This window comes from Mixophyes fleayi, chromosome 6 (genome assembly GCF_038048845.1).
Source record: "Mixophyes fleayi isolate aMixFle1 chromosome 6, aMixFle1.hap1, whole genome shotgun sequence".
NCBI classification, from domain to species: Eukaryota; Metazoa; Chordata; class Amphibia; order Anura; family Limnodynastidae; genus Mixophyes; species Mixophyes fleayi.
The window spans coordinates 10,280,607-10,352,695 of record NC_134407.1 but is presented as its reverse complement, the minus strand read 5'-3'; the positions used below and the strand labels follow the sequence as shown (position 1 = coordinate 10,352,695).

General features: G+C 44.5%; 1 protein-coding gene and 2 long non-coding RNA genes across 5 annotated transcripts; 2 read left to right on the top strand and 1 right to left on the bottom strand.

The window, feature by feature from the left end:
- Nucleotides 1–11,884: 11,884 nt before the first annotated feature.
- LOC142160790 (uncharacterized) lies at nt 11,885–22,076 on the top strand. Its single transcript, XR_012693306.1, has 4 exons — nt 11,885–12,008; nt 14,853–14,956; nt 16,874–16,994; nt 20,060–22,076. It is a non-coding gene; the product is annotated as an uncharacterized LOC142160790 (long non-coding RNA).
- Nucleotides 22,077–31,008: 8,932 nt separating this feature from the next.
- On the bottom strand, nt 31,009–54,900 carry LOC142160766 (zyxin-like). Of its 3 annotated transcripts, none has more exons than XM_075215750.1 (9): nt 54,804–54,900; nt 47,609–47,860; nt 44,448–44,683; nt 41,486–42,307; nt 39,467–39,584; nt 36,981–37,150; nt 34,355–34,533; nt 34,029–34,149; nt 31,009–33,322 (listed from the first exon to the last, which is right to left on the bottom strand). In XM_075215750.1, exons 2-9 carry the CDS (start codon nt 47,850–47,852, stop codon nt 33,212–33,214), a joined length of 2,001 nt encoding a protein of 666 aa, XP_075071851.1. In that variant the 5' UTR covers nt 47,853–47,860; nt 54,804–54,900; the 3' UTR covers nt 31,009–33,211. The 3 variants fall into 3 exon arrangements, with proteins under 3 accessions (XP_075071851.1, XP_075071850.1, XP_075071852.1); XM_075215749.1 differs by lacking the exon at nt 54,804–54,900 and adding an exon at nt 48,233–48,344; XM_075215751.1 differs by lacking the exons at nt 31,009–33,322; nt 34,029–34,149; nt 34,355–34,533; nt 54,804–54,900 and adding exons at nt 35,822–35,860; nt 48,233–48,344.
- On the top strand, nt 54,865–60,245 carry LOC142160767 (uncharacterized). The gene is made up of 3 exons (XR_012693302.1): nt 54,865–54,915; nt 56,010–56,595; nt 59,287–60,245. It is a non-coding gene; the product is annotated as an uncharacterized LOC142160767 (long non-coding RNA).
- Nucleotides 60,246–72,089: the final 11,844 nt, after the last annotated feature.

Below are 72,089 nucleotides of genomic sequence, written 5' to 3'. Positions count from 1 at the left end.
AGTGCACATCTGGGCGAGCTTGCGTCACTTGCGGATCTTTTCAATATCTATCTGTAAAATGTCTGTTTGTCATTCATTCATCATATCCAAGCAATCAGCGGTGGAGCCGGACGTATGATAATCGTACTTCATTATTCGCTATTTAATGCACCTGGATTTGATATCATAAAAACACACCTGCATTGTGTATTTAAATACTGCTCTGTCCTTCATTCAGTGCTGCTATTTTCTGACTGGGGCATCATTTGCATTGGAGAATCAAAACAGCAGTTTTGCATTCTATAATTGGGGTGAGTACAATGTCCTATTTTTCACTTGTGTGTTCCAGAGCTGATTGTAAATATGAAAAGGTATTAGTTTAACATGCTAATGTCATTTTGACATCATATATAACTTCTAGGGGTATAGTTTTTCTGCCTCTACAGAAGTGTGCAGTGCAACATTACTTGAAACTAGAGATGCTCACTGACCCCCGTGAACTGGTTTTGGTTTTGGATCTGGATTAGCTTCGTGTTTTGGTTTTGGTTTTGGTTTTGTATTTTTTCGAAAAATTGCTAAAATCACTTAATTTTGCTCTTTTTTGGTTCCTACATTATTATTAACCTCAATAACACTAATTTTAAGTCATTTGCAGTCAATTTTGACCACCTCACAGATCACAATATTATTATCATACACTTTCAAACAAATACTGCAGTGACCTGGCTGTATGGTAAGTGACAGAGCAATGACACAAACACACGGCAGTTCCTAGCACATCTAGGACATATTGTCACACAGCAGTGGCAGAAAAGAAAAATGGTGCAAGATGGACCTGTCCCTGGGACCGTCCTCCCTCCCCCCCACTGTTATTTTGGATCTTAAAATGGAATCCAAAACTTGTGGGATCCGGGATCCAAGATTCGACGACGTCACATTGACGTTTTGCCTCTTTTTCGATTCCGAGGGAGAGGAACAGTACGGCTCGGTACTTGGATCCCCTAAGTTCGGGTGTGTTCGGTTTCCGAGGAACTGAGCCTGAGCATCTCTACTTGAAACTCTATTCCAAGGTACATGTAATGCTAAACACAGTAGTAGCCAGAGGAGTGAACTGTTTACATGAATCATGTAAATATATTTATGAGGTGGTCTTTGGTGGGGGGACGGGGACTTTAATGTAGTTACTTATCACAGTTTAACTCCTTATTCCTGCCTTTTTTCTTCACTTTAGAATCATCAAGAGAAGACCTCTCCCCATTATGATTTGTTTTATTGGCCCAGAGATTTTTGATATAATTTTGGTGAGTACTTAGGCCTTGGACTTTCCCTTTAAGGCCAAGTAATGTCATGATGCTGCCTTTTTGCCTTTCTTTCAAGTCTTTTTAAAATGTCTGATGAGGATGCAGGACCCAGTCAGGCCTCCAGCACCTCAAGCAGCAAACAAAAAGGCAGAGGAACTTTACCCAGCAGAAGGTGCAAATAGTCCTGGAGCCTGCAATGGAGAAACTCCACTCTACAACCTGACAGCTCTCCGCCTCATCGAAACTGAGCAAATGGGATGAAATAACAGTACAGGTCAATGCCATGGCTCAATGTCATTGTAGTGAGGTTAAAATAACGGTAATATTTATATCCTTGGCACACTATTTAATATATTTGTGTACTGCAAACTTATTACAGGTCAGGATACTGTTAACATTACACATTATATGAAATTATAAGCTCACAATGTTTTTTGCTATGATGGAAGCCAAATTGTTTAAAGTGTTATTTTATTTTCTTGTGTGGAAGTTGATTGTTAAAAATGTGCATGTTCGTTTCTTACAATTATTCAACAAGTGCAAGACACACATATCTTGGATTGGTTGTGCGTGTGTGTGTGTATACATATAAAAGTTGTACATTTGTAAGCCAAAATTATACATTTCAAGATGGTCAAACATTAATATATATCCTCAATCTGCACAGCTGGTATGACTTTAAGCGAATGCTTAAAGATAAAGTGAGGGACCATGGTCAACTCACTGGAGGCGGACCCCCCGCTCAACTTGACCTCACTCCTCTGGAGACCTCGGCATTGGTCTGTATTGATGTTGAGAGCATACAAGGGGTGGGTCGTATTGATACAGGCTGCAGCCCACCCTTTTTAGAACCTCTAACTCCAGTAGGTAGCTATATATTACTTGTTTCAAATATTTGTCTGTTTTGTCTTGAAAAAATTAGCCCCAATAACAGTATGTGGCTTATTGATACATTACAACTACACATAACAAATAATTGCATCCTCACCTGTAACATCCTACAGTACATTCAGACCACAGTGTATAGCATTTATGTTTTATTTAAATATAAACATCATTTCAGAATCCAAATGATGAATATTTGATTATCCACCACTCTTATATGCTGGTTGATGCAGTGTGACTTTATGTTTGCCCCTATCGTTACAAAAGTATTACACATCTACATTTCTGACAAACTATTGGCATTGTTTCTCTTAGGGTACATGTTGCTCAGATTGTGAATAACTATACATTTGTCTTTTTACAGCTCGGGAGCAGGAGGAGGATCAGGAGGAGAAAGAGGAGGCGGAAGAAGTCAACCAGGGGACAGTGGTGGGGGCTGCCCATGGTGTGAGAGGAGACTTGGAGGGAGGAAGCACTGGTCTTTCAACAGCTTACGTAGATAACAACTTGCACAAAACCAATGATGACATTCGAGAAAATACCTGTGAGATCTCCTCTACCCTCACCCATCTCAAGCACAATTTAGACTCCAACCTTCAATTAGTTCCACCATCACAGATATGCGCAACCTCTTCTCATGCTTCTCAGACCTGCAGTTCCAGCACCACACTTCATACCTTCCTCCACAAATGTTCACTCATTCACCATTACCTCAAATATTCATCATCATCACCATTTATTTATATAGCGCCACTATTTCCGCAGTGCTGTACAGAGAACTCAATCACATCAGTCCCTGCCCATTCAGTCTAAACTCCCTAACACACAGACACGGGCACACAGACAGAGAAAGATAGACAGATAGACAGATAGACACACAGACTAGGGTCAATTTGTTAGCAGCCAATTAACCTACCAGTATGTTTTTGGAATGTGGGAGGAAACCGGAGCACCCGGAGGAAACCCACGCAAGCACAGTGAGAACATACAAACTCCTCACAGATAAGGCCATGGTCGGGAATTGAACTCATGACCCCAGTGCTGTAAGGCAGAAGTGCTAACCACTACGCCACCGTGCTGCCCCAAATATTCACCCCAATCCATCAACCACATTTAGCCAGCCCAGACCCTCAGTCCCATCATGTTCACTTTTCCCCCATTTATAGTCCCCACTTTTCCCCTGCTACTACTCAAACACCAACAAACAAACCATATGACCCCCATACAACTCTGCCTCCATCCCCTCATTCTACATTTCTGTCTCCATCCCCTCATTCAACAATTCTGCCTCCATCCTACCCTCCTGCCCAAACTCCATTTTACCCTATGGCCTAACCTCCCTACCAACCTCCATCCTACCCTCTTCAACAGCCCCCATCCAACCCTACTGCCCAACCTTCATCCTACCCTTCTGCCCAACCTCCATCCTACCCTCCTGCCCAACCTCCATCCTATTCTCCTGCCCAACCTCAATCCTACCCCATGCCCAACTTCCATCCTACCCTCCTGGGCAACCTCCAGCCTACCCTCCTGCCCAACCTTCAACCTACCCTCCTGCCCAATCTATTTCCTACCATCCTGCCCAATTTGCGGGCCACCCTCCTGCCCAACCTCCATCCTGCCCTCCTGTCCAACCTCTGGCCTATCCTCCAGCCCAACTTCCTTCCTACCCTCCTGGGCAACTTCCAGCCTACCCTCCTGCCCAACCTCCTGCCCAACCTTCGGCCTACCCTCCTGCCCAATCTCTTTCCTACCCTCCTGCCAAATCTGCAGCCCACCCTCCTGCCCAACCTCCATCCTACTCTTCTGTCCAACCTCTGGCCTATCCTCCTGCCCAACCTCCATCCTAGCCTCCTGCCCAACCTTCATCCTACCCTCCTGCCCAACCTTTGGCACACCCTCCAGCACAACATTCGCGCACCCTCCAGATCCTCCAGTCCACCCTCCAGCCCCTTTGGCATGCCATCGTTCACACCCTGCTGACCCAATGACCTCTGCTTCTTCTCCCCAGCCTTCCACATCACGGGTGACCAGAAGCCAGGACAAAAAATCTAATCAACCACCATCCAAAAAAAAAAAAAAAATTATGGTGTAACTTGTATTGATTGTATTATTTTTTATTGTCTTTTGTATGTTAGGTTTGTTTTCTGACAAATTATAAAAACAAAATTATTATTCACTAAGGCAAGTGTCTGTTTTTTATGTAATTGACTTAAAATAGTGGCATTTTCAACTGATTGATTCAAACAATAATGTCAAAATAGGTACACAGAGCAAACATACTTTGCATAGAAAAGAGAAATCCACAAAAATCTGGTTAATTGAAATAAGTAACATCAATTTTCAGATCTGTTTGAAGTGGGGGGTGTAAAAAATGTGGGGGTTATTTTGGGGGGTTTTAGAATAGACACATACACAAACATCTGACCAAGGCGGAAAAAAATGAGGCTTGTGAGAAACTAATCAACAGAAACATTACAAAATAAAGAAGCAGTGTTAGTGTGGCACATAAGACATAGGAAATATACCTCTCAAGACAGAAAAATATACAATATATATATATGGCACAAATAAACTCCATCAAACTACATGAACTCCACTAGACTCCCAACAATTAACCAAAGCTAATGTGCATCAACCAGTCCTTTTATAATGGTTTGTAAAGAGAGAAGTGTATGCAGGAGTATAGTCCGCTGTGACACCAGCAGGCCCGGCGCTCCCATTAGGCAAGGTTAGGCACTTGCCTAGGGCGCCGGGCTCTGGAGGGTGCCTGGAGGGCGCCACAGAATGGTAAATGACTTTAAAACTGTGCGGCGACCGCTGACCATACCTGTCACGGCCGCCGCACAGCATTCAGATGCACGGGGAGGGGGGGAAGAGGCTATTGCTCACCACCGCCGCCTCTCTGCTCCGTCTCCTCCCCTCCACTCACTAGTGTCAGTGAGTGGAGGGGAGGAGACGAAGCAGAGAGGCGGTGGTGGTGAGACAAGGTAAGGAAAGACGGGGGTGAGGGGGGGAGGGGGGAGGGGAGAGGAGGGCACCGATTTTGTAAAAATGCCCTGGGCTCCATGGACCCTAGCACCGGCCCTGGACACCAGATGACAGCAGCTGTGTCTATGCCAATCTGCCAATGTTGCCGTGAACTTAGACATAACTCTGAGGTGGTGCAAGTATTACGTCGTGTATTACTTAAATTGTTGTGTTCAGCTGAGTATGAATAATGTGTATCTTGAGATAAACGCCTACTTTGAGTACGTCCCAGTGGTGTCCGCTTATAGCACGCCCCTTTTTACTCACAAAGACGTATGGTGTCGATAGTGGTTGGAATACGCTGCATTGAACAGAGATTTAAACCAATATATAGACGCAGTTGAGGAGACCGTACTTAAATTAAACTTCGGATGAGATCCCAGATGTAAGAGAGCTTGTACACGAGAGATACACTGCACTTCAGAGGAATAATACAGAGGAGGCCCTGAGGCAGGATGATAAATATGTCCAGTTTAAAGAACAGCTAAGAGACCTGAGAAAACAAATGGGTGTGTCACCGGCCCCTGCAGACTAAGATTTGGAAAACGAAGACGACGAGATCTCCATCACCCAGAGCTCATTAAATCAGTTATGGTTCCTTTGATTGCTTGGATAACTGTGGTAATTCTACAGCTAATACATGGTGACGAGCACTGACCCCCCAGGATGGGTGCATTTATCAGACCAAGACCAATCCGGGGTGTGCCAGTGGGTTGGAGATGGTGAACCCAGTGAAAAACAGTATGTGGTCACACATACGAGAGAGAAGCAATTGAAAGGATGATTGAAAACAAATTTCATCCTAAAACAATATTAATTCAACCCAGCCGGAAACCACCATTACAGAAGTCTCTGTAACATAAATGTCAAAAACAAAAATGTGAAAAAAAAAAAAGCTTTTACCTTTTTGATGAAATAGACACATCTTTAATAAAGGTGAAACTTTAATGTAGAAAAACATAAAATTGCCAACATATCATTTTATCCAAAAATTAATAAGTAAATGCCAGTAAAGGCCTTCCTCGTGGAATTTGTAGTTCATTTTACGACAGAGCTGTCACGATTTATGGGCAATTGTTTTAGACCAGACCAAATGTCAAAATGTTCTGCTGAATCATCTGCATTCTCTTCGGGTCTCTTAGAAAAGCTAAGCTTTTTCCTAGCCACGTCAGGTACCACTTCAGCTGTCAACTTGCTCACCAGGAGCTCATTGCACCTCTTGTGATCTTCGACAGTGGGAAATAATGAGAAGACATAGCTCTTAAACCTAGGATCAAGCATAGTCGCAAAATGTAGTGATATGATTTCCAGAAGTTGATAACTCTTCGATCCTGACGAAGCGATTAAAGTACTTCATCTATAAGTCCGACATACTTAGCGTAATTTCTTTGTTTCATCTTCTCCTTCATTTTTCAAAGTGCTTTTCCAAAACTCTAATTAAGGGAATCACTTTGCTCAAGCTATCAGTGTCTGAACTTAGTTCACAGGTGACTACTTCGAATCGTTTCAGCACCTTGCACAACACGGAAAGTATTCTCCGCTGCGCTGGATTAAAATACTTTCCCCCTTCTTTTCCAATGTCATGGTTTGTGGAGTAAGCGTGGATGGCTTTTTTGCTGTTCCTCCATCCTCACAAGCATATAAAGTGTGGAACTTCACCTTGTTACCACCTCTTGCTTCAGTTGGTGGCAGAGCAAAAATTGTTCTTGCAGCTGCTGCAATTTCCTACATGCTGATACAAAATGCCAAAATTGTCCCAAAATTTTTCGGGCCACAGACAGCATCCGCTGCACGTCCCTGTCAGCTTTCAAAAAGCTTGGTACCACCAAGTAGATTGTGTGAAAAAAACAGGGAACGTGATGGATTTCACCCAGCTGTAATGTTCTCACAATATTGGTGGCGTTATCATAAATGACATATCCTCAGGAGAGTCCAAGCGGGATAAGCCATGTTGCAATGATATTCCTTAGTTTTTCAAATAGGTCGTCAGCGGTAATACCTCTTAGTGTAGCCGGTGATACACATGTAGGATACCACTTTGTATTTGCAACAGGATGAGAGGGATATTTGTGTAGCTGACGAAGGTGCTAATGAGGATGTTGATGAGGATGATGATGAGGATGATGATGTTGTTTGTGTAAGTCCTGCAGCAGTGGAAGCAGTTCTTCCCAGAGATAAGAGGAAGGCCATTGTCATGTCTAGACATAAGACCAAAAAATACCACCTTTTACGTGTGCAATTATTTTTATCCAAGCCTGACAACAGTTGTCTAGCCATTTGTAGCATTTGTAAAGCCACAGGAGAGCCCAAACGGGATAAGCCATGTTGCAATGACATCCCTTAGATTTTCAAACAGGTTGTCCCTGGTATGCCTCTTAGTGTAGCTGGTGATACACAGAGTAGCCTGACTTGGAATATTCTGGCATTGTTGGGTACATGCTGCTGCTGAAGGTAATTCACCAACCCAGTGGGCTGTCACAGTCATATAATCTTTAGTTTGCCCACATATCTGTGGTTAAGTGTACAGTGGGTAGAATGGCATTTTGTAGCCCAATAATTACATTTCATGGAACCTTCTGGTAGAGGTGAGGAATTGCTTTTCTAGTTAAATGGTGTCGTGATGGAATTTGGCATAGGGGGCAGCATGAGAGAGGGCAGAGGAGGCAGCATGAGAGAGGGCAGAGGGGGGCAGCGGGAGAGAGGACAGAGGGGGCAGCGTGAGAGAGGGGGAGAGGGGGCATCGGGAGAAGGGGCAGAGAAGACAGCGTGAGAGAGGGCAGAGGAGACAGTGTGAGAGAGGGCAGAGGGGGGCAGCGGGAGAAGGGGCAGAGGAGACAGTGTGAGAGAGGGCAGAGGAGACAGCGTGAGAGAGGGCAGAGGGGGCAGCGTGAGAGGGTGCAGCATGACTGGATGCAGAGGGGGCAGCGTGAGAGAGAGCAGAGGAGGCAGCGTGAGAGAGGGCAGAGGGGGCAGCGGGAGAGAGGACAGAGGTGGCAGCATGAGCGAGGGCAGAGGAGGCAGCGTGAGAGAGGGAAGAGGGGGCAGCGGGAGAGAGGACAGAGGGGGCAGCGTGAGTGAGGGCAGAGGAGGCAGCGTGAGAGAGGGCAGAGGGGGGCAGCGGGAGAAGGGGCAGAGGAGACAGTGTGAGAGAGGGCAGAGGAGACAGCGTGAGAGAGGGCAAAGGGGGGCAGCGTGAGAAGGTGCAGCATGACTGGATGCAGAGGGGGGCAGCGTGAGAGAGAGCAGAGGAGGCAGCATGAGAGAGGGCAGAGGAGACAGCGTGAGAGAGGGCAGAGGGGGGCAGCGTGAGAAGGGGCAGCATGACTGGATGCAGAGGGGGCAGCGTGAGAGAGGGCAGAGAAGGCAACATGAGAGAGGGCAGAGGGGGCAGCGTGAGAGAGGGCAGAGGGGGGCAGTGTGAGAGAAGGCACAGGAGACAGCGTGAGAGAGGGCAGAGGGGGCAGCGTGAGAAGGGGCAACGTGACTCGATGCAGAGGGGGGCAGCGTGAGAAAGGGCAGAGGGGACAGCGTGAGAGAGGGCAGAGGGGGCAGTGTGAGAGAGGGGAGAGGGGGACAGCGTGAGAGAGGGCAGAGGGGCCAGCATGAGAAGGGGCAGCGGGACTGGATGCAGAGGGGGCAGCGTGAGAGAGGGCAGAGGAGGCAGCGTGAGAGAGGGCAGAGGGGGCAGCGTAAGAGAGGGCAGAGGAGGCAGCATGAGGGAGGGCAGAGTGGGCAGCTTGAGAAGGGGCAGCGTGACTGGATGCAGAGGGGGCAGTGTGAGAGAGGGCAGAGGCGGCAGCATGACTGGATGCAGAGAAGGCAACGTGACTGGATGCAGCGGGGGCAGTGTGACTGGATGCAGAGGGGGCAGAGTGAGAGGATGCAGGGGGGGCAGCGTGAGTGGAGATGAAGGAGGGCACAGAGTGTGTAGAAATGAAGGAGGGCACAGTGTGAGTTAGCTGTCAGTTATTCTTTGACAGAAATATAATTGAAAAAAATATATAAAAATATTATTTTCCCTTGGATTTATGTGTATTATTTTTGCATACAACTAAATAAGTGTTTCTGTCCTGACCTAAATACTTATTACGTTTTTTTGACCCAACTACTTCTAAAACAGGACTGCTCGGTAATTATTTTGGAGAGGTGCCTTGAAAATATTATGGAGACTCTAAGGGTGGCGTGAACTGCAAAAGTTTGGGAACCACTGGTTTACCCTCTCACATATTTGCATACCCAGCTGAGCTACGGGGATTAAATCTTCCTCTTGTCAATATTTGAAATCGCCACCAGATGCAGTGTCAGTATGTTATATTTTTGTGTTGCACAAACAACCACTAGATGGCAGAATCATCATCCTAATATTCTCTGCTTCACTTGTATTAAATTACTATAAATTATTTAGCAAGTGCTTCTCCCTGAATAAAACATTTTCTCCATTCGTTATATTGGCAGAGTCAGGACAGAGAGCAACGAATACTGAGGAAGAGAAAAAAAAACAATGATTCATAACTAGATTTCAAAAGCCAGCTGTAGATATTATTGAATTATCCATAGTGTATTGATTAGTGAGTCACAGAGTAACTGAGCAGAGAATGTTGCAGCTCAATAAAGCACATTTGGGTCCCGGCTGACCTGGATGTTTGAACTTTAATAGAGTATTTCATAGCAACTAAATACCTCACTATTATTTCAGGCACATTTAAAATAGAGATGCTCACTGATCCCCGTGAACTGGTATTGGTTTTGGTTTTGCATCTGGATTAGCTTCGTGTTTTGGTTTTCGCAAAACCGCCCTCCTGTGTTTTGGTTTTGGATTTTTTAGGAAAAATCCTAAAATATGCTAAAATCACATAATTTTGCTCTTTTTTTGTTCCTACATTATTATTAACCTCAATAACACTAATTTCAAGTCATTTGCAGTCAACTTAGACCACCTCACAGGTCACATTATTATTTTCATACACTTTGGGACAAATACTGCAGCGACTTGGCTGGATGGTAAGCGACAGAGCAATGACACAAACACACGGCAGTTCCTAGCACATCTAGGACACATTGGCACACAGCAGTGGCAGAAAAGAAAAATGGGGGTACGACCTGCCTCCCTCCCACCGTTATGTTGGATCGTGCCTCGTTTTCAATCCCAAAAAAGTGCGAAAGTACAGAGCCGGCTCGGCTTGGCCCTCAGATCTTCTAAGTTCGGGTATGTTCGGTTCTCGGCGACCAAGCCTGAGCATCTCTAATTTAAAATGGAACTATATGTTCAGGACTTATTACCTATTAGGTTCAAAATTTCTTGCTTCCGATGTGCCACTGTGACATATGAGATGTATAACAGATGAAAAATCCTCTTAAAAATGTAGCAATGCACGATGATGATCCTACTGAAATTCATAGGATCATTATGTAACATGCTAATAACTGTGGTTAGATAGAACTTGACCACACAGACGGATCAATGTCCACAACTTGCTCCAGTGATGCCAGAAGCTCGATCCGAGTGGCAATAGCAGAACTCTTCCAGTTTGACCGCCCACATGAGCCATAACATGAGTTAGCTTCTAATTTAGAGTCTTTACGGTAAACAGAAAATAATTTTTCTTATTTTTCTGTTATGAATAATTTTTACATAATTCTTGTCTAGGATGACATTACCAACATTGTCCACAATTTTCAGCTTTCTACCTCTTTCTCAACAGGAGAAAATGCGAAAAAACAGTCATTTTTCAATTCCCATTGAAAACAATGCATTTTTTCACTCCTGCACCTAAACGTCTTACTCTCTTGGAAGCAATGACTTACATCAGTAGTTCCCAAACTGTGTGCCGTGGCTCCCTGGGGTGTCGTGTGATCTCACAGGGGTTCCTCGATCAGAGCCATTTGTAAGCAAGGCGGGGGACTTCTTGGTAATTATTTTGGCCTAGGGGTGTATTGAAAAAATTATGGAGACCTTAAGGGTGCCTCGAACTGAGAAAGTTTAGAGTCCACTGTGTTAGTCCCTAACCAGGATTTGGGCCCACCAGGAGACCACCTGGTAAGTTGGTGCACTCTGTGTAGCCCACGCGGAGTGACCTGAGGACAGGACCTTGGGCTCAGAAACGTCAGTCACCATCTCCTCCATGTTATAATGTAATGTATATCTTTTTCCAACACAATACAATTCTTTAATTTGCAATTTGATTGTGTGCTGCCTCTTTGTCTTACATACATATCTTGCTGGGCGTGTGGAACGCCCCCAGACCCATATGGTTCACCACCAATTAACTTTTTATTTAATTTATAAGTAGTGGGCATTAGATCCACAACATTTTTTGGGTATTTTGGCCAATCTGATTGGTTGATACAATGACAGAGAGTGTAGCGGTGACAATATTGGGGGCACGTTCATCTGCAGACCGGGGGCACTGAGCCTGTGAGCTGATGATCTCCCAGTGACTCTGTTTTCTTTCCTCTCAGAACCAACAGTTCCGGGAATTCCTCCTCACCAAGCTGATTAATGCCGAGGTCAGCTGCTACCGAGCTGAGAGGTTCTCCAAGCTGCAGGTGAGGACACTTCTGTGTGACAGTCACTGAATGTGTTATTAGACAGCTCGCGGAGAGGTCACAGAGCTGAACGACATATTATTATATATATATATATTATTATAGGAACTGTCTCTTCTCTCACACCAGGAGCGGACACGTAGCTGTCTTATAGACACTTTGTATGATGAGCTCTTTCTGCACAGTCAGAGTGTCCTGGGAACACTGGATGAGACTGCCGGAGACAAACTGGAGAACCCGTCCAGCGGCTTCTTGGAGAACTTCAAGGTGAGTGACCCTCGAAGATTACAGACCCTGCACCAGGGCTGCCATCAGAAACTGTGGGCCCAGTCCTAATTAATCTGGCAGGGCCCCCATACATACGCCCCCTATCCCTCATCACAGTAAATGTTCCCCTCCCCCCAAAGTAAATGTTTCCCTCCCTCCAAAGTAAATGTTCCCCTTTCCCCTCCAATCACAGTTAATGTCCCCCTCTCTCCCCCAATCAGAGTTAATGTCCCCCTCTCTCCCCCAAACACAGTTAATGTCCCCCTCTCCCCCAAACACAGTTAATGTCCCCCTCTCCCCCCCAATCACAGTTAATGTCCCCCTCTCCCCCCAATCACAGTTAATGTTCCCCTCTCCCCCCCAATCACAGTTAATGTCCCCCTCTCCCCCCCAATCACAGTTAATGTCCCCCTCTCCCCCAATCAGAGTTAATGTCCCCCTCTCTCCCCCAATCACAGTTAATGTCCCCCTCTCCCCCCAATCACAGTTAATGTTCCCCTCTCCCCCCCAATCACAGTTAATGTCCCCCTCTCCCCCCCAATCACAGTTAATGTCCCCCTCTCCCCCAATCAGAGTTAATGTCCCCCTCTCTCCCCCAATCACAGTTAATGTCCCCCTCTCCCCCCAATCACAGTTAATGTTCCCCTCTCCCCCCCAATCACAGTTAATGTCCCCCTCTCCCCCCCAATCACAGTTAATGTCCCCCTCTCCCCCAATCAGAGTTAATGTCCCCCTCTCTCCCCCAATCACAGTTAATGTCCCCCTCCCCCCCAAAACACAGTTAATGTCCCCCTCTCCCCCCCAATCACAGTTAATGTCCCCCTCTCCCCCCAATCACAGTTAATGTCCCCCTCTCCCCCCCAATCACAGTTAATGTCCCCCTCTCCCCCCAATCACAGTTAATGTCCCCCTCTCTCCCCAATCACAGTTAATGTCCCCCTCTCCTATTCTCACCCCTTCCACAGTTAAGGTACCCCCTCTCCACCCCACAGTGAAGGTCCCCCCTTTATACCCGTCAGTTAAAGTCCCCCTCCCCCCACAGTTAGTGTTCCCCTCTCCTCATCCCCCCACAGTTAGTGTTCCCCTCTCCTCCTCCCCCCACAGTTAGTGTCCCCCTCTCCCCCCCCCACAGTTAATGTCCCCCTCTTCCCCCCCCCCAGTTAATGTCCCATCTTCTATCTGCTCCTCTCCTATAAAATGAATACTTAATTAACTTACCTTCTCCTTTGCGATGCTGCAGCTCCCGGTCACTAATAAACTGGGAGCACTGCACGCAGTGACGATGTCACTAGGCCGCGCCCCCAGCCTATCAGAGCCTGGGAGGCGGAGCTGCAGCATTGCGGAGAAGAAGGGGTAGCACGGTCAGTCAGACTGAGAGGCCCGGACAGTCCAGGGAGCCCGGGCAGAAGGAGAGGTCTGTCCGGGCCCCCTACTCTGTCCGGGCCCCCTACTGTGTCCGGGCCCCTCACAGCAGTACTGGCCGCACCCCCCTGATGGCGGCCTTGCCCTGCACCCGTCACTGTGCACTGACATTACAGGTTATCCAGTATGTTACCTATATATCATATGGGCAATTTTGTTACAGTAGTACAATAATATGTACTGCATCCTATGTGCTGACAACTCTCCTCTCATGCAAATTAATAATCATTTGTTTTTACTGACAAGCTGACTGTGAAAAGACTTCTAAGTGTCCACCACGTGCTTCATGCATGAATAATGCAAAATGCAACAACAAAAATGTTCTTCCTTTCCACAGATCCATATTATGATTTACGGTCTGTTCTAAACTTTCCAAATAAGAGGTTGGTGCATTTCAGGTCATGAGGGTGCAGCCCAGTTACTGCTCCAGCACCTTATGTCAGAGAAGGTTTATGTCAGATTACTGGGTAAGGGTTACTTACAGCAGCTTTTTTGTTGCACCAGTTTTCCTGAATATCCCCCCAGTGTTTATTACAGCACAAGACCGAGGAAGCGATGACTCTGACCGACTTGTAGTTGATCCTCATCTGCACTGAGCTACATACAGATGAGTCCTTTGATTAGCACCTTGTATTTGTAGACACATCTGGGGCCTGATTCATTAAGGAACTTAACTTGAGAAACTTCTTATTTCAGTCTCCTGGACAAAACCATGGTACAATGCAAGGGGTGCAAATGAGTGTTCTGTTTTGCACATAAGTTAAATACTGTCTGTTTTTTCATGTAGCACACACATATCAACTTTAAATTTCAGTGTACATATAAGCTATCAAGTATTTGTGTGCTACATGAAAAAACAGTCAGTATTTAACTTATGTGCAAAACAGAACACTAATTTGCACCCCTTGCATTGCAACATGGTTTTGTCCAGGAGACTGAAATAAGAAGTTTCTCAAGTTAAGTTCCTTAATGAATCAGGCCCCCGTTCTCTATCTCTGAGTGTGTCTGTATTTCTACAAATCTCCTGTGTAGAGGTGTATTACCAGCCACAAAAGGGCTGATCCCACCATGACTGCCAAGTTGGTGGCCAAATCTGGCAAGGTCTCACGGCAAAGGGTCAGATTGCGCCTGACTTCAATGGAGCCTGCGGCACAGTTACCTACATTCTGGGAAATTCTAGAATTTGGAGGATACTTTCCAGACCCTGGAAGGGAGAGAACAGGCGATTCCCCCACAAGGGCGTTTACCTGTCTACAAGGTGGGAGGGAAAATTCTGTGATGAATTCCCAATAATTATCCTAAGTCTGTAGCATTGGGCTTGTTTTGAGACCGTCTGTTTTATTGGCTGTACTATTGTAATATCACTTGTTCTGTCCACCTCTCATGAATGACCTGTCTCATAGCACATTATCTGTCTCGTAGACTTTCTCTCTCTCACTGCGGAGTCCCCAGAGGTCACGTGATGCTCTGTCCCGAGGATGCAGAAGTAGTAGTATTGCAATAGAGAGTGCCACTGAGGAGAAGAGGTGAGTGTATCGGGGGGACGATCAGTCTGTCTTACGAGTAACATTTAATTTAGGAACGACACAACACATCACATCCCCCAATTTATTATATGATTTGCAAATTATTATTAATTTTTCTGCTGCCTTCTATTGGCAGAATAAGCATATATTAAAATTTTATTTTAGCATATCTACTTGTGAGCTTGAGACTACAGTCAACATGTAATAAAACAATCTGAAAAGATAGTAGTATAGGATCCGACATCTCACTTCATTCCTACACACTACAATACAACTTGGCAGGCGGCCAGGAATATTGCTGTTTGTTTTTACGTTGTTGCAACAATGTTGCAGCTCTTTGTAAAACTATAACAAGTTAGGGGGAAATTCAGTTAGCCGCAATGTTCGTCAGGACATCACGGCTGCACATTTTTACCGTCAGTACATAAAAATCTTGGCTCGTTTTTCAGGGGTGCGAGGAAAAATCAGAGATTTCTCTGGAAAAATATGTGCAAAGTGTCTCTGGGATGGTCACGGAGACGTTTTGCACTCAATTGAATTCCCCCCTTAGCGCTGCAGAGAATTTTATAAGTGCTTTTCATTGATCAAAATGTAACAGCGAAATAAATAACTATGATTTCAAATCACTTTATTATGAACTGTTAGTAAAATGAGTAGACAACCTTAAGGACTCAGAAAAAATAAGAAATTTGTCTGTGGTATATCTTGGAAGTGTAGTTTTAAAGACTGTTAAAATGACCCCGCTAACGGTAGAAGCAGCCATATTGCAGATCACATAGCGCTGTATCAGTACCTACTGGATTGTAGGCTGCCTTTTCCTAAATATAGATACAGCCCACATTATAGTCGCCACCACTGTAGGTGACGGGTCCAGTTAGAGAGCTTAGAAGACATTGTACTTATCAAATACTTGCCAACCTTTGCATAGTTAATTCCGGGAGATCCCTGGCAGGGGGCGTGGTTGGAGGGCAGAGGGGGCGGGGCATGGTCAATCGCGTCATTTTGGCCCCTTCCTGCGACAAAAAACATTTTGGCATGGGGGCGGGGCCAAAATACGCGATTCACCATGGATCGCGTCATTACAGCAAATAAATTCCAGTATGAGGGATACTTGCCTGCTCTCCCGGGAGTCTCCCCAGAGTTCGGAAGTCTCCCGGACATTCCGGAAGAGTTGGCAAGTATGACTTATCACCAGTTGGTGATTACCTGATGATAGCTGATCTCTCGCAATGATCAGTCTGTGCCAACATGGTACCAAACCCTCGCGCTCACAGCTTTTCGCTGTGTGATACTGATCACGTAATTACCACCCACTGCAAGGACAGCCTGATGTTTTAAATTTGTCCCTGGAAATGTCGCTAGTTGTTAATATTGTTCAGTTGCACCATAAAATGTCTTATGTGCTTGTTAAATGCTATTTTTACCACCTATTTTTTTCTGGTCTTTACAAGGGTAAATATATTAAAGAGAAACATTTAAAATGAGTTTGTTTTAACTAAAGTGAATAATGAAGACATGATGGGAATTGTAGTGCCCCAAGCTCTGCCGAGCTCAGCAGCAAAGTGTCAGTGGGAATTATTTTCCAATGTGGACGGCTGTGAGATTAGCTGACGCCCTCTAAGGCTGCGGCATTGGGTTATCTTTCCATTAAAAGTGTCCTGATTATTGGAGTATGTGAGCAAAGAGTAACTGTGAGTGTGAGTACTCGGTGCAGAAGCCCCCTCGCAGGCTACCAGGGCACTTGTGTAGAGGTAAGAGCAGACACATGGTCTGAGTGGGGTAAATGTAAGATTAAAGATCGCAGCCAATATCTTTTAGTTCTTACCAGGTTTATTGTAGTATAATATTGTTGGTCTGTATTATAATCCTTGGTAATGATTTATTTATACTGAACAATTTCTCCTTTCACATTTAAAGGCATCTGGCCAATCAGACATCAGAATTCTGTAGGAGGGCGTTACCATCGTACTCCTCGTCCAATAGCAGCAGCTTCTGCAGTGCACAAGGCAGCGAGAGCTCCCCTGAAGACAAGACAACGGTGACACCATTCTCTCATTGTAACACGCTGTGGGGTGATGTAGGGGCGTATATATATATATATATATATATATATCTCAAAGGGTGAGAAGCCCTAATCCATTAGCTCAGTATACCAAAGGGTTAATATGCTTACCTATTTATCAAGTATTACCGCGGTGCCTGTTCTGTTATCACCATCTCAGGGTGACGATAACAGTGAACAAGTCTGAGAAAATGATTAATTGTTTGATTAAAGCATTTTTTTTAATGATTAATGGTTTCTATATCTTTATATTTTTAATCATTTTTTTTACAATTTATTTTTTGTATTAGTGGAACTGAAATCCCAAAATCTGGGCTTTCAGTTCCACAGCCCAGAAGAGAGCCTGGCGAGCCCACAGACGCATGGGCACGTGCACAGAGACCTGCCTGGCTGCTCTGGGCCAGTAAGGCCTGGGGGGGGGGGGCAGGTGAGTAACGCTGATAAAATAATCACCAGTATCACCGCATGTTGATAAATACGGGTCTTAGTAAATGTGCAGTAACTTGTGGTATCTAAGAAGTGCTTTCATTGGTTTAACTTACACATGATTATTGTTATATCAAACCACACTAATTACTCAGCGCTGTGCAGAAAATATTTGTCACTCACATCAGTTCTGGCCCCATCGGAGCTTACAGTCTAAATTCCCCGTCACACACAAACTCCAGGGTTAATTTTGTTAGCAGCCAATTTACCTACCAGTATGTTTTTGGAGTGTGGGAGGAAACCGGAGCACCTGGAGGAAACCCCCGCAAACACGGGGAGAACATACAAACTACACACAGATAAGGCCATGGTCAGGAATCAAACTCATGACCCCAGCGCTGTGAGACTGAAACACTAATCACTGTGCCACTGTGCTGCCCTATGAGCCTTCAAAGTGAAGCACAGTAACCCATAGCAACCAATTAGTCATTTTCTTAGACTAATTAAAGGTAATATCTGACTGGATTCTATAGGTTGCTGCACATTCTCACCTTGGTGCCTACATTAATTAATCACCACTTCACGCCTGTCTTTTTCTGTGAGTAATTTACATAATTGTAACCGTGTGAGCAAGGCCCTCTTACCTCTCTGTCTGTCTGTATGTATTACCCAGTATTGTATTATTACTGTTTGTTCCCAATTGTAAAGCGCTACGGAATCTGATGGCGCTATATAAATAACTGTCGATGATGATGAGGATGATGATTGTATTGAATTGATTTTTTCCCTTCAATATATTTAGTGACAACATCAGCAGATCCTTTTTCTTTTGACTGGTTGTATTGCCAGCTTAGTGCCATCTACAGACATTTTTAAAGTACTGCACTTTAATGAAACAGTAAGGAGTACCTCTCTGCTGCACACGGTGGGGGAAGCCAGTTTGTGGACTGAACCAGTGGTGATGGCTTCCCCCCCTAGCAGGGTCCTGCTGCCGGCGTCTCCGTTCGGCAGAGACAGGCAGGGAGAGTGTGGAGCACTGTCTCTTACTTTCTAGATCCGCCCCTGGACTGAACCAATATTCATACTTGTCGAATTCCGGACTCCCGGGAGAGTATGGCAGCCTCCCGCATCTGCCCACATCCTAGTGAAGTGGACAGAATTAAATCCAAAATTATGCAATTCTCAGAGAATCGCGGCATTTGGAGGTGGGACCAAAATGGCGCGATTTGTATAGCCCTGCCCCCGAAACGGCCACCTCCCCGTGGCAACTCCCAGATGCCAACTTAAGAAAGCCGGTAACTATGGAATGAATGCATTCTATTAATTCCCCAAGGAACAGTCATGTAAATTCAACAAACTTATGTCAATTGTTATTTATTATAGTTAACGGTGAACACCACCCAAAATAATTTTTTCAAATTGAAATAATTGTGTCGGGTACTGTAGCATTCCAGAATGATTCTTCATACTTTAAAGTGGCCTTTCACCTGAAATTACCTGTTAAAAACTGGGAAATACACTGTTGCTGCTGTGTGATCTTTCGCAGATGCATATAGAGCAATAGAAAGAAAATGTGGATGGCACTGATATTTTCCCCATGGTTACAGATGATGCTGCGGAAGGTCAGTTATTGGGGATTTTGTGACCCAGTTATGAAAGTGTCAGCATTACCTGACCTACCTTATAGATAGGGATGGGGTAACTTATCAGCATTTTAATGCAATCACTCTCTCCAGACTTGTACCAAGCCACCTTTCTGCTTTACAATGTTGACAGTTCATCTTTCACATCAACATTCACTTCTAAATGCAATGGGCCTGATTTATTAAGGAACTTAGGCAAGAATTTGTGCATAAGTTAAATACCGTCTTTTTTCTTATGTAGCGCACAAATACTTGATAGTTTATTTGTACACTGAAATTTAAAGTTGATATTTGTGTGCTACATGAAAAAACAAACAGTATTTAACTTATGTGCAAAATACAAAACTAATTTGCACCCCTTGCATTGTAACATGGTTTTGTCCAGGAGACTACTTGCTCAATTTTTTACGGAACTTTCCTCAATGAATTAGGTCCAATGACTTATCTATTTTCACGTGTGGAAATCCTAAAATCCTGCACTGCCAACCAGCTGTTGAAAGCTCCACAAAACAGTGCTGACATCATGTGGTCAGTCATTGTATTGCAGAGCTTTAATTTCATTACATTCTGTCGTCATTATCATCATCATCATCATCATTTATTTATATAGCGCCACTAATTCCGCAGCGCTGTACAGAGAACTCATTCACATCAGTCCCTGCCCCATTGGGGCTTACAGTCTAAATTCCCTACTATAGACACACACTCACACACAGACAGACAGACAGACAGGGAGAAACTAGGGTCAATTTTCGATTGCAGCCAATTAACCTACCAGTATGTTTTTGGAGTGTGGGAGGAAACCGGAGCACCCGGAGGAAACCCACGCAAACACAGGGAGAACATACAAACTCCACACAGATAAGGCCATGGTCGGGAATCAAACTCATGACCCCAGTGCTGTGAGGCAGACGTGCTACCCACTAGGCCACTGTGCTGCCAATTATCTTGACTCTTCTCTTCTCTCAACAGGATAATATCCTGAAATGAAACTTTGACGTCATCATGAATGGGACCAGAGCGCTTGTCGTGTACAGATGAAACGGCCTAATCCTCTGGGACAAATAACGTATAATATCATCAAGCAGAATGTAATGCAGACCCCTCTGTTACATGCCGTAAGCCGTCATTAAACATTCTGCATCCATTTACGTCCATGGCGGCATGCATGCCGTACAATCGTTACACTAATCTTGTAAAACATATATCCAACTCTACCTCTGCAAACACAACATATAGGGCCTGACTCATTAAGGAACTCAAAACGAAAGTAATGTGCATTTTTTTTAAAAACGCAAATAAATCGTCCATACGTTCATCTGTATTCAGCTAGAAGCGGAACTGAAGAAACCTCTCTTATTGAATACGGGTCTAGGTGCGCTCTGCTCTGACAGACACACCACACTGCACAATATGTATAATACATATGTGGATATAAAGTGCCAGCAGAACGCACAGCTTAAAAATTATTATAAAATAAATTAACACCCGTTAATTAAATAGTCATTAATGTAATGTTTTGGGGTTTTTTTAAAATATTTTTATTGCATGACATACACTTATCAGGATGTTATTATTGTCTACTGTGCATAAAATACATTGTTACAGTTGCTCCTGATTGCAAACACATGTTCTAGCTGCAGACGCGGCCGTCATCACTATCACTCAGCACCTGACCTGTAGCTGGTGTAAAATGACCATGTACCTAAGAGACGCCCGGAGCGTGGATCAGACGCTGCTGCGCGCACTCCACCTTTGCACGCCCGTACTGTACATTGCCTGTGAGCATGCGCCCCTCCCCTCCCCCCGTAGGCAGTAGAAAGTGTCATTAGCGTTCAAAGATGAATTGGATGTTCCTGCGTTCATTGGCGTGTAGTCCTTTACTGGCCAATTTTACACAAACTATGGCACGTATCATTTACATTCCTTAATGGATCAGACCCATAATGTACATACACTCATTAATTCTGGAACACACGCGTAGGTTCGCCAAGGTTCTGAAAATATTTCTCTTCATATATTGAGAACTGAATTAAATGATTTGCAAATTGTTATTATTTTTTCTGCTGCAACCTGCCAGGAGAATAAGGATAGAGGGCTTGATTTGTTAAGGGCAGTAAAGTAAAAAAAAAAAAATGAGTACATTTGCTCCTGGACAAACCATGTTACAATGCAAGGGGTGCAAATTAGTTTTTTTTATTTTGCACATAAGTTAAATACTGTCTGTTTTTTGTTATGTAGCACACAAATACTTGATAGCTTTATTTTTACATTGAAATTTAAAGTTGATCTAGGACATGCTCTACCCCAGTTATAAATCTGTCCCCACATTTTAAATTTGTCTCCCCCTCCAATGCAACATGGTTTTGCCCAGGTGTAAAGCTACTCATTTTTTTTTTTTGCTTTGCTTTCCTTAATGAATCAGACCCAGAATCGTTATGTCTAACATACGTGTGATCTGGAGATTGGAGCCAACATCTATCAAAGATATTAGTCTGACCTTATTCACTACACTAGGACTCAATAAGCAGCAATGTTTTACTTTGTTGAAACAATGTTGCAGCGCTCTCCTTTCTCAGGAAGAATCTGTTTCTTTTAGGAGACTTTGGACTTGTAGCTATCCCCTTCCTATTTGCATCATTTGCAAGTTAGAAATTAATTGTGCTCCATTTGCAGAGTAGAGACACTCCTGTGAATGCCCCCCACCCCCCACCTCCATGTATCTGATTTAAATATTGGGCCACAAAATTAAATCCAATTTTTGAATGTGGACCTGCTCGTGCTGCTAATCTGTATTCAGAAAGGAGACCTCGATTCACCCAACCGGTACAGTTACATAACAGATTTGTTTCACTGCATTTAAATCCAGAATGTAGCAGGAAGTGACGACTCTCCTGTCATAAGCATCTCAATATTATGCTTTAAAAATGGTCATTAGTCTACTCTAGACAATATTCTTGTACTAAATTAAATTATATACTGTACTAAATTATATAAACTATTAAATTATATTATTTGATTAATATATTATATTTATTATTATTATTATTTTTATTATTATATTGCCAGGGGATTAGCATGGTGTGACATCCGTTGATCCGTTGGTGCTGGCTATGTTGTCTATGGGACGGTACTGGAGGTTATGTTGTCCACGTCATTTTGTTCTGATCTCCTCCAAGATCACTGTATCAGGGGATCTCTGCGCTGTTTCTGTGGCGGAACGACATAAAGTATTCAGTGACCTATTAGAAGTGTATTTATGTCTCCTATTGAATGCGCCACTGAGGAGTTTGTTTGTTTACTTCGATATTAATATATTTATGAAATGTTTTATAGGACTAAGAGCAGACCTCAGAAATACTTGCTGACTGTCTGAGCTGTCTAGAGACCGCTCCATTGGGTAAAATCTGGAATCTCTCTTTCCCTGATAAGGTCCCTTATAAATCCTCTGTACTATTTTCTTGGGTAATATTGGATGAACCACACACGACACACACTGACACGTGTATTGCTGCTATCACCCTCTCCCTGTACAGCTGTGCTATACTCTCTCCCACGTGTGTGTATGTAGTGATACTATCATGTTGCACTATTGTTATTTCTGCCAATAAAGAACAACAGGCTTTGAGCATCTGACATTGGATCACTGATTGCTGGGACTCACATAGCAGAGACAGAGATGTATTACATAGTACAGCACAATCTCCAATCCCTGTGGTCGCTGCACAACGCCAGACATCAGCTTCCCCAGCAGAATTCAGGAGCGGGACATCACATGATGTTGTGTCTGTATGGCAGACTTGTTCCCTGATGTTTTATAGTGCAAATAATATAAAGCTGTTCCCAGCAGATAGAGAATATAAAAAGCATTTCGCTGCACACAGTGGAGGCAGCCATGTCTCTGTATTACTGAGAATGCAGCCGCTCAATTCACTAGGGAGCAACAAGAGTGTGAGTATCAGGCATGAAGATTCCACCCAGGGGTGGAGCTAGTGGTTGGAGGGGGTGTGGCATCTATGGAGCGCTGAGGTGAAGAGGCCTCGACATACGTACCCATCCCCCTCACCCTGCTCTTCTGAGCATGCAGTGCCAGAAAGGATAGACCAAATGGGGCTTCACTGCATATACGTCAGCCCCCAATCAGAAGAACATAGTGGGGGCCTCTAGGGGCGTGGACACACATATCACCAGGCCCACCACCCCAATTTTGCTATGGACCCTGGTGATGGTGTTCTATGCCACTGGATCCACTCATTTACCCACAATCCTGCAAACCACCACAAAATAGGTTGTGTCAGGAAAAGAGACCTGGTGCTAGAATTAGAGGTTTGTTTATGGTTATTATAATTATCTTTTATTTATATGGCACCACATAAGGTCCACAGCACCGTACATAGAGCATAGGAGAAAGCAGAACACTACATACAGGGAAGTACAGAAAGGGAAAGGAAGAGGTGGGGAGTGAACTAAAGCAGGATGGGACTGAGCACAGGAGTGTGGGCACAACTAGCAGGACCAGAGACAGTAATAGAGGGAAGGGGAGAGAAGGAGCCCGAGGCACGAACACAAAAAAGAAAGGAATGAAGCTGGGATGCTGGGAGCAACAGGAGGGTGACAGAAGGAGGAGGGTACAAGGAATAAAGGACCCTGCTCATAATAGCTTGCAATCTAGGGGAAGGGGCAGACTAACAGGAAACACCAAGAAGGGGTCGGATTCAGGAGACTAGAAATCTGAATGTAGAATTGAAACGGGGACTAGAACAGTGAGAATACTATAAATGTGAAGGGAGAGCATAATAAGGGCTGGTGAAATGAGGAGAGGAGGAAGAGGGTAAGGTTTAAAATGATAAGTGAGAAAGGCTAAAGAAAGGGGGTTGAGGAGGAGAGAGGTTAGATGGAGGAAGGGTAGGTGATCCTGGACAGTTGGGTTTTGAGGGATCATTTCAAGATTTGCAAGCTAGAGGATAGCCTGATAGAACAAGGAAGGAGCCTGATAGAACAAGTGAGGAGCCTGGTAGAACAAGGGAGGGGCCTGATAGAACAAGGGAGGAACTTGATAGAACAAGGGAAGTTGTTCCATGGAAAGGGGGCAGCATGGGAGAAGTCTTGAATGCAGGAGTGAGACATGGTAACCAGATGGGAGATGAGGGGGTGGTCGTTGGCTGATCGTAAAGGGCGAGAGGAAGTATGAATGGAGCTGAGGTTGGAGAGTTAAGGAGCTGTGGATGGAGAGAGGCCCTTATAGGTGAGGGAGAGGAGCTTGAAGAGGGTTCTATAGCAGAGGGTGAGCCAGTGGAGTGCTTGACAGAGAGCGGAGGCAGAAGTAGATCCGCAAGAGAAGAAGATTAGTTTTTATGCAAAATTGAGTACTGGAGAGGAGCGAGACGGGCGTGGGGGAGGCCAGTTATAAGGAGGTTGCAGAAGGTGGGAGATGATAAGAGATGGATGAGAGTTTTGGTGGCATCAATGGAGAGGAATGATTGAATAAGAGCTATATTGAGGAGATGAAAGTGGCAGGATTGGGTAATGGTTTGTATACGGGGGTGATGGAGAGGGAGGAGTCAAAGATGACACGGAGGCAGTGAACTTGGGCAAGGGAGAAGATCTTGGTATTACCAATAGTTATGAAGTGGATGAGAGGGGACTTTTGAAGGAGGGAAGACTATTAGTTCAAATTTGGCCATGTTGAGGTTAAGGAACCATTGGTACATTCAGGAGGAGATGACGGGGAGACAGCGGGACAAATTGGTAAGGTTATTGCTATGTAATGTTATGTCATTCAGTGATCTTTTATTGCTGTAGCATCCTGTGTGTTACTATGTCATGTATCTCTGTAGGCTTTTTAGTCACTTGGAAATCAGGGACTTTCTCATGGAAATTGGGATGTTTGGGGAGAGCATTTTATGTATTATTTGTATTATACCATTGTCTGTACTATTTGCTCAGTAGGATGTTAATCTTCTCAGCTCCTGTTCTCATGGTTGTTATCGTTTATTATTGTTAAATATTATTTTACTGGCAATAAAACATTCCCAAATACAAATATTGTGGACATTTTGTGAAACTGCATAATAACAGTCAGTAACTATCTATTGTAAGAACAGATAATTCCTACCTCTTAACAAAGATGAGTGAAACTTTTAGCTGTCTCATGTAATAATTGCCGCAATCAATATTTGGCGATGAAATGTTGCATCTTTGACCTTTACTGTCTCTAATCCTTCCCCGACCATTCCGCAGAATGACCTGACCTTCGTCCTCCCAGCTCTATTAACTCCGCAATAGAAAAATTCACCAATAAAAATGAAGATTGTATCCCCGTAAATTCACATATCTGTTAAAAGGTCCTATTCTGTCACAAAAAACAAAAAACAAAATTATGATAAAATTAGCCCCTCCCCTGCATCGGACAAACCACACCCCTACCTGATCAAACCCTGCCCCAGTGACCAACTATGGTCCGCATACTGGCGATTTCACAACACAGACCACAACACAGGAAACTGTGCACTCCTGGGCACATTACCACTATGGTAGGGCATATTGCTGGGCCTGTTACTAGTATGGCAGTGTGTATTACTGGGCACATTACTACTGTGGCAGGATGTATTACTGGGCACATTATTACTATGGTAGGGTGTATTACTGGGCACATTATTACTATGGCAGGGTGTATTACTGGGCACATTATTACTATGGCAGGGTGTATTACTGGGCACATTATTACTATGGCAGGGTGTATTACTGGGCACATTACTACTGTGGCAGGGTGTATTACTGGGCACATTACTACTGTGGCAGGGTGTATTACTGGGCACATTATTACTATGGCAGGGTGTATTACTGGGCACATTATTACTATGGCAGGGTGTATTACTGGGCACATTATTACTATGGCAGGGTGTATTACTGGGCACATTATTACTATGGTAGGGTGTATTACTGGGCACATTACTACTGTGGCAGGGTGTATTACTGGGCACATTACTACTGTGGCAGAATGTATTACTGGGCACATTATTACTATGGCAGGGTGTATTACTGGGCACATTACTACTGTGGCAGGGTGTATTACTGGGCACATTACTACTGTGGCAGGGTGTATTACTGGGCACATTATTACTATGGCAGGGTGTATTACTGGGCACATTACTACTATGGTAGGGTGTATTACTGGGCACATTACTACTGTGGCAGGGTGTATTACTGGGCACATTACCACTATGGTAGGGCATATTGCTACTACTCTCAAGTATAATAATTGGCATCTTACTGCTGTTGAATATGATATTATATATTGTATTTTTACCACCAGAATGGTCTCTGTAGTACATACTAATCACCAGAGGCGGCTGTATATTGCCTATTGCACGTGAAATGGCGCTCTGTATAGCCTACTGCCATCGGTTTTATACAGACCAGACACCAAGGGGGGTATTCAATTAGCTTTTCAAATCGCGGTAACGCGCCGGAACAGCCGCGAAACGTAATACACGTTACCGCAATAACGTGGATTTTCGTTCGCAGCCCATGGGGTTGCGTACGAAAATCCACGTTAATGCGGTACCGTAATACCGGCAAGAACGCGCACTTTTCACGGTAACGCGTGTTACTGCGAATCGGAAAGCTAATTGAATATGCCCCCAAGTGTCCGCTTTAAGCACACTGACCTTGAGACCATAGAAGGTGTTTATTTTACCATTCTCTTGACCTCCCTCAATACACCTGTACAAAACAAGAACAGAGGAAAGGGGATTCTGATTGGGACACTCTTAGAGTTCAGACCAAATTCTCTAAAAACACATTTTATTTCATTCATTAAAACATTTTATCTTAGATTCTGACATTCTATTTGAAAAGAGAGCACAGTGCTCTCTATAAAGTATTAAACAATGGTTAGCACCTTATTAATTTATTGCGCTATCCAATACTTCATGTGTCGATAGTGATTTTCACACATATTGTGATGATACCACTACTGACTTGGTAGGTTTCTGAACCCCAGTCTCCCTGCACCAGCAGGCTCACCAGAAATAGACCTACAAGCACACCGAGTGGAGCAAAGGTTCTTGGCAGTCAGGCAGGTCGGAAGCATACTGCAAAGGTGTCTAGATCACAGGCTTTGGAGCAGGAATCATAAGATAGCTGGTGAGAGACAGGAATCTAGACAGTGATGAGGAACAACAGAACGAACACACTAGTTCTTCCCCTTCTGCCCCCTCATGTATCTGTCTTTAATAAAGCTTAGTGCCTGTGTTTCCTACTCCCTTACCCTCCCACCTCCCCCATCACACAGTGCATTAAGTATTGTGTTGGGCAGTGATCTGCAACCTGCCTCAAAGGCTCAGAGCCAACTGCTAACTGGCCCCAGCTCCCAGTGCCAGTGGCCACCTGGCCCAAGCTCCCAGTGATGCCTGAAGACTCAATGACACGACCTCCTGACCCAAGCCATTGATGATGGCTGCATCGCCCAAGCCAAGTGACAGTTTAAGTGACAGTGGCCACCTGTTCTGAAATTCAAGTGGTCACGGCTACATGGCTCAAAGACCCAGAGACAACTGCCACCTGGCATGAGTCCCTAGTTATACCTGAAGACCCTAAGCAAATTTTTGCCTGGCCTGAGCTCTTAGTGACACCTGTCCTCCCCCTCTACTCCTTTATGTGTCTGTAATCAATAAAACTTAGTTCCTGTGTTTCCTACTCCCTCACCCTCCCACCTCCCCATCACAGAGTGCATCAATTATTGTGTTGGGCAGTGATGTTCAACCTGCCCCAAAGACTCAGAGTCAACTGCTAACTGGCCCCAGCTCCCAGTGCCAGTGGCCACCTGGCCCAAGCTCCCAGTGATGCCTGAAGACTCAGTGACAAGACCTCCTGACCCAAGCCAGTGATGACGGCTGCATCGCCCAAGCCAAGTGACAGTTTAAGTGAAAGTGGCCACCTGTTCTGAAATTCAAGTGGTCATGGCTACATGGCTCAAAGACCCAGAGACAGCTTTTCCCTGGCATGAGTCCCTAGTGATGCCTGAAGACCCTGAGCAAATTTTTGCCTGGCCTGAGCTCTTAGTGACACCTGTCTTCCCCCTCTACTCCTTTATGTGTCTGTATTCAATAAAGCCTAAGCCTGTGTCTCCTACAGTTTGGACTTTCCTGAAAATGTTATTCTGCTTAAGAGATGACTGAATAGTGCAGTGCATGAATTACAGTGTAGGACAGTGATGGGGAACCTCACCTACCCCAAAGTGCACACACGCTTCACTGTAACCTTCAAATGTGCTGCAGATTAGGTCTATTACCCAACACTTCCTGTCATGACTCAAATGAACTTGTGTTCTATATAAAACAACGGGATGCAGCTAATTAGTAATGCTTTTCAAAACTAATTATGTTGTGGGATGGGTGTGAGTAGGAGAGCTTCATCCTCAGTAAATTAACTATTGAGCCCCAATGTAAAGTAGAACAAAAGTCCTGCTCATCAACCTGACTGCATCTTTTAGTCCCTTATGCATCACAATAGTTACCATTCCAACAAAAAAATCATATACAAAACACAAAAAAAAATATTTTTAATTTTTCTATTTGGATATAGATCAGACTCCTCTCTGTTGTATTTCCCCATTTGTTTATTTGAGCCCTGCTTCCATTATCTATATTGATGTTTTCCAACATTTTCTCATAACTGTCCTCTTTTGTTTTTTATGCACGCCTCTATCCTGTTCCCCTCGTCTCCTGTCTGTTCGCCTCTTTCCTGCCATCCTTGTCCGACCCATAGCAAATACCAAAGCACATCGTATTGTTTGATTTTATAAACTCACTAAAAATCACTATGAACAATGGAACGATGTCAGGCAAATGGGGAAGTGTGTACACACTCAGGACCAGCAGTGTAGGCAGATATCTGTAGTGTGCAGAGTCCCAATCTTTTCAGCTGATGGTTATGACAGATGAAGAGTACAGATATGAAGGTAAATTATGTATGTGTGTACACAGGAATCTGCATCATCATCAGGACTTTCAGTTGTTGATAAAATCGTTACAGCTCATCGGGAGAAATTTTCTGTAGTTTGTACCCAGCTTAAGGCAGCATAAAATAAAGGGCTTTCTTTGTGTCCATTGTCCATGCAGGCCTGGTCTGAGTTCATCAGCTCGACGAGAATAGCTTTAACATCAGTGAAAATAGGAATAATTGATCACTGTGGAGAGATACACACATCACTCATATTGGAATCATATATAAAATTCGGTCAAAATGACCACATATTAGATTAATTGTTGATATCATATAATGCTCATTCTCTCTTACTCCTCTCATATCACACACTTTAAACTGTTGAAAACGTTGTGCTTAAATGATGAATGAATAGTGCAATTCAATATGTATAGTGTAGGCAGAGCTGGATTAAGGCTTTGGGGCGACCGGGGCACTTCAGACAAGGGGGCCCCTATGATGTAACATTGTTATCAATTTAGACAAACACACAGTCAATACTGTGAGCACTACTGCTAGGTGCACGTAGCTCTGTATTCACGAGCAGTACACTGTGAAGTAGAACACACCTCCCAACTGTCCTTGTAGTCGGACCAAATCCTGACTAAGCGAGACAGTCACCCAAATTCGGGACTACCACTCCAGATGGCTCTCTCCTACTTGCTCTTGTCACTTTTACCACCTGTGGCTGCTGGTTTCTTTAGCTTATTGGCTGGTTGTCTGGATCCTGGAATGTTGGGAGCCTTATTTGGAAAAAAAAGTGCCAGGAGTTGCGAGAAGTTGCCATTATGGATGGCCTTCCAACTGATGTGATTTTGGGCAACGTTGTTGGGGGTAGAATTGTGATCACATTTCTGAACTCTCTTACCCAGAGCCTATTTCTGATGTATATATCGGATACAATGAGCCTGTGTTTACCAAGCCTTTGGTGTATTGTGATGTGGAGAAGTAGCTTGTTTTGGTTTTTGTTGTTCTGTGTGAATATGTATTCCGAACGGTCTGATGAAAGGCCACATGTTAATTAGATCTTTTGATGTGTGAAGGTACAACATTGAAGGCAGGAACTATTAACTAATACTGGCTCATGGTTTCTCTGCATTTGAAAACCAGGTGTGGGACATCACAGCGTTCTAGAATTTCATAGATAAGTAAATTTTGTTAACCTTCAAATGCATGTAAATTCATGTCTGTGTTAAGAGTATATCCTGATTCTAAAAATAGACTATAGACTATTTCTGAACTGTATAAAAGATGAGCTGTGTGAGCATGTAAGTGTTCTTCTGAGTTCAACATCTGACCTGATCACCGATACCTCTAATCAGTGTGAGCAAATAAACATCTTGCTTCAAAGACCTGCTTGGAACCATCTTCAATATCGTTGTATTTCTGTGATCTACAGATTAGACCCTAAACCTAATCCGTTCTCCTGCTGTCTCTGAGGTTTGGACCCAAGCGTTTCCAGTACCGGTGCTCTGCCTGCTACCCAGCAGCCCTGGTCCATGTGTTAGGCCATGGGGGATCCATTCACAGCAACCCGGATCCATAGTAAGAGGTCCGAAGTTACCAGCCCAGGTACACCAGCAGCGAGACACGCTAGCAGCGTCAGTGACCCAGAGGAAACCTGGTTCTGGATGCCGGTATAGGAGTCCAGTGGGGGCAGCATTATAAGCCCCTCCTACTGCGGCAAGAGGGCGCATTTGGGATAACGAGAGGGAACGTTGGCAAAGTAAGCCCAGCCGGTTCCCAGCAACAACAGACAGGGTGGCATAGGCGCTCCATCCTGTCACAGCCACATTTTTAGCATTTGATCCTCCACATCTGTGGCCAGATTGGCGACTGTGTGAAAGGACCCGTTCGCTCCATGTGTGTAGTTTTCAAAGATATAAGCCACAAACATCTTGCCTTGTTGTAAAGAAATCTCAGGACCAATGAAGTCTTTATAAAAAAAAAGTTTTATTGGCTATTTGTAATCCCACCCACCCTCACATTAAAAAACACAAAACCCCAACGTAGATCCACAATTGTGTTCAGGACACTTGTTAGGTGAACCTCAAATGACTGTCCCCATTATCGACCTCTTTGGTACTACTCTCCATCAGTGAAACCCTCGAAGATTTCACCAGGGGTTCAATTGCTCTGGTCCTCAACAGAATTGTTGTTTTGTTATAAACCCACTCTATGCCAGAAAATAAACTTAGAATACCTACTGAACATCATGTGGCATTTAGCACAAATTTACTGTAACTCATAGTAACCATTCCTCTGCTTTCCGCCAACGTTATCAAAGCTAAATATACAATATTTGAGTTTTTGCACCATTAAGTCTTTAAAGTACCTGTTGCTTACAACACAGTGGAGTCAACTATATTGTAGGCTGAACACAAATTCAGCAGATCACTGGGAACTTTGTGAACTGAATTCATGTCTCAATCATGTCACTAGTTCCTAGGAAATTCATAATCTGCATCCTCTTGAATTTCCAGCTTACAAAACAGATGCCTTCAGTGTGCTTGACAGATACACATTAAATCTCTAAAACAATGATGTACGCAATTTAAAGAATGCATCCTATTTCACCTCTCTAAGAGCATATATGCATAGATTAAGAATACAGGAAGATTCCATTAACGGCATTCTCTGCCAGGATGAAATCGCGGAAACATTTGTACAGCTCGGTTACAGAGTTCATTTTGGAGTGCTAAAAAAAACAAAAACGGGTTGCTTTCTTTCCCCCCAATACCAATCTATTCTGGGTAATGTTTTAGTAGAGTTTATTGGCAAATATTGTAGGAAGAGTTACCAGCAAAAAAATACACATTGTGCTTATGTAAATCTCTTGATACACGATGTATGAAACTAAAAATGAATTACATATTTAAAGTGCCACATTACTTACATTGTTAACCACATACATTAAATTAAGCCGGAAAAGCGAAAGCCACCAAAAATAATGGAACAAGGGAAACTGGTGAAAAATGGTGAGAATATAATTATACTGGCTCATAATATATACTGCATATTTTAATTGCATATTTTTGTATGCATTATATATAAAAAAATAAACCAAGATCAAGGAGGGTTTAAACTTTTTTTTTTTTAACTGGACAGGATATGGTCTGACCAACTAGGCTCAAAACGTGGGAGGGAAGTGGAATCCCCATCATGCTTCCTATACCAGTTTTCTCTGGTGCACATTTAAAGTTACATTTTACAACTGACAAAAATGTGCTGGTGCAACGAGTATAGCAGGAACAGGCTCAAGTGTAAGCATATACGTATGTGCTTTTTATCTCTAAATGGTATACGTTCTCCTCTAAAAGCTTCCATCTTGCTCCTCAGTAAAGCTTGAAATTACTAGGACAGAATTCTTGTTGTTACTTTTTTTATTTTAATGAGTAAATTTATCTTTAAGAAAAAAAAAAGTCATTATTTAAAGAATACGGTCCTGTATGTGGTTCATTTGATATTGTAACCAGTTTCTTTAAACGCATTGTTCCACTGTACTTGATTTAACTGTTCACTAAAAACAGCTTTATTGTCTGAATTCTATTTTTGGTAGGAAAAGTCATGTGCAAATAACTCAGTAACAAATACTGGTGATAAACTATGGATTAGCGGATGCAAATACAGTTTGTGAGCCAGAAAACAAAAACAGAATTTGATGGTCTAGTAATAAATACTACTATTACTAGCAATTACTAATAAACTCTATAAATGTATATTCCAAAGAATTTCTGTCTGAAATAGTAGAATGCCAGTAACTAGGACATTGATTCTACATAAGACTCTTGGCTATAATCCATAGAGACTATCGCTCCAGTCATGAGATGAAAAACAATAGTACAAAAAAAAAAAGAAATTAAAAATATCAGAAAATATATTGGCACTAAGACGTAGGAGACATTTCCTGGCAGGCTATCTGTTAGATAAGCAAAATGTACTAACTAGTGGTTAGCTGCTAAATGACGGCTGACCAGCAGTTAACTAGCAGTCTCCGTAGAAGCTGTAAACTGGTTAATAAACCTTAACACTGAACTACATTAGGAGCAGCAGAGTGGACGGAGTGGTCTGGAGGTCCGAGAGTCTTTGGTGGACAAGGCTGGATCTTGTAGTAACGAGTGACCCGCCAAGGCGACATCACAGAGCAGCTCGAGCGCGCACAGTGTGGCATTTCTTGCACAGAACATGACCATCCAATGGGAAGCAACCCGAATCGTCGGCCTCAATAGAAAGAGGGCAGCCGCAGTCCTAAGAGAGCAAGGAGGGCAAAGAGTGAGAAAGACGTTCCTAGGCTTATTAGACAGATATGTAAATAAATAGCAGTAACAATAAAATGTATCACTATGATTCCATGTGTTACTCCAGAGAAACCCGCCTTAATCTATCCATATGGCAAGAAAAGACAATGAGCAAGAGCGCCACCCAGTGGTGGTGATTCACAAGTATTTTTGATAAATATGGTAAAAATGGAACATGCACCTATGCATGCTCTGACTATTTACTATAGCACATTAAGTATATCCAAACAATGGGGTATTTTCCATGATGAAATAAAACAAATGGATCATATATAAAAGGCATAAAAAAAAACTAATGAGGTCAGAGGTACTAGATTCTTTACCAAAATAACATTTTGAGAGAGTTGGGGCTCATTCTAGTGAACATCTGTTATGTGAAGTACACTGCATTACGTGAAATATTAAAATACATAATTATGTATGTTTGCTTTTGTTGTGCACTGCATTTTTTTTTAATATTTAGATTATGTGTTGTGCACTATACCAGCAGGCTTGTAACATGCAATTTTGGGTCAAACTCTATATTGATTTGTGGTGCACTGTGCAGGTTCTATTCTGTTGTCACATACATGACAGGTAAAGATACTAAGCAGTGATAAAAGCATCGGACATGGCCAGGGATGGAGCAGACAGTGACAATGAGGAGCGAGTCTCACCTCACACTTGTAGCACATCATATGGAAGTTTTTCTCCAGAGCTACCACTCTCACCGTCTCATCCCGTCCAGGTTCAGGGGCTATTGGATCTCCACAAACTGAGCAGCGAGGGGCGTACCGCCTAAAATGTAGCCGTATATTAAAAGAAAGTAGAAAAACAGACACAAATACCTGGATAGGCTTCACAACACAAATGTAATTAGAACAGGATTGTCAAACGGGTAGGAAAATTAGAAAGAAATGGAAACAGCTGTGTGTGGAAATCTAGCTTGAAGAGAGCTAGTCCGTGGAGGGGGGGGGGAGCCACAGGGGAGTACATGACTAACCCGTGGTAGTCAGCGACGCAGTGTGGATGGTTATTCTGGTCCACAATAAAAGGTTCTCCCTGGAGAGCGCGGCGGCAGACGGCACAGGTGAAACAGTCTGGGTGGTATGCTTTACCCATAGCCTTCAGCAAGCGTTCTGTAATCTTCTTTTCACACACTGCACAGCATTCTAATGTGTCCTGGAAGAGAGAGACTGTTTTACACACAGCATTCGAATATGTCCTGGAAGAGAGAGACTGCACTACACACAGCATTCTAATATGTCCTGGAAGAGAGAGACTGCACTACACACAGCATTCTAATGTGTCCCGGAAGAGAGAGACTGCAGTACACACAACATTCGAATATGTTCTGGAAGAGAGAGACTGCACTACACACAGCATTCTAATATGTCCTGGAAGAGCGAGACTGCACTACACACAGCATTCTAATGTGTCCTGGAAGAGAGAGACTGCACTACACACAGCATTCTAATATGTCCTGGAAGAGAGAGACTGCACTACACACAGCATTCTAATGTGTCCTAGAAGAGAGACTGCACTACACACAGCATTCTAATATGTCCTGGAAGAGAGAGACTGCACTACACACAGCATTCTAATGTGTCCTGGAAGAGAGAGACTGCACTACACACAGCATTCGAATATGTCCTGGAAGAGAGAGACTGCATTACACACAGCATTCGAATATGTCCTGGAAGAGAGAGACTGCACTACACACAGCATTCTAATATGTCCTGGAAGAGAGAGACTGCACTACACACAGCATTCTAATGTGTCCTGGAAGAGAGAGACTGCGCTACACACAGCATTCTAATGTGTCCTAGAAGAGAGACTGCATTACACACAGCATTCTAATGTGTCCTGGAAGAGAGAGACTGCACTACACACAGCATTCTAATATGTCCTGGAAGAGAGAGACTGCACTACACACAGCATTCTAATGTGTCCTGGAAGAGAGAGACTGCACTACACACAGCATTCTAATATGTCCTGGAAGAGAGAGACTGCATTACACACAGCATTCGAATATGTCCTGGAAGAGAGAGACTGCACTACACACAGCATTCTAATATGTCCTGGAAGAGAGAGACTGCACTACACACAGCATTCTAATGTGTCCTGGAAGAGAGAGACTGCACTACACACAGCATTCGAATATGTCCTGGAAGAGAGAGACTGCACTACACACAGCATTCTAATATGTCCTGGAAGAGCGAGACTGCACTACACACAGCATTCTAATGTGTCCTGGAAGAGAGAGACTGCACTACACACAGCATTCTAATATGTCCTGGAAGAGAGAGACTGCACTACACACAGCATTCTAATGTGTCCTGGAAGAGAGAGACTGCGCTACACACAGCATTCTAATGTGTCCTAGAAGAGAGACTGCATTACACACAGCATTCTAATGTGTCCTGGAAGAGAGGGACTGCACTACATACAGCATTCTAATGTGTCCTGGAAGAGAGAGACTGCACTACACACAGCATTCTAATGTGTCCTGGAAGAGAGAAACTGCATAGCACATGGCACTCTGCAAACTGCATTTAGGGGCAAATTGCAACTAAATTAGAGAGTTTAAATCTTATTATTATATATTAGTCCATATTCATAGACAGATAAACCCAAATGGCTGATTGGTCACTGTGGTTCAATACAAATCTTTTTACTGTTTTGTATTACACTACTAGAATATCTTGTTAATTGGCTCCTCCCCCTCATCTGCATAGGATACCACAGACACTACAAATGAGCTGCCAGCAATGAAGAGGGAACAACCGGATAAAGTCAATAATCAAAAAACTGAAACATTTCCTCCAGTACTGACAGAATATTCATCAGTTCTATTAAATCTGAAAGGTATAATTGATGGCCGCATCTGACAGGAGATAAATTGGTTACTATTTTTAATTAAAAACCCTTGATAGAACACGACAAATTTAAAAAGCAGTATTATTTCCTATAACAGCTAAAATACAATTTCCGTAATTACTAAAGACAGTTTTAGCGCATCAGAACCGAGGACATTTGAGACAGATGTGATTGTTTGCTTGGCACAGCCGACGTCCTGTCAGTTATACCACTGAATGACAACGTAGCCAGGCTCTATTCGTGACAAATTTAGTTAAAAATAAGCCTTTTTAATTAATGTATGACATTATTTTGCTAATAAAGTTCAGCATCAGGGAGCCAATGTAGGACCATTTTAAATACTTTCCTGTTGAAAAAGTGGGTGTGGCCACGCTAACAGCACCTTTTTGATCAGCGTTTATGGCTATCTGCCTCTACACTTTCCAATGTCACATGACACATACCAATAAATTAGATATTCTATACAACAATCAAAGAGCAGAAGCCATTTTTTTCTACTGCAGAAGGGGGCGTGTCAACATGGTTTGTGGGTGTGGCTTTGCAGGAGCATAGTTTAGGTGGATTGACCAGGGGTGTGGCCTAATGTCCCATTTAACAATCAAGAATGTTGGATATGATTTGTCTGTTATATTCCAAATATTCCCAAAGATATGAGCAACCTCTTTAAATAAGAAAATTCATGTTTGGTTTCCATGTAGGACAGGTGAATAGACACAGACCCCAGAAGGACGTCACCTCCCCAAACTCACCTGGTAACAATCTTCACAGAGCGGTCGCCCTTCGTATTCATAGTACTGCTGCCCTTGTAGCTGCTGGTCACACTTGGTACATGTAAAACAGTGCACGTGGTACAAGTGCTCACCGGCTCTCACCACGGTCTCTGTCCTAGACAATCCCTGGCCACATAGTTTACAGCGATCTAAAGAGAGCAGAAAATGAGAGGTACTAAGCGTTAATATATTCTTTACCACTGAGCTGCATATATATGATTGACAATTCCACCTACTAAGAACACTTTAAAATACTTTCTTCCCCTTATACAATATGACTGGCATATTCAAGTTGGATGCAAGAATTTAGTTTTATATAGAGGTGCATTTAATACTACAGTCTTCTTTTATCTAGAGTCTCATGACAACTTTGTGCTGTTGGAGGACCCTGCTCCTTCCACTATATAACTCTCAGTCTGTTGCATGCTACTTACATCCGTTCCTGCTGCCTCCCACACGATCAGCACACTCATCACTCGCTGCTGGGTTCATTTGGATGATCTAATTGGCTACAAATTGTTCTATCCCCACCCACTTGCAAAGTGAGAACATATCGGTTCACAGGGCTTGTTTCTGATAGGCTGAGAGGGATAATGAGAGTAGGATATGACGTGGGACCATAAGACCCGCCGAGGACACTGGAAGTTCTAGGAAACCAGGCATAACAGGCAAGTAAAATCTTTGGGTATTTTGTACTTAAATGAAAACTACTTTTCACTGCTGATCCAGGTCTTCAAAATCAAACACGTTATACAGATGAAATAGAGACTTAAAACAGGACTCTGGAAGGGTTATAGAGCCATTTATACTGTAATTATTCTCTAAAATTTCTCACTGCTCCATAACACTTCAGAATAAAGTAAGGAAAAAAGTACCAGAACAAATCACAAATAACTCAGAAGAAATAAATAAATGAAAAAATAAACAAACCTGGGAGGAAAAATAATCTAAGTGAGTAAATTGAAATCACATTTGGAGCCCAAATCTAAATATTTCCATTTTACTTGTCCTCAGTCACCCCGTAGGAAACACTTATGGCTCCACTTCACTCATCCACTTTAAAGTTTACATTACAGTAACTGATTCCCGTAAGCAATGAGTGGGTAAGAGACGGATCACTGTAAACAACCTGTTGGTTATTATATAATGCTAATTATAATATATAATAGGAGCACAGTAACATTTACAACCGTTCTTCTACGTACAGCCACCATGTGTACAGTTTCACGGGGCACAAAGCCATCCCCATCTGCTACTAATACAATACAGTGTGAAAGGACGCAGAATATTGTCACATGGTGACATCATTATAGCAGCGCATTTGAAGACCAGGCAGAGGCAGAAGATAACAGAGATAGGCGCCATGACTGCCAGACAGGACCAATAGAGCCGTGTAACTTGGATCTAACCATAAACCGCTATCAGAGCCAGTTCAACCAGAAAAGATTACAGCAGACAACAGGAGTGACCTTGGGAAGTCTCTCTTGGTTAAAAAAAATATATATATTAAAATGAAAAACTGTAGAACAGAAAATAAAACCATTGGGCCTCTAGTCTAATGTCATTTAAAGAGCCCACGACTTTGTAAAAACTGTATCACTATTCTTAGACACCGCAACGAGAACAAAAAAAGATATTGACACAAATATGCTCATCTAGAACAAGACTATTAGAAGAATTATAGTCTGAAACCTGTGCAATGTCATTTGTGAAGCTGAAATGTATATTTTAAAACATATATATCCAGGGCTTCTTAAGTTACAAAAGGGAGATAGCAAACGGGTGAGGGAACCAACAGGCGGGTGAGGGAACCAACAGGCGGGTGAGGGAACCAACAGGCGGGTGAGGGAACCAACAGGCGGGTGAGGGAACCAACAGGCGGGTGAGGGAACCAACAGGCGGGTAAGAGAACAAACAGGCGGGTAAGGGAACCAACAAGCGGGTGAGGGAACCAACAGGCGGGTGAGGGAACCAACAGGCGGGTGAGGGAACCAACAGGCGGGTGAGGGAACCAACAGGCGGGTGAGGGAACCAACAGGCGGGTGAGGGAACCAACAAACGGGTGAGGGAACCAACAGGCGGGTGAGGGAACCAACAGGCGGGTGAGGAAACCAACAGGCGGGTGAGAGAACCAACAGGCGGGTGAGGGAACCAACAAACGGGTGAGAGAACCAACAGGCGGGTGAGGGAACCAACAGGCGGGTGAGGGAACCAACAGGCGGGTGAGGGAACCAACAGGCGGGTGAGGGAACCAACAGGCGGGTGAGGGAACCAACAAACGGGTAAGAGAACCAACAGGCGGGTAAGAGAACCAACAGGCGGGTAAGGGAACCAACAAGCGGGTGAGGGAACCAACAGGCGGGTGAGGGAACCAACAGGCGGGTGAGGGAACCAACAGGCGGGTGAGGGAACCAACAAACGGGTGAGGGAACGAATACATGAATAAACGAATGACATGAATATACCCATGGTATGTGCCTCTGCTGTGGGCTGTTTGTCCATCTCCCGCATCAACTGCTGCGTCAGCATCTCTAACTCTTCCACTTCCTTCATGTTTAGCCCGTGAGGACCAGCGGGCCGATCCTGAAAGAGAAAGAACTACTAAATACCTGAAGTCAGAGCTCTTATTCAGCCCACCTCAGAAATCGCCCATGGTCTAAATTAGGTCTGGACAACCTGCGCCCACCTCCACCACCACCATCTCCAGGTGTTGTTAAACGTCAAGCCCCAGCAAGCTTTGCCAACCAACAGCTAGCAGGGTATGCTGGGACTTGTAGTTTCCCCAACACTTGGAGAGCCACAGTTTTTCCAGGCCTGGTCTAAATTGTAAAGCTGAAATATATGCGGAGATCTGATGGATACGATCTGAGTAATAAGCCTGCGAGCGGGGCCTTCTCACCTCTCAGTTTGTTTAGTACTGTGTTTGTCCCCAATTGTAAAGAGCTATGAAATTTGCTGACACTATATAAATACATGTTGATGATGATGATGAGGATGTTGATGAGTAATATGGGACTGTTGACCAATTAGGTCAACCAGTTGGGTGATCATACTGAACAAGTTAGGTTGCTGGTCAAACAGACTGGGTCACAGGTAGGCACGGTTTTGTGGACAAACCATAAAGATCAGGTCGTAGGGCAACAGATTGCCTCATATTTTACCAGATTTATTTCCTATGTATACTTTAAAAAGTATCAATGAATATTTTTAATAAGCACATTATGCATATTAGATGTCTGGAGGTTGGGGTCATTGAGCTATGTGGTGATGTCGAGAACGGGGGTCTTCATGGACAGTTGATGGCATCAGATTTTGGTTGGGGTGGATTATTGTTTTGGGCCGACACACAGGGAGCAATTTGGTCTAAAATATTTTGGGTCGAGTTTGAAACCTGAAGAAGGGGCCCTTGAAACATTGTGTTCCATATCCAGCTCTTGGAATAAATATATTCCGAAGGGAAAGCTTAAACTCACTAATTACTTACTCACTATTACTTACTACATATATTAATACTTTCTGGCTTCCTTCTGTGCTGCTCAGACATCAGATTATTGATTATTTGCCGTAGTCCTAGGACAGTGTTGGCTAACCTGTGAAAATCCAGGTGTTTGTGAAACTACATGTCCCAGCATGCTTTGCTAATATATAGCAGCTTATTGCTGGAAGGGTATGCTGGGACTTGTAGTTTCACAACACCTGGAGTGTCACATGTTAGCCAACACTGTCCTAGGATATAACACAGCTCTTGTGACCCATGTTCTGAATAAAACAGTGTCCAGTGAGCAGCTTTTGGTCATATCTCAACACAAACACAATAAACTACTCTGCATGAAGATATAATGACGTGGGTGAAAAGCACAGAAGAAATTTAGAGGGGGGGGGGAATCAGGATTAGGCGTGCACAAATCAATAAGGTTAAGTCGTCTGAAGGTGGAAAACCCCTTCATTAATTACAGGGGGTTAATATAAAACATTTTAATGGGAACTCTGCTAACTTGGTTTTATCATTAAAGGCTAACACCCGCATATCAACATCCGCTTCATCCCTGAACAACACAGCACAAGAATTACTAAAAGGCCGTTTTATTGACGGTTTCAATCTCCCTGCATTGACGTCACAGCATTGATTGGCAGTTCCATCCTCCCCCGCCACATTACAGCATTGATTGACAGTCACTGCGCTGCTAAAGTTAATAAACTCTATAAAACGCAGACGAAGCGTGAGCAGGTAGAAGCAGAGGGGTTAGTCGGCTACAGTTGTAGAAGAGCAGAAGAAAGAGCAGCTAGGAAGACGCTAAATAGATTGCAGAATGCTTCTAAGCCTCATTAGCAGCGCAGCAAGATATTTTCTCCTGGATAAAATAATATGCAGCCAGACCGAAGGGCCTGTAAGAGGAACAGGTGTTCTTCTGGTCCCAGCGGGATATCGGAGACACGTCTATCTGACCTATCGTACTCAGGTATTTGCTTATAATTCCACTTACAGGCTCAGAAGGTCGTTGCAAGTTGGACAGAGGGCCTTTCTTCTGCACTCCATCAGATTCTGGTTTCTTAATCGTAAAACTCTCTGGCTGTGGTTTCGGGACTGGCGTTCCATTGGATTTTATCCCCTGGCTCCTAACGGTGTCCATCTGTGACCCCAAATTCCTGTTGTTCTCCGCCTGAGGGCCCAGGATTCTGCCATTCTCTTTCTGCGACACTTCAAACTCAGGCCTCACTTTCTCCAGCACTTGAGGTTTCTCACGTTGTTGTGCAACGTTAAATCCTGGTGACCGCGTAGAGGACGGTACAGAATGAGCCAGGGGCTCCCCTGTAGCGGCCGGAGGTCCTCTGACAACGGGTTGGGATATCGGAACCTTCTGCTGTGGCTCTGTCACTGGATCTATTTGTTTTGGGGAGAATGTGTGCGGAGCAGAAGATTTAGGGGTGAACGTGTGAGGGGGAGCAGGTTTTGGAGAGAATGTTGGTGCACTCACCGGTTTAGGAGAAAAGACTGGAGCAGGTGGGGGGTTAGAGGAAGACTGTGCAGGGGAGAACGTGTGAGGGACAGGAACCTTTGGAACAAATGTAGGGGCAGAAGGTTTAGGAGAAAATGCAACTGGGGCTACTGGCTTTGGTGCTACTGCAGCGGGGGCAGCCGGCTTTGGGCTAAATGTAGAAGGGGCAGCGGGCTTAGAGCTATATGTAGATGGTGGAGTTTTAGGTGTAAATGTTGAAGGGGGGAGAGGTTTAGGAAGAATGGCAGATGGAGGGGCAGGTTTTGGAGCACATACAGGCGGGACTGGTGGGGCTGGTGGTGGACTGACCTGTGAAAAGACACAATATTAGGAAGACACCTCAAAAGTCACTCCCCCACCCTCCGACATGCTTGACAACGATCAAAACAGAACACTGTACAATGTATAAGGCATCGAGATGCTGAAATATGTGCCAATTTTATCCTACTCTACCTGGTGGGCCACAGATTGCCTTAGAAGTATCGCATTGAGCAGTCAGGTAACCTGAGGCTTTCCAGCTGCTGTAAGACTACAATCCCCAACACGTACAGACAGGTAGTTTTACAATATCAGGGAAGACACAATGGGGCATATTCAATTAGGTTTCCGGTCCGCGGGAACGCGCCGCGTAGTTAATCCACGGTACTGCATTAACATGGATTTTCGTGCGCACCCCATAGGGTTGCGTAGGAAAATCTGCGTTATTGCGGTACCGCATTACTGTCAATACTGCGCAGGTTCCGCGGTAACGCGCATTACCACGGACCAGAAACCTAATTGACTATGTCCCAATGTGTTCTACACAATACTCCCTGGTCTCCATTTTGTTTGCCGTTTCTTAGGATTGCTGAACTACGTCAGAAGTAAAAAAAAAAACAAATAGGCGTTTGCCTGTGTTTATCTTCGCTTTACATTTTTAGGTATAACCCCCTTGTCCATTACACGGGAGACCATAGGGGAGGTATAATGACCACGCTGGAACCGGATCATAATGATGCTTGTTTTTTTAGGACAATCACCCTGGGGAAGGTAGCTGTGCGGCCGCGCAGTCTATTTATCTACTATTTATCATTTGCCCAATAATAGTGTGTGTGTGCGTGTGTTATTATTATTATTATCATTTATTTGTTAGGCGCCACAAGATTTCCGCAGCGCCGTACACAAAGCAAACAGTAGACTATACAGGGTATATACAGAACAATAAACAAAAATACCAATGCTTCAGAAACTCCAGTTAGGTTAATGCGGTAGAGGCGGAGTAGAAGAACAGGTGTGGAGACAAGAGGGAAGAAGGCCCTGCTCATTCGAGCTTACATTCTAAGGGTGGGTGAACGAAACAGACACGATTGGAGGAAGTTGAAGTGTGGGGAGAGGGACCGGGAGGAGAGAGGGTAGAACGTTTGGAGGAGATGCGGGGTTAGGGAATTTAGACTTGTAGCCCCAATGGGGCAGGGACTGATGTGAATGAGTTCTCTGTACAGAGCTGCGGAATTAGTGGTGCTATATAATTATATGGTAATAATAATAGCCAGCTCTTCTCACCATAAAAGGGCAACCAGTAATGCGGGGTCTCCTGCTATAATAATCCACTCTTAAAGTGGTCAGGGCAGTACAGGTGTTTTTATTAGTAGTTTAAGCCCCCACCCAACACAAAAACAGAACAGCGACCTGGGAGAATTGTGTAGAAAAAGGGGCAACCTGTAGCGCTCGTTATTGTGGAACTACAAGCCCCAGTACCTCCAGCAGAACAGGCACAGATTACCCAATTCCAGTGCACACAGTAAATACTGTACTAATTAAACAAATAAAAGTACCGCGAGTGAACTATAGTTTTTATGGCTTCACACTTATCAGCTGCAGTTTGTTTCCCAACATCACAGCTTTAAAGTAAACAGAGAGGATCTTGGGGTAAATGTATCAAGCTGCGAGTTTCCAGCAGGTTTGAAAAGTAGAGATGTCACCCATAGCAACCAATCAGATTCTAGTTACAATGTATTCAGTACATTCCACAAAATGATAGGTAGAATCTGATTGGTTGCTATAGGCAACATCTCCACTTGATACATGTTGTGTCTAAAGCTGGGTACACTCTAATGCAATTATCCTGCAGATCGTGGGATTCATACCTGTTTGGTCAGATATTGCAAGAGTGTGATCATCTTTTATCATACAAAAACACATTGTTTGATTTGGTTCTAAACGTCCTAAAAAATCACAATCAACGACACATCTTCCACATTTGCCCGACATCGTTCCATTGTTGATTGTGATTTTTAGGACGTTTATAACAAAATAAAATGATGTGTTTTGGTATGATAAAAGATGATTGTGGAAGCGTGCACACAGTATGTGATCTCCAGGATACAGGGTGTCCTTTTCATTTGGAAGTCGGACTCAGAACTTTAGTAAAACCACAATACAAAAAAATCTGAACTCTCTGCTGCTTTACCTGGATGTCTGTTGTTCCAGTGACAACGCCCGTTTCCTCCAGCGGAGGGGGCGACGGGAAGGACTCTTCTGCAGGGGGTGGGAACGGCTCAGCGAATTCAGGCGGTGGAGGAGGAGGAAAACTGGAGGTGGGGGAACCAGGAAAATCATCCCCAAAAGAAGGTGGCGGAGGCGGGAAAGATATGGTGGGGCTCATGAGGGAGTCGTCGCTGGGTGGGGGAGGCGGCAGGATGAATTCTAAGGAAGACACATAAAATATTATCAGACGTCAACAGCAAAACATTCTATTCAAGTCTGTGGCTTAAAATGGACCTCTGCTGTAAACCACAACATCCTGTTTCTAGCAAACATACATTTATAGGAAAAAATTATTTTTATTTAGAAAACAAATGTTGCACCCAAAAGAAACTTAGAGCTCAAAAAATGACAAACACAAAAATAAAACACTCAAAGTTCATAAATATTTATGTAGAGGTTTCCATGCCGTAACCCAGCTCCAGGTATTAGATATGACTCATGCTCACGTCATGTTTAAGCTATTGTCCGTTATACTGCTGCCTTTAGCAACTCCTATCTGGAATTCTGTGGTGCAAGAAATCAATGTGTGCACAGTCATAGGATTACTTTATAGTGCATTTCCAACATAACTGCTTTTCATAGCGGCTTAAAACTTGGGGGATATTTACGAAAACTGCTCTGTGTAGAAAAGATAGCGTTTCACATAGCCAGCGAGCAGATATTTTCTCCCATTCTGTAATCTTTACAAGACCCAAGGAGACAGAATTTCATTGGCTGTTATGGGCAACACCCTTCAATGTTTTTATTTATAGTTTACATCTGTGTTCTTGAACCATGTCTTTATATCATTTGACACCGGTATAGATTGGGACAGGACACAAACCTGCTCTTTAGCTAGAAGGGTAACCAAGGCAGTGAGCTGTGTTGTATCTCATAGCAACAACATCAAAGGTAATTTACTAAAGTGCAAAACATACGTCTCGCAGATTTATTCCATTCCCGCAATTGCACCTGTTTGTTTCCCTTGCCCAAAAGGTGTACGGAGGAGCTGTAGAAACTGTGTCAACAGCAACTCCCAGGTAATACAGTGTACTTGTAGCTGTTCTATACAGTGATTACACAACTTCTATCCCCTTTCAAGGTGAACACTACCAAGATACAGAATGTATAACTTGCACACCGGATTTCCTGTCCGCAGAACTGGAAGTCATATTAGAAAACTACTCAGCCAATCACATAGTTACCGAACAAGAGCACTTGAAATTTTAACTATCTTACACAGAACATGGTATGAATACTTTTACACAGACAGTTATAGATGGGTGACTTCATAGCTCAAATTTCCGTTTAACAGACCTTTTAATTTAATTTCTCTAGGATTCATCTGTAAGACAGCGGCTCTTAATTATCTCATTCCACAGCTCAACAAGCTCCTGACTGCAGTATTGTGGTCACAAAAACACACGTCTGATCCAGTATTTACACTCGTAGCCGGCTCTCAAGTGAGCAGAAAAACTTAATTCATTGGGAAGAGAAGTTATAAAATACAAATAAAGCTCATTTATTAATTATTCGTTATCACTGCGGCACTGTTTTAGAATTACAGCTCAACTAAGCAATTTATTTCTCTTACTGGAGTCCTGGAGTTCAAATCCCCCAAAATGAAATAAAATGCCAAAGCTGCCCACACATGACTCACAGTGCCAGATACAGGATGGTTTTCGACGTTTGGCAGCTCACATGACTGAGTAAATCGGATTAGACGCAATGCTCTGTGCTTAGGAGAAGTGGGCAGCACGGTGGCTCGGTGGTTAGCACTTCTGCCTCACAGCACTGGGGTCACATGATCGATTACTGATCATGGCCTTATTTGTGTGGAGTTTGTATGTTCTCCCCGTGTTTGTGTGGGTTTCATCTGGGTGCTCCGGTTTCCTCCCACAATCCAAAAACATACTAGTAGGTTAATTGGCTGCTATCAAAATTGACCCTAGTCTTTCTCTGTCTGTCTGTAAGGGAATTTATACTGTAAGCTCCGATGGGGCAGGGACTGATGTGAGTGAGTTCTCTGTACAGCGTTGAGGAATTAGTGGCGCTATATAAATAAGTGATAGTGATGATGATGATGATGATGATGATGGGGGCCTCTGAAAGATGACCATACACCCAAACCAACTGCAGTCATCTTCCAGCAGGAATAACCATCATGCCCAGTTATTATACTATTAGTTTTTCGTCAGAATACTATTGGGCACGGAGCTTGCTTGACGCCAACTGGCCCATATCACCGGTGATGTAGTCACGTGATGTCCACTTTGGACAACCACTTCTCACCCTCTCTACATACCCAGACTTACGGGGAACAACACAGACCCAGGGCCTTCTGCAGTGCTCTGCTCACTTTTCCCCATCCTTGTGGAGGATTTTTTTTTATATCTGCTCTCTGCTTGAAAAGGTAGAGCTGCGTGCACCTAACAGTAGTGCATGCAGCATTGCCCATGTATATTATGGGGATAGGAAGAGTTGAAGAGCAGCCAAGCACTGTCTAATATTATAGCCACCCTCCCATGCATGCTGGTCACTCCCACTGGTGGCATGGTGTGCAAACCCACCTCTACGAATCCTGCGTTTGCCCCCTCAGGGGGCTTTTTGAGAAATAGTTATACAAAAGTCATACCCACTCAAGAAAGTTTCCATCTTCAGCACCAAAAGCAACAAAACCTACTTAATAATACACATTCTTTCCGCTCTCCAAATCTTCCTGCAGTTTAATTACACCAGTTGTCAGAGAATGCTGGTGCTGTATTCCCCCAATAGCTGAACAGTCACAGGTGTCCTAACCCAACCCCTGTTTTGGCATGAGAGGAATTCTGTCAGGTCAAATATAGAAGGATTCCAAAGCTTCACCAAACGGACCACCCTCCCATACGAAACAGGTGTCGCACACAACGTCTCTATGTTTGGTGTTTCTAATGAAACCAGAGAAAGTCTGATGTAATAGAGGTAACTAAGAAAATAAAGACGACCTAATATTATCCCCCCTTCCGAAACATGAAGCCAAAAACAGCTTTGTACTCACTGTGCCAAGAAAAGACTCAATAAAATACACACAAGGTAACAGAGAAAGAAAAGAGATGTTCTTATTACCCTCCTGCTCTCCACTAGGTGGCGCCAAGGAAGGCATCTCTCCTACTTTCCCTAAGAAAGCACGAACGCCAGGAGCGGAGATGTTCTCTTGGGGTCCTGCATCGTCTGCCGCTTTAAACGGGTTCACCTTGGGCTTGGGTGGCACCACCGGAGCAAATTTTTTGGGCTGGTTGTAAAAAGACGGAGTAGAAATGTTGATGGTGAACGAAGAGGTCATACGGGTGGCAGGAGTCGCTGGATCCATCTTGATCCCTTTAATAGAAATAAAAAATGTAAAAAAAACAGAGAAAAGGACAAAGATCTTCAATGAAAAAATAAAATATATTTTATACAAGCAGAAAAATTATAAGCAAACACACGGAAATCCCCCGGCACGACTGTTTATTATACACACAAAAGGAAAATATATCGTTTAGCGGATTCTGATCCCCGTGGACATTACTCATCCTCATCTTACTCTTTACTAGGGTAACCCCTTAGCTGCCGGAGAGGATGCAACACAGCAGAGTCTGACAACACCCTCTTAATAATAAAACCGCTTCCAGGCCACGCTTAAGGGTTGCAAGCTCCAAGGGCCTGGCATGGGTTAAAATACAGAGCAGTTAAGTGTAATTTAACTCTCACTATGAACAAATCCTGCACAACAGCTCTCTGCCAGCTGAAGGTTGAACGCCTTCCTCCGCCTGTCTCTCTCTCTGAGTCTGTCTCTCTTTGTTTCCATGGAAATGGTCCCGTGGGTTTCTGCCCAGCTCAGCATTTAAAACCATGGCAGCCTCCTATGATAGACGGACTATGTGGGGCTGGAGAGAGGCGAGAGATTTGGTCCTGGTACAGAAAGGACTGTGGTGCAGCGATTAATCTGCAGTAGGAGCACAGCGACTGACCCAAACGCAGGATGGGCTGATACGTCCACGTTGGACAGAAGTACAGGCGGCAGTTAGTCCATGTATTCTTACACTGTGCATTTTATAAACGTTTAATTCGCTTGATTCCAATGGTATTCACATCACTTCAGAGGCAGCACAGACCGCTCAATAACATAACTCTGAATATGGAGGGGAGGGCAAAAAAAGGGCGCTGTGAGCGGGGAGAGGGGTACTATATGAGGAAGATGCTGTGACGGGTATTAGTGGGGGTTCTCCGGTATAAGGGTGCTGTGAGCGGGGAGAGGGGTACTATATGAGGAAGATGCTGTGACGGGTATGAGTGGGGGTTCTCCGGTATAAGGGTGCTGTGAGTGGGGAGATGGGTACTATATGAGGAAGATGCTGTGACAGGTACGAGTGGGGGTTCTCCAGAATAAGGGTGCTGTGAGCGGGGTACTATATGAGGAAGATGCTGAGACGGGTATGAGTGGGGGTTCTCCAGAATAAGGGTGCTGTGAGTGGGGAGATGGGTACTATATGAGGAAGATGCTGTGACAGGTACGAGTGGGGGTTCTCCAGAATAAGGGTGCTGTGAGTGGGGAGATGGGTACTATATGAGGAAGATGCTGTGACGGGTATTAGTGGGGGTTCTCTGGTATAAGGGTGCTGTGAGCGGGGAGAGGGGTACTATATGAGGAAGATGCTGAGACGGGTATTAGTGGGGGTTCTCCAGAATAAGGGTGCTGTGAGTGGGGAGAGGGGTACTATATGAGGAAGATGCTGAGACGGGTATGAGTGGGGGTTCTCTGGTATAAGGGTGCTGTGAGTGGGGAGATGGGTACTATATGAGGAAGATGCTGAGACGGGTATGAGTGGGGGTTCTCCAGAATAAGGGTGCTGTGAGTAGGGAGATGGGTACTATATGAGGAAGATGCTGAGACGGGTATGAGTGGGGGTTCTCCGGTATAAGGGTGCTGTGAGCGGGGAGAGGGGTACTATATGAGGAAGTTGCTGAGACGGGTATTAGTGGGGGTTCTCCAGAATAAGGGTGCTGTGAGTGGGGAGAGGGGTACTATATGAGGAAGATGCTGTGACGGGTATTAGTGGGGGTCCTCCAGAATAAGGGTGCTGTGAGCGGGGTACTATATAAGGAAGATGCTGTGACGGGTATTAGTGGGGGTTCTCTGGTATAAGGGTGCTGTGAGTGGGGAGATGGGTACTATATGAGGAAGATGCTGAGACGGGTATTAGTGGGGGTTCTCCGGTATAAGGGTGCTGTGAGCGGGGAGAGGGGTACTATATGAGGAAGATGCTGTGACGGGTATTAGTGGGGGTTCTCCAGAATAAGGGTGCTGTGAGCGGGGAGAGGGGTACTATATGAGGAAGATGCTGAGACGGGTATTAGTGGGGGTTCTCCAGAATAAGGGTGCTGTGATTGGGGAGAGGGGTACTATATGAGGAAGATGCTGAGACGGGTATGAGTGGGGGTTCTCCAGAATAAGGGTGCTGTGAGTGGGGAGAGGGGTACTATATGAGGAAGATGCTGAGACGGGTATTAGTGGGGGTTCTCCAGAATAAGGGTGCTGTGAGTGGGGAGATGGGTACTATATGAGGAAGATGCTGTGATGGGTACGAGTGGGGGTTCTCCAGAATAAGGGTGCTGTGAGTGGGGAGAGGGGTTACTATATGAGGAAGATGCTGTGACGGGTATTAGTGGGGGTTCTCTGGTATAAGGGTGCTGTGAGTGGGGAGATGGGTACTATATGAGGAAGATGCTGAGACGGGTATTAGTGGGGGTTCTCCGGTATAAGGGTGCTGTGAGCGGGGAGAGGGGTACTATATGAGGAAGATGCTGTGACGGGTATTAGTGGGGGTTCTCCGGTATAAGGGTGCTGTAATTGGGGAGAGGGGTACTATATGAGGAAGATGCTGTGACGGGTATTAGTGGGGGTTCTCCAGAATAAGGGTGCTGTGAGCGGGGAGAGGGGTACTATATGAGGAAGATGCTGTGACGGGTATTAGTGGGGGTTCTCCAGAATAAGGGTGCTGTGAGTGGGGAGAGGGGTACTATATGAGGAAGATGCTGAGACGGGTATTAGTGGGGTTCTCCAGAATAAGGGTGCTGTGAGTGGGGAGAGGGGTACTATATGAGGAAGATGCTGTGACGGGTATTAGTGGGGGTTCTCCAGAATAAGGGTGCTGTGAGTGGGGAGAGGGGTACTATATGAGGAAGATGCTGTGACGGGTATGAGTGGGGTTCTCTGGTATAAGGGTGCTGTGAGTGGGGAGATGGGTACTATATGAGGAAGATGCTGTGACGGGTATTAGTGGGGGTCCTCCAGAATAAGGGTGCTGTGATTGGGGAGAGGGGTACTATATGAGGAAGATGCTGAGACGGGTATGAGTGGGGGTTCTCCAGAATAAGGGTGCTGTGAGTGGGGAGAGGGGTACTATATGAGGAAGATGCTGAGACGGGTATGAGTGGTGGTTCTCCAGAATAAGGGTGCTGTGAGTGGGGAGAGGGATACTATATGAGGAAGATGCTGAGACGGGTATGAGTGGGGGTTCTCCGGTATAAGGGTGCTGTGAGCGGGGAGAGGGGTACTATATGAGGAAGATGCTGAGACGGGTATGAGTGGGGGTTCTCCAGAATAAGGGTGCTGTGAGTGGGGAGAGGGGTACTATATGAGGAAGATGCTGAGACGGGTATGAGTGGTGGTTCTCCAGAATAAGGGTGCTGTGAGTGGGGTACTATATGAGGAAGATGCTGAGACGGGTGTGAGTGGGGGTTCTCTGGTATAAGGGTGCTGTGAGCGGGGAGAGGGGTACTATATGAGGAAGATGCTGAGACGGGTATGAGTGGGGGTTCTCCAGAATAAGGGTGCTGTGAGTGGGGAGAGGGGTACTATATGAGGAAGATGCTGAGACGGGTATTAGTGGTGGTTCTCCAGAATAAGGGTGCTGTGAGTGGGGTACTATATGAGGAAGATGCTGTGACGGGTATTAGTGGGGGTTCTCCAGAATAAGGGTGCTGTGAGCGGGGAGAGGGGTACTATATGAGGAAGATGCTGAGACGGGTATGAGTGGGGGTTCTCCAGAATAAGGGTGCTGTGAGCGGGGAGAGGGGAGAGGGGTACTATATGAGGAAGATGCTGAGACGGGTATTAGTGGGGGTTCTCCGGTATAAGGGTGCTGTGAGTGGGGAGAGGGGTACTATATGAGGAAGATGCTGAGACGGGTATGAGTGGGGGTTCTTCAGTATAAGGGTGCTGTGAGCGGGGAGAGGGGTACTATATGAACTATATGAGGAAGATGCTGAGACGGGTACGAGTGGGGGTTCACGTGCACTGACATAATGAGAAGAGGGTGATGCAGAATGAGGATACACAGACGTATCACCCTATACACAATGCTATGTCAGAGCATCCTGCATTGAGCAGAGGGTGATGTAGGATGAGCGTGCAGTGTGGAACTGTGAAGGGGAAGATATAGGAAGGTGCACCAAATACAGGGTGGTAGGCTGAAGATGTAGTGACAGAGCATAGACAGTAGGGGGTGCTGCAGGATAAAAGTGTACAATAACAATAATATGAGAACAGGGTGATGAAGGATTAGGATATCTGTGACAAAACAAATGACCGTATGAGCTAATCTACTGTAACTAGTAAGAAAATGGGGTACTGCAATATGTGGGTACAGTAAATTAGCAGTGATAATAGTGGATGCTTCAATAAATGGGTACTGTGAAATAGAAGTGAAAATAGGGGGGCTGCAGAATGTGGGTGCAGTGACATAGTGATAATAGGGGGTGCAGTGACACAGTAAGAATAGGGGGTGCTGTAGGATGTGTGCACAGTGACATACCGTGAGAATAGGGGGTGCAGTGACATACAGTGAGAATAGGGGGTGCAGTGACATACAGTGAGAAGAATAGGGGGTGCAGTGGCATACAGTGAGAGTATGAGGTGCTGCAGGAGGTTAGTACAGTGATATTAGGGGGTACAGTCACATACAGTGATAATAGGGGGTGCTGCAGGATGTGCGCACAGTGACATACCGTGAAAATAGGGAGTGCAGTGACATACAGTGAGAATAGGGGGATGCTGCAGGATGTGCGCGCAGTGACATACAGTGAGAATAGGGGGCGCAGTGGCATACAGTGATAGTAGTGGGGCCGCAGGATGTTAGTGCAGTGACATGCAGTGAGAATAAGTGGTGCAGTGGCATACAGTGATAATAGGGGGGGCTGCAGGATGTTAGTGCAGTGGCATACAGTGAGTATGAGGAGCTGCAGGATGTTAGTGCGGTGGCATACAGTGAGAATAAGGGGTGCAGTGACATACAGTGATAATAGGGGGTGCAGTGGCATACAGTGAGTATGAGGAGCTGCAGGATGTTAGTGCGGTGGCATACAGTGAGAATAAGGGGTGCCGTGGCATACAGTGATAATAGGGGGTGCAGTGACACACAGTGAGAATGGGGGGGCTGCAGGCTGTGGGTGCAGTGACATACAGTGAGAGTAAGAGGGGCTGCAGGATGTTAGTGCAGTGACACACAGTGAGAATGGGGGGGCTGCAGGCTGTGGATGCAGTGACATACAGTGAGAGTAAGAGGGGCTGCAGGCTGTGGATGCAGTGACACACAGTGAGAGTAAGAGGGGCTGCAGGCTGTGGATGCAGTGACACACAGTGAGAATGGGGGGGCTGCAGGCTGTGGATGCAGTGACACACAGTGAGAATGGGGGGGCTGCAGGCTGTGGATGCAGTGACATACAGTGAGAATAGGGGGGGCTGCAGGATGTTAGTGCAGTGACACACAGTGAGAATGGGGGGCTGCAGGCTGTGGATGCAGTGACATACAGTGAGAATAGGGGGGGCTGCAGGCTGTGGGTGCAGTGACATGCAGTGAGAGTAAGAGGGGCTGCAGGATGTTAGTGCAGTGATATACAGTGATAATAGGGGATGCAGTGACACAGTGATAGTATGAGGGGCTGCAGGATGTTAGTGCAGTGATTGATATACAGTAAGTGGAGGAGCTACACAGAATTCTGTGACTACTGGCACTGTACAAGGTGTATAAACACTACAGATATATGAATGCAGCAGCACAATAGCACAGACATGAGCTGTGTCTGACACATGCTGGATCTGGGCACAGTAATAACTGATAGGCCAGAAAGTTTGTGGCCTGCAGGTCAGGAATGAGGTAACCAGCAGAGAGCTGTGGGCCGCAGGGCAGGAATGAGGTAACTGTGTGGGGGAGGTCTTGTTCTCTCAGGATGTGGAAGGATAAGAGGTGAGTGAGCAATGTCTCAGGATTGCAGGGGGGAGGAGGAAGGCTGCCCCCTGTACCCCCACCCCCCTTCCCCAGCTGGGAGTCATTAACTAACATTACAGGACTGAGCTGGGGGTAACAGAGACATCACATCCAGAGCTTCAACATGGAGCAAAGAGACAGCCCTCCACAGAATACAGGGGGAAAGAGACAGTCATCAATGTGCAATAGGGGAAAAGAGACAGACATCTACAATGTGCAACATGGGCAAAGAGACCGTTCTCCAGGCAGTATGCATCACAGGGGGGGGATAGACAGTAGACAGACCATCACAGGGGGGGGATAGACAGACCCTCACAGGGGGGGGGGATAGACAGACCCTCACAGGGGGGGGATAGACAGACCCTCACAGGGGGGGATAGACAGACCCTCACAGGGGGGGATAGACAGACCCTCACAGGGTGTGGATCAACAGGGGAGGGGGGCTGGGTCCAGCACTCACTGTATATCAACAGGGGGAGAAAAAGAGACCCCTCCACAGAGTCATTTTCAACAAAATGAAAAAAGAGACAGCTTCCCATGATCTCACACCTAAAAACTTTATACCATAAAACCACATAGCTAGACAGCCATTAATTAGAGTACAGTAAGGAAAGAGACTGCAACATGGGAAGAGACAGCATTTCATACAGATCAGGGATGGGAAACCCCTCTGGTATTGTGACAAAGAGACAGACTTTAACAATAGACATGCAGAGCAACATGATACGTGGGACACAACACAAAGACTGCTGCTGCCAGGGCAGATCATGGCTCCTAGAGACATCCTGCTGTCACATCTGGGCATTAAAGCGTTCCAGTGGTAAGAGACATCACTAGATTACAGGAGACAGATACATACCATGCCCAGGGCAGCTAGCAGGTAACCTGCCCTCCCCTGGGGCAGAGCCCACTAAACACCTTTACATCCATGCACAATCACACACAGGAGACAGACTCCCAACAGCAAGAAACACAGAGACAGACCAGGGTCACAGACAGTGAATGCCTCTTACCTCTGAATAGCAGAGACTGACTGCCAGCAGAGACTGAGAGACTGCCTGAGACAGCCCAGGGGGAGTGGAGAGGGCGAGGCTAGCAGATGACTGGGAGTGTGTCACACTATCGGTATGTGTGCTGTGGTCACTCACTAGGTGTCTGTGCACTCTTATCAGTCTATTGTGTGTGTATGACTGTCTACTTGTGTGTGCCTCTCTCTCTGTGCACTCTTATCAGTCTATTGTGTGTGCATGACTGTCTACTTGTGTGTGCCTCTCTCTCTGTGCACTCATCAGTCTATTGTGTGTGCATGACTGTCTACTGGTGTGTGTCTCTCTCTCTGTGCACTCTTATCAGTCTATTGTGTGTGCATGACTGTCTACTGGTGTGTGCCTCTCGCTCTGTGCACTCTTATCAGTCTATTGTGTGTGCATGACTGTCTACTTGTGTGTGCCTCTCTCTCTGTGCATTCCTCTTTCCGGCTGTCTAAGTGAGTGTCTGTCTCTGCATGACTGTCTGCATCTATATACCTGCACTCTGCAAGCAGCCTGTCAACCACTGGCTATCAGTGCATGTCTCTATTAGACTGTCTACCTCAGTGTATAGATATATTGAGTGTGTATGTCTATGTGAGGGTGTCTTTTTCCTCTGTGCATAGATAGATATGTTGGACTGTCTACCTGAATTTGCCTGTCTCTCTCTTCATAGCTGTAGTGGACTTTGTCTACCGTGCATGTCTCTCTGTGTATGACTAAATTAAACTGTCTACTAGAGTTTGTCTGTGTCTGTGCATGTTGTCTTAGGCTGTCTTACTTTTCTCATAGTTATGCATGCACATAATATTCTAGATTGTAAGCTCTGCAGACAATTTTCCCTGTCTCGCTGCACCCATTTTTCTCCATTTAACCCACCATTATCTAATTAAACCCTGTTAGTGACTTCTGTAAAGTGCTGTTAAATTTAAATCAAAACTATTTGTATATGTTGTATGTGTCCAGTAATGCAATATGTCCATGTATAGCTGTACAACACGCTGAGCTCTGTACACATACGTGTTCCTTTAGGTATATTTATATTAATTGCTCGTCTTTTGAAAAAATTTCAAGTACTTGCAAAAGTTTTTAGAGTCCATAAATCAGTGAAGATTCTCTCTTAGTGTGGATGGGGAATGGGGGGAAAAAAATATTCTGTGACTGTCTCATTGTGTTCTGCTTTTCTTGCAGTCTCTTGGTGTCTCATTGTGACCTCATACTGTCGGTTCTCTTTGCCCATAAAAGGAACAAAACGAAAAACCAGGAAATAAGGAGTAGACATGCCAGGAGGGACCCCCCCCCCCCACCTCCTTCTCCACATACAAGTCATACTGCTACATCACAGCTTCCCCTCCTGTAGCTACACCATTCCTTGCCTCTCCCCTCCTGAACACACATTCCTCAGTCACACACAAAGCTGAACACAGGCTGCATATCAGCTATACCACTTGTGTACACAAACTATTTCATCACACAGATTGCTGTGCAGCCGCTTGGTGTAGTAATGATACTGTGTAATACTGAAGTCACTAGTTCAAGAAGTTCACTGGAACTAGTGAAGTCAGGGAGGCACGAGGTGCCAAGGTTTGTTCCGTTTTAATGCAAATTGCGCCATGAAGCTCCGACCGCCTCAATGGACACCGCGTGGACAGGGGCGCAATGACTTCATTAGCGTCGTCATATGCCTTGAGTGGCGTGAATGACATCATCAACTCGCCTATTCTTTTCATACCTCCTCTCCGCATTACTGGAGGTATGAAAGGTAGGTAGGTGCGAAGTAAGTATTTTGGGATAAAAGTATGAATATATTCTTATTAAGTGACTTTATCTAGTAATTGTGACAGTGCTGGTAGCAAATCTGCTTACACAGTTCCACATTCACCACTCTTTAGCCATTGTTTCTCAGGTATTGTCTATCTGCTCCCAGACCACTGCTATCTTACTCAGGTGTGATAATCCACTCACCAAATAATTACTTGGGAGAGTACAGTGATGGCAAGAGATGTGTGACATCATTGGGAGCAGGGTATGACATCATTGGGAGCGGGGTATGACATCATTGGGGGCAGGGTATGACATCATTGGGGGCAGGGTATGACATCATTGGGGGCAGGGTATGACATCATTGGGGCCAGGGTATGACATCATTGGGAGCGGGGTATGACATCATTGGGGGCAGGGTATGACATCATTGGGGCAGAGTATGACATCATTGGGAGCAGGGTATGACATCATTGGGAGCAGGGTATGACATCATTGGGGGCAGTGTATGACATCATTTGGGGCAGAGTATGACATCATTGGGGGCAGGGTATGACATCTTTGGGAGCAGGGTATGACATCATTGGGGGCAGGGTATGACATCTTTGGGGGCAGGGTATGACATCATTGGGGGCAGGGTATGACATCATTGGGGCAGAGTATGACATCATTGGGGGCAGGGTATGACATCATTGGGAGCGGGGTATGACATCATTGGGGCAGAGTATGAAATCATTGGGGGCAGGGTATGACATCTTTGGGAGCAGGGTATGACATCATTGGGGGCATGGCTTCGTATAGACGCAACACAACCTCCTAAGTTTGCTTAGGCACTGCATAGAGGGGTAGCCTATCATTAAATCTACCATACTGTATATATCTTCATCATCATCATCATCTATTCATATAGCACCACTAATTCCGCAGCGCTGTACAGAGAACTCACATCAGTCCCTGCCCCATTGGAGTTTACAGTCTAAATTCCCTAACACACACACACAGACAGAGACTGACTAGGGTCAATTTGATAGCAGCCAATTAACCTACTAGTATGTTTTTGGATTGTGGAGGGAAACCGGAGCACCCGGAGGAAACCCATACAAACTCCACACAGATAAGGCCATGGTCGGGAATTGAACTCATGACCCCAGTGTTGTGAGGCAGAAGTGCTAACCACTAAGCCACCGTGCTATAAATACCGATCACCCACAACATTAAAACTACTGACAAGTGAAATGAATAACATGGATTATCTCCTCACAATGGCACCTGTCAAGGGGTGGGATATATTAGGCATCGAGTGAACAGTCAGTTCTTGAAGTTGATGTGTTGAAGCAGGAATAATGGGAAAGTGTAAGGATCTGAGCAACTTTGACAATGACCAATTTTGATGATTAGACTGGGTCAGAGCATCTCCAAAACGGCAGGTCTTGTGGGGTGTTTGCGGTATGCAGTGGTTAGTACCTACCAAAAATGGTCCAAGGAAGGACAAGTGATGAGTCGGTGACTGGGTCATGGGTGCCCAAGGTTCATTGAGGCGCCTGAGGAGTGAAGGCTTGCCCATTTGTTTCAAACCCACAGAAGAGCTACTGAAGCATAAATTGCTGAAAAACTTAATGCTGGTTATGGTAGAAAAGTTTCAGAACGCAAAGTGCGTGTATGGGGCTGAGTAGCCGTAGACCAGTCAGTGTGCCCATGCTGACCCCGATTCAACACCGAAAGTGCCTACAATGGGCACGTGAGCGTCAGAACTGGACCATGGCGCAATGGAAGAAGGTGGTCTGGTCTGATGAGTCACGTTTTCTTTTGCATCATGTGGAGAGCCAGGTAAGTGTACGTCATTTACCTGGAGAAGAGATGGTACCAGGAAGCACTATGGGTAGAAGGCAAGTCAGCGGAGGCAGTGTGATGCTCTGGGCAATGTTCTGCTGGGAAACCTTGGGTCCTGGCATTCATGTGGATGTTAATTTGACACGTACCACCTACCTAACATTGTTGTAGACCCCTTCATTGCAACTGTATTCCCTGATGACAGTGGCCTCATTCAGCAGGATAATGCGCCTTGCCACACTGCAAAAATGGTCCAGGAATGGTTTGAGGAACATGACAAAGAGTACAACGTGTTGACTTGGCCTCCAAATTTCCCCAGATCTCGATATGATTGAGCGTCTGTGGGATGTGTTGGAAAAACAGGTCTGAGCCACGGAGGCCCCACCTCGCAACTTACCGGACTTAAATGATCTGCTTTTAATGTCTAGGTACCAGATACCGCAGGACACCTTCAGAGGTCTTGTGGAGTCCATGCCTCGAGGGGTCAGAGCTGTTTTGGTGGCACGAGGGGGGGCCTACACAATATTAGGCAGGTGGTTTTAATGTGGCTGATTGTGTGTGTGGATAGATAGATATATATATATATGTATATATGCAGTCCCAATACATACACTTTACTAACAGACAACTCAAAGACATTTTGTAGTTATTTATAAACTAGGAATTCACCAACACATGAGCCGGTGAGAAGTAATTGAGTAACCTCATTATCACATCTTCTGCAGCAATGACATATCTCCACTAAATACACAACATGATAGACCTGGAAACCCTTGTAAATTCTTACCTTGTGTTTGCAGACTAGTGATGTCAGTTATGTCACATGATGAAAGTATACCAATCACATCTCATACAACATACCTTGTTCTCTTTGCAGGTATGTCATACCTCTCAACAATGTGAAAATTCCTGTGGGGATAGAAGTGTGCACAACTGCCACAAAGCCGCAGTGGGTGTGGTCATATCACAGAGCTGCGCCATTCCAGCAGGACCATGCCTAGCACTTCAGAAGCAGTAAGTCAACCCAAGTCACTTCCTTGACATCTTTCCAGACAGATTGCAGAGCAGCAAGAAGCAGGGTCTACCAACCCACTGTCACAGCAGTCAGGAAAAATTCCTGACGGTCCAGGACAGAACCCCAAAATTTAAACTGTTCCGCCACGATGAGAGGTTGTTTGGAGGAATACTTATGTCAGTGTAAATGGAAATAATATGAATTAAAATGAGTCGATGGCAATGTATCGTGTGTCGCAGAAGGTCCCCCATTAGCAGCAAAAAAAATACATACCCAAGAAATAACAGTCGACAAATATAGAACACAGTGCTTTACTTATTGCACACAGACACAACAGTGGGACAAGCCAAGGTTGTGGTAAGGAATGGCGGCAGCGCCGCTATGCGGAGTAACATATTTACAACTTAATTACAGAAAACATTCATTTTAACAATAGATATATTGTCCTTGGTTGCCTGTGAAGACGTTGCTTTCTTTACGTGAAGGCTGAGTTTCAAAGGAGCGATCTTTTGTTTACGCGACTCTCCGTCAAATCGGTCGGTATTTGCATGTTTTGTTTCATATCACCACTTTAGATTGTTTGATCCTTTACTGCTGCAATTGAACTTTTGCATATTAAACAAATCAGCCTGCTCTTTTCTTCAATGAAGAAAAATGATTTGTCCAAGACTTGTTCCATTATCTGATCTCATCTGCAGTTTTTCTCTACACTGCAATAGACGCATCTTCAGAGTGTTTTGTGTTCTGCGCACCAAAGACACTTCATGTCAGTGACGTAAAAAGGATCTAATTTAGTACCTTAAATCTCCCACCCCTGGTCCCAGTTCCACTGGCTGCATTATCCCCTAACTTGAGCTCCTGACTGATGTTCCTTCCTCTACAGGGGATTCCAGAAATTGTTCTGCTCTCCTTCCGGTCACACCGTTTATTCTACAGAGCGGGAACGAACATCACGTGTGTTCCTGCATCTTGGTATACAGCCCTCTTCCCCCAATCAAGAGGTGGCATGCCAGACAGTGAGCGACTGACTTATGTTAGGGCACAGGCACCCCGAGCAGTTCCTCTCCATAGCAATAGAAGTGCCACGGGCTTCCATAGCAACACACTGAAGAAGGGGAAGGGGTGACATTAACCACTACATTCAAATATCTCATCCGAAAGTTCAGTCCATGCTGTAGGTCACGGGGGATGAAACTGCTCTTAATATGGCCTCCAAATGTTTTATTGAAGTAACCTTACAATGTATAAGAAAATAAGAGTTTGATGCACAAGGTTAATGCCAGATTGCAATGGGAAAACATTTACTAGGACTGATCCCATCCAGTCACACAGCAATGTTGGTTTTGGATCCAGTAAGTTGTTTAAGCCTGTATGTATGTTTGTCCAGTTTTGTTAATGGCTTTTTATGTTCGTAGAAGTATTTAACATTGGATTTGATAAAGTACAGGCAGCCAATGTAGGGACTGACGAAGCAGCAGTAGCAGAATATTTGGTAAGGAAAATGAGTTTAGCTGCAGCGTAATTCAAATAGATTGTAGGGCGAGAGTCTGAGTAGGGTAAGGTCATTAAAAAGGGGGTTTTCATTCTAGTTTATGGAGAGATAAACTACTGCTACTATATACATTACTGTAGCACTTTCACTATATAGAAACCATCACACCATAATAATATAAACTCAGTAACTCCACCACCCTAAATCCCAACCCATTGTGCACACTTTTAACATAGAGAGATTAATTACTAATTTACCTTCCCAGCAACGAACTTACTCATCTCCATTCACACCCCTTCATTCACTGTACACTTTCTTCCTTTCCAAGAATTCTTTGGCAAGAATAATACAAGTTTGTACAGGCTACACTTACAAGATAAATAAATGTCATGACATTAGTGGCCTGTTATGTCTAGTGGTCTGTCTGCTCTATAGCTCCTGACCCTGAAGAGGATATGTATGTGTGTGTGTGTGTATCATGTATTAATAGCATTTCTCATCTGTAAAGACTAAATTCTTTAAATTCTCGGTTTCTTTATGCATGTGTGTGTGCAACCACACAATACATCCTATTCTAAATATCTCTTATTATTCTATATATTTGCATAACTGCTTAGAGCAGCTTCTCTTGTTCCGTAAGCTGGACATAATTTTCCTCTACAGTCATGTGATGAAGTACATATCGGGGCATAATTCACAATCATCCAGTCCTCACCAAGTCCTACAATTTGAGAATTTTACTCTCATGAGACAAATAACACATAATAGATTTACTTTTTCATTGTTTATCCAAAATAAAGTAAGCCAAAAAGAAGCCACGTCTTGAAATTAAGTGCACCCATGACTCAGTAGCTTGTGGAACCATCGTTAGCAGCAATTATATGACGTAACAGTTTTCTTTGTGTTCGTCAGTCTCTTACATCATATTTGAGTAATGTTGGCCGACTCCTCCTTACAGCATTGCTCAGTATATTGTTGTTTGAAGGAATTCACTTATTCAAAGCTCTCCGTGTGGTTGAAGGCTGGACTTCGACTTGGCCATTCCTAAACCTTCATTCTTTTCGATATTGCTCATTCAGATGCTGCTGTGCTTAAAATCATTATCTCGTTCCATGATCCATTTTCTACTATCCTGGAGTTGGTGGAGAGATGGCCTCACATTTTCCTCTAGGATACTCTGGTATAAATACCAGATTACGATGGACTCTGTAATTGCAAAGCGTCCAAGTCCTGTGGCCGCGGAACAAGTCAGCATCCCTCCACCGTTGTGCTTCGTGGTTGGTATAAGGTACTTGTGGTACGTTGTGTTTGCTTTTCACCAGACATGACTTTGTGCATTAAGACCATACAACTCCACTTTGGTCTTGTCTGTTCACAGGACATTATGTTAGAAGTTGTCTGTTTTGTTCAGATACAACACTCCAAACCTATGTTACTTATTTGTTGGAGTGGGGGGGGGGGGGAAGCGGCTTTCTCCCGGCAACTTTTCCATGAAACACATACTCTTTCCGATGGTGGTCATGTTGAACATTAACAATTACTTTGTTGATAGACGCTTGCAGATCCCTGGGTGTAGCTTTTAGGTTCTTAGTGGCTTCGCAGAGTATCATACAGTCTGATCATTGGGTAAATTTGGTGAGATGCTCCTGGGAGGAATAGCCGGCACCCCCACTCATTCGGCATCTATGTTTCCTGGTGAATCTTCTGGCTGTTGCTGGTCTTCCATGTGGCTGATGGGTTGGGAGTGTAGAGCTGGGCTATGATGTCACTGGTTTCCACCACCACAGCCCCCCCCCTCCCTCGATCCAATCCCCGTAAAGTAGGAAGTGGGGGGGGGCAGGCCAGTGTCGGAAGAAGGGGGAAGTACCAAGGGGGACGGAGGCTCCCAAGAAGCTTTCGGCCTGCCATGATTATAACCCTTTCAAGACTGATCATCAGCATCAACAATTGTTTCTCTGAGATCATTGCAGATGTGTTTTCTCCTTGGCATGGTGTTGCCAAAACCTGAACACTCTAGACTGAGCTGCCAAAAGTTCTGCTTTTATCTCGCCCTTCCTGATGGTCAAGTAATGCAGTGCACTTTATTAGCAGAACCTTCTTCAAGTGAGCTTCTTTATTGATATTGAAGTAGTATTGCTATACTTACTTTCTCACACATGGCTTCTCCATCATGGTGGATTATACTTTGTTTAATAAATATCGACAAAGTAATATCTGTGGGTTGTCACATGAGGTTAGAGTTGTCACATTTTAGGTCTTGTTGGGGACTAGATGATTGTTATTAATGCCCTGAAGTGTAAAAACATAGATTTTAAAGTGGTTGTACTTTATTTTTCACATGACTTTATATCTGTTCTTACTTTCCCTGTATGGTGACTTCGCTTGTTCCTATTTGGAATTCTCGGATCACTGTGAACATTAAATATGTGTAACACTATCCATACTTTCACATATTTCCAAACTCTTAAAGCTGCTAATTCAAACAATGAAAAGCAAAGTGATGGAACATTTTTCCTTGCATTCCTCAGTGCTAGAGGCAAACAGCATCACTTTTACTGTCAGGCTTCATGGCAAACTCTTAGGGGGGGGATTCGATTAGCAGGTAGTTGCCACGATATGTCTCCATGGAGACACATCGACTAAATATTTTTTCTCAAGTCTCATTTTCCATCAGAGCGGTGATTTGTTACTGTATCGGCCAGCAGTGGGCATAGCCAGATGTTGAGAGATGTCCGGCAGCACCTTGTGGTTAATTCAATTCCGCCTTTTGGTTCCAATGAAGCAAATCTACTTTCAGAATGGATATCTCCCCAAAATTTACCACGTCAGTGCCACGGATGATAGTTGTGGACCTGAAAGGAGCCAGTGGTCTTCGCCATGGGTCCCCCCTCCCCATTTTGGCCCACTAGGCAACAGTCAACACAGAAGGAACCTGGTGATTAGTAAGGGGTCACCTCAAAAACAGGTACGGCCAGGGGTTTAGGTGGGCCGCACAGGTTTAAAGTTGGAATACAAGCCAAAGGTCAGGATCACAAGAAGGCTGGGATGGTCAAAAACAACCCAAACTGGTAACAAGTGACCATTACAACTAGCACAGAGCTCTCCATATCATGAAAATGCCTGTTGCTTATGAACAGGACAAGGCACTAAACGGATTTTAAAATCTGTTGCGACCCACAATGTGCAGCGACACGTTATGAATAAGATCAGGAAGGAGCCATCGGTACGTCCCTAACAGAAGAAAAAAGCCAGGGAAACTATTACCGCATACAGTCAGATGGGTAATGTCATCACAAGCTTTACGCTACAGCTAGATTGTGCAAACGTAAATCTATCCCAGTTCACAATGGACTTTAATTTGTATGTCAATGAGAAAACGATTTGATTAAAAAGAAAAATACAATGAAATATTCTGTTTCTCTTCCATCACAGAACAATAGAAACATGCCAATGCTCTTTGATTGTTCATATGTATTGTGATTTTGACCAAGTAGACCAGTCAATGTATGGCATGTGTACTTGGCAATCCAACCCTCCAGTCCTATTTGTTGTAACGGAAAAATATGACAAACAACGACCTACATCTCCGCTTCTGTGATGGTCATCAGTCAGCCCAAAAAAGACACGAGCCAATAACTGTGTTGTTATCAAATTTTTCGGCACAATTGTGGCACACTCAACTGAGTGACTGAAGGTCAACATTCAGAACTTGCCATGTGTTGGCAATGTTATACATCTGCCATAATATTGATTTGTAAGGTTTCTGAGGCACCAATCTGTTCCGATTATCTCTGTTAAGCAGGAGAATGCAAGCCAATCAATCATGTCCTGTTTCTGCACAATACCATATTATCGCCTTATTCTAGAGCAGGAGAGATCCAGTCTTTCTGCAGTGTTAAGCCCTATCTCCCAACTGTCCTGGTTTAGGAGTGGCGGCCCTGATTTGATGCCACTGTATCCCTTCCTGACAGCCTGGTGCAAAGCGAGGGTGTTTTTTTGGTTGGGGGGAAGGGGGTAGATGGTCTTCTAGCACTTCCAAACCTCTAGGCACACACCCATGGGACATGGCACACCCCAGTATGACACAGCTATGTCCTGCACGTGGCACTACCACGCTCCATGTTGGCACACCCACACTGTCCTTTTAGAAGGGCCAGGGTTGGGACAGACCCTCTCCCTTTTCCAGAGCGGCAGTGCTCCAATATCTGCATTGTTGAACATGTGCTGTCACAAAGAGACAGACCTCACATGTAGCAGAAGTACTCTTATAGGTATATTATTCAGTCAGTAACACAAAGGCGTTGGTGTATGTAAATGAAGGGTGTTTAATCGCTCTTTAAATGATCATCTCTACAATCTTTCAGATCTGAACGTCTAAAATGTTAGTGTCAGTGCAGCATTTATCTATTCCAGGTTTACAGAGATCCCACATTGCTCCTCTATATCAGTGGTAGGCAACATCTGGCTCCAGAGCTACCGGTCGTCTACCTCTGCTGACCAGGCATGCTGTGATCTGTAGTTCCACAACAGCCGGAGATCCATGAGTTGCCTATGCTTGCTCTATAGGCATCAACACTCCTTCTCCAAACCCTTAGTATTATATCTGTCCTCCCTTCTCTCTCCTCCCCCCCCCCAGATTTTCCAGTGTATCCCAGTCCTGTGTATATGTTTGACATGCAGCTCAGTCCTGCCCCGCAGATCCCTCTTTCCATGTGGGACCCACCTCCCTCCCACGCACAGCTGTGCTTCAGATCCTCTGTTCCTTCTGACAGACCCCCTGCTATCCCCATGCTGAAAATCCCTGCAAACAGGACTGACACGATTCCTCTGCACCGCTCTCTCTGTGTAGCCCTGCTGTGTCTCTCAATACCCCACCCTGGGCCACCTGCTTCACTTTCACATCCTCGTCACAGATGCTGCTCATTTCAGCCTTAAAACGTTGTAGCCAACAGTTTTATTTTCTCTTTATTGTCTACAATTCTGAATTCTGCAAAAAAATTGTTTGCGTAAGATGTGTCGCTGAACGCTGGAGTTCCTGTTTTAGATGTTACACTTCTCTGTACTATAAAACTGATACGGTTTAACGTCCTTTATGCGCAGGCTGTAGAAGCGGAGATGAAGGGGTTAATGCATACTGCAGCTTACGCCGTGCAACACATAATACATCCCAGTTATGATTGGTGGCTCCCTGCACAGCATGCACCTGGCCTGGCCCACATATAAAATGATCTCAGTGCAATTTAATCCGGGTCTTATAACTCCCAGTTGAGCCTTGTTTGTAGCACCTTGTCCTCAGCAACATAAAGTCGTGTCATCCAGTAATTGTCCTGGCTCCCAGCTGCCAGCCTGCTTCCCTCCCGCTGTGCAAATATGCAGAGACATCGCAGGCTTAGAATTCCTTATTGATTTTCAAATGGCATCCACGAAATGTGCTAAACCGTCCCCGGTGCCTCTGCGGAGGTAAACTGTCCATGCAGAACAATGGGACAGTGACACCTAGTGGTCAGATTATTGTGACAAATGACACAATGTGCAATCACACAGCAATGACTTTTGAAATGGGAATTTTTAGACACAGGAATCCTAATCTAAGTAATATTACATTGTTCACACTTCCAAATATATAAGTTCTCTTAATGTATGGAAAGGCTTACATATATGCCTGGGAAGTTACAATGTGCTACATTAAGTGGCTCATTTCATAATAATGTGGCCATTGGGGGGCACTGTTAGAGTAAGTAAAGATGGCACCCCACAACCGCCACCACCAGTATATGCAAAGACACAAGTCGAAGAATTTTAAAGGGACGGTGACTTCCAAAAATCTTTCCCCTGGATTGTATTTAGCAGAGGGTAATGTATATGCTAGACATACATACCTCCCAACTGGTCTGATTTAGGTGGGACAATTTCAGTTTGCAGGGACTGTTCCACCGACAGGACCTTTGTCCTGATTGGCGTGAATGTTGGCAGTTATGTCTTGCACACAATAGTGCATAGGGTTATACAGGATCATTTTTAGGGAAAGGGACAGCCTAGCCCCTTCAGAAGTCTCCCAGTAAACGTGGCAAACCCCACCTGACACGGTCATACCCAAACGTGACCTGACCACGTCCCAAACACGGTATGATCTTTTTGTTTGACTTCTAGCGTCTTGCGCGAGTTGTCCCTTGCGGTCCTTCGTGACACGGATGGGTTTTTATCCGAAGCTGAACTCAAAAATGAATTCTGGAGACAATTGGACGCCGAGGATTTGTATAATTCTATTTTATGGGTATAAAGTTCTAGAACGATGACGTCGCCTATGGTCCTTCCTGGGGCCATTAACTGCGAGCTCATATTTTATCGGTGCCAGAAATGTATTCGAATGACTAGCATGTCCTGTGACATAGCATGACCTGTGCAAGAAACGGATACAGAATGTATCCAGCGACTATTGCAGGGGTCAAGTTTCCAGCCATGTGTTTATGTAACAGAACCAGACGTGATACTTCTGTCAGCATAACTCACACATTTATATTTGTGGATGTTATAAATTGTTCTAATATCTGCGACAAGAGGAGGGGGGGGGGTCACGTACAGTAACTGGAGAGTGGAAAACGCGGCAAGGATCTATGGCTTCTGCACGAAGCAATGTACATCTGTTTAAAGAAACATTATACGGAAACACTGCTTACTTTTCCATGTAGAATATAGTTGCAGCATTCTTTTTGATACTGAATCCAGGCTAGACAGAAGACAGTTGCCTGCTGTTCTTAAAGAATGATTGAAGAAATCCAAGCACTGCAGTCTTGAATAAATGCATATTTTAGCCTATGGGGGAGATTCAATCAGCCGCTACCGTACGGTAAAAATATCCGCTCAGTTTTGCTCGCAGCTCTATGGGGCGAAAGCAAAAATAAGCGTATATTTCACTGAAAAAAATATGCGCAATGAGTCTCCAGGTCGTGGCTGTGTGATTTTTACAGAAATCTCCGCTGATTTTTTCCTTACATGCCATAGAGGTGCAAAGGAAAATGAGCAGAGAATTTATCGTAGTAACTGCAAAAATGCGCAGCGCGATGTTCCTCAGAACATTGCGGCTATTTGAACCCCCCCTTAGTGTTGCGATCCCAATACTAACTAATACAGTGACTGCTTCATCATGCTTTTGACCAATCAGAGCGAAGCTGCTCTGTATTGATCAGAGTTTGACAGGCAGCGATTCTGGCGGAGCAGGTTTCTTGGCGATCCTGCAGGATGAAAGAATAGAATCCTCCCCTAGATTTTAGGTGAGAAATCAATTGGTGAACGAGTGTATTGTTTTTGTAAAGAAATAACTTTTTACACGGTGTGCTTATTTTAATTTACATTTTTTTCCAGGGGCACTACAGTTTCCTATGGGCCATGAGTTCAGCCTGTTATAGCCTAGAGTTGGTAGCAGATTTTATTTTGCTGGGTATGTTGCTAAACTGAGCACTGATAGCACTTTTTTTTTAAGGGGGAAGGGTTCTTATTTTTGTTTTTTTTCTCCGACATTTAAATACCGGTGATAATGACCGGCATCTCTACCATATGATGATACGCTTTAAATGTATCTTCGTGCCCCAGATGCATATAGCGTAGATGCTGAGTCTTCATAAGATTTGTGACACTTAATGCGTTTTTTTCCGCATTTTATGACTGCATCTGTGACGTTAATTGCCGCCAACTCTACTCGAGGCCATTAACCCCAAGGATAGGAGGAATTGCCTCAGTTAAAATGAACAAATTCCCCAGAATCCTTTACCTGTTCCATACTCTTCCGTTATCCATAATTCTAGTGGTTAGTGTATCTCTCCAAGTGTTCTTATTAATATGGCATAAAAATACTCACAAATGCTGTACATTATTCTGTCATATTTCTGCAGTAGATCTTGCAGTCCCAATATTTTTAAAGACGATCAAGGAGCTCAATTAAGTCACCTAGTTCTTTGGCGCTTACCCCCACTCAGAAAACACTGTGCTGATGTTGAATGTTCGGAGATCGGAGGTTAACCATATATTGTAGATCTAAAAGGTCTATTACTAAACCTTAGACTTATCCGATAATAGTTGTTTCTCTTAAAATTCAAATCCCAGACTCAGCAACCCCCTTCCTCCCCAGTTCCTACTGATTCTGGTCCTCAAACAACTTATCTTGGTTAACCAATATTCTCCTGGGAAACAAGGTCATCACCACTTGATGTTCTCCTATCTCAGCAGGGGCGGATCTAGAAAAGTATCCTACCCGGGGCGATTTAGGGGGGGGCAATTTAGGCCCCGCCCCCTTTTTGACTTCAAGGCTGCCGGCGGCTGCACAATATATGCAGGTCCGCTCGGCAGTGACAATGTGCTGCCCGGCTGCTCCGATTGTGTTTAGAGCAGCCGGCAGCACATTGTCACTGCCGAGCGGACCTGCACATATTGTGCAGCCGCCGGCAGCAAGCCCCTGCTAGGGGGGTGATCGCCCCGATCGCCCCCCCCCCACCCTGGATCCGCCACTGTATCTCAGTACAATCTCCCAGATGGTGAACACTTCCATTGTCTACAGATCTGACACTTTACACTGTCACACTGCACTTATGCTGGGTACACCCCATGGGCTTTTTATCCAATTATCTCGACGATCTCACAATAAACAACCATTTGGTAAGATAACGCATTAGTGTCTACCATTGCGTTTTATAGTACCAAAGCACATCATCATCATCTATTTATTTATATAGCACCACTAATTCCGCAGGGGTGTACAGAAAACTCATTCACATCAGTCCCTGCCCCATTGGAGCTTACAATCTAAATTCCCCAACATGAACACACACAAACTGAAAGAGACTAAGGGAAATTTAATAGCAGTCAATTAACCTACCAGTATGTTTTTGGAGTGTGGGAGGACACCGGAGCACCCGGAGGAAACCCACGCAAACACGAGGAGAACATACAAACTCCACACAGATAAGGCCATGGTCAGGAATTGAACTCATGGCCCCAGTGCTGTGAGGCAGAAGTGCTAACCACTGAGCCATCGTGCTGCACATCATATGATTTCATTTGGTTTTATAAACTTCCTAATAATCACGATCAACGATGGAACAATGTCGGGCGAATGTGGCAGTGTGTACGCACTCAGGACCAGCAGTGTGGGCAGATATCTGTAGAGTGTTCACAGTCACCATCTTTTCAGCAGATGGTTATGAGATGAAGGTCACAGAGGAAGGTAAGTCGTGTAGGTATGTACACATGGATGCTCATCGGGACTTTCAGTCGTTGGTAAAATCGTTACAGAAATCCCATCTGTAGTAATTTTCTGTAGTTTGTACCCAGCTTTAGCTCCTCGTAAGAAGTTTCTAAAAGAAAACCTTAATATTATATTTTTTTTTACATAATTTAAGTCCTTATTATAACGGATGCTCTCTGTCATTTGTACCACCTTGCATGTTAATATATATCCTCTCCCTATCACACACAGCGAAGGCAGCCATTTTGTGCACTAAGCCAATATTCAGAACTTCGCGAATCAGTGATGGCAGAAGCTTCTAGCGAACTGATATTGCTCGTTGCCTCAAAATGGCTGCTCCCGCCGTGAGTAGGAGACGGTTTCGTTCTAATCAAATGTCACAGCAGCATTTATGTTTATTTGCAGAATGTGATTTCTCTGCAGGTTGTTTCATCCAGATCTTTGCTCCCAAAGTGTTTTTTTTTTTAGTAATGATGACAGTTCAGCCATAAATAGACCCTCACGTGAATGAACTGGTCTGTTCCTTTCCCTTTTTTAGCTACATAATTAAAGAAAATACAGGTTTTCACTATAAACTACTTCTTAAAGGGGCAAAGTCTTGAAACTTGTACTATACTTGAAAAAAAACAAACTCCTAAACGCTTTTACCGTACGTCCCTTTGCCATGACGATATTTTTCACTCTCATCGCTTCCGTAGTTGCCAGTTATCTTTACAGTAACAGTCTCTGGGTTTAAAGCTTTATTAAAGTACATTGTTGTTATTGAAATATTTTTCACTATTGACCAACTACACAGTAATACCGGGCAACTGTCCCAAATTTCTCAGGGATTCTCAGAGTGCTGTCTGTGATGTGCAGAAGGTACCATTGGCAGTGGCCAATTAGAAGCCGGCGCTGTGAGCGAAAGGAAGCATGGGCCTATGAGGAAGGATCCCAATTGTCTGGGAGGAGCTGGGGCTTGATGATACAATTTGCACACTTTGATGCGGTCAGTAGGCCCCCAATCCACCCTATCGCCCCGTCCCAGCTTGGCACCTAACCCGCATTGGAGTTATGAAATATTGGAGAGCAACGTATAATAAAAGGACCTCCTTGTATAAAATGCCCGCTGGTATGTTATTACAGATAGATGCCATTTTACTTGTTTAAATGTATTGTATTAACTTATTACTTAAATTAAGGATAATGTGCGGCTCCTTTGAAGGATATAGGACCACCCCACACGGCCCCTGAAGTGTACCAGTTGCCCATCAATGATCTAGACTTCACCGCATGTCCAGAGTATCTGGAAGTTATTTGGGTAAGCTAAAAGGATGTTGCCTTAACAGGCAAACCGAGGGGGGGTTACCTAGTGTCTGGAAACCCCCTCCCAGCTTGGGGCACTGTATGCTTGAGGTGGCTTGCCCCGTGTATATGATTGGGATAGGAATTGCCTGTGTATATGATGTGGATAGGTAGAGTTGGATTTGCAGAGAGGGGTTTCCAAGCAAAGTCTGAAATTATAGTCACTCCCCCATGCATGCTGGTCATGCCCACTTGCGGCATAGCGTGGAAACCCCTCTCTGCAAATCCTGCGTTTCCCCCTGCTTAATGGAAATGGGCTGGGCTGGGTAAAACATTTCATTGTACATGTTGCTATCCACACTTATTGAACACCCCCATTTTGGGCAGATTAGCATAATTAATTATGCACCAATTATGCACGGCATTGCTAGAAGGTTGGTACTGGGACAAATGTCCAGAGCTCAGTTTATTACTCTGTGGGCCGTCCAAGCGCGCCCTCCCAGCTGTTACCGCAAGCCCCAGCACGCTCCGACAAGTTTTAGCTAACAAGTGGCTCTCCACCTGTTGGGGAACTACAAATCTAAGAATTCACCGTCATGATCCACAGGTCTTATCCTTTACTCTAAATGAGTCACCAGCCTCTGACAAAGG

What these genes read in the sequence shown, in the direction of transcription:
- LOC142160766 (XM_075215749.1), bottom strand. Translation starts at nt 48,329, where the DNA reads ATGGAAACAAAGAGAGACAGACTCAGAGAGAGAGACAGGCGGAGGAAG. An exon ending in TGCGTCGCTGACTACCACGG is followed by an intron (nt 34,150 to 34,354) that starts GTTAGTCATGTA and finishes GCTACATTTTAG; the next exon opens with GCGGTACGCCCCTCGCTGCT. An exon ending in TGATGTGCTACAAGTGTGAG is followed by an intron (nt 33,323 to 34,028) that starts GTGAGACTCGCT and finishes TTGCTCTCTTAG; the next exon opens with GACTGCGGCTGCCCTCTTTC.